The 72,089-nt window shown below is 43.0% G+C and overlaps 1 protein-coding gene across 1 annotated transcript; it reads left to right on the forward strand.

The window, feature by feature from the left end:
- Window positions 1-2,586: 2,586 nt before the first annotated feature.
- Window positions 2,587-46,296, forward strand: CLDN11 (claudin 11). The gene is made up of 3 exons (XM_075864043.1): window positions 2,587-2,954; window positions 23,244-23,408; window positions 44,935-46,296. Exons 1-3 carry the CDS (start codon window positions 2,729-2,731, stop codon window positions 45,168-45,170), a joined length of 627 nt encoding a protein of 208 aa, XP_075720158.1. The 5' UTR covers window positions 2,587-2,728; the 3' UTR covers window positions 45,171-46,296.
- The last annotated feature ends 25,793 nt before the right edge of the window (window positions 46,297-72,089 follow it).

Genomic DNA, 72,089 nt, shown 5'->3' on the forward strand with positions numbered 1-72,089 from the left:
TAGCCTAGCAGGCATTCACTACAGGCAGACCTGGGGGCCTTTATTAGGCACCCGCTGCCATCGGAGACACAGACACTCGGCGACCTTATTACCGGGTGTCGGTGGGGGAGAGGGAGCTCCCTCCCTCTCTCCAAAACAACTCAGATGCGGTGCTCACTATTGAGCGCCACATCTGAGGGGTTAAACGCATGAGTTCGATACTGATATCGATCACAGCCATTTGAGCAGGGATGCCCCCCAGCCCTCAGCTACCTCTGGTAGCTGAGAGCAGGGACATTTAACGGCTCCCTGCTCTGTTTATTTATTCTGATGCAGCGTTGTGAAAAGGCGTATGCATCAGAATAAAGCCCATTAGTGGCCGCCGTGAAAAGGCGTATTGGCGGTTACTAACGGGTTAATGATGGAAAAATAAAAAAAGTCATGGCTCTTGGAATATGACAAAGCAAAAACAAAATATTTCCCAAACAGTGCTTTTATTGTATAAAAGTAGTAAAACATAAAAAGAAAAATACATTTGGTATCGCTGTGATCATAACGACCTGCAGAGTAAGGCTATGTTCACACGCTTAACAAAAAACGTCTGAAAATACGGAGCTGTTTTCAGAGAAAACAGCCTCTGATTCTCAGGCGTTTTTGAATCTAAAAATGAAGCTTCAAAAAGGCTGGGTTCACACTGAGTTTTTTGCAGGCGGAAATTCTGCCTCAAAATTCCGTTTGGAAGTTTGAGGCAGATTTTCCTCTCCCTGCACGCCGATTTTCGCGGCGTTTTTCTCTGCTTCCCATTGATGTCAGTGGGAGTTCAGAGGCGTAAACGCCAGAAGATAGGGCATGTCCCTTCAATGGGCCGTTTTTGACGAGTTTTGCGGCGCGGTTTCCACGTCAAAAAACTCTGTGTGAACCCAGCCTAATTTGGAGCTTCTTTTGAGGCTTCTTTTCAGGCTTCTTTTGAGGCATTTTTGAGGCGTTTTTCATAGTGTTCAATGTAAAATCAGCTCCAAAAAATGCCTCAAGAAGTGACATGCTACGGGTATGTTCACACGCAGTGGTTTTAGACGTAATTCGGGCGTTTTACGCCTCTAATTATGCCTGAAAAAACGCCCCTAATACGCCTACAAACATCTGCCCATTGCTTTCAATGGGAATTACGATGTTCTGTTCCAACGAGACTTTATTTTATGGCGAGTAAAATGGCGGCTCGTGAAAAGAAGTGCATGTCACTTTTTGGGACGTTTTTGGAGGTGTTTTTCATTGAGTTGTTAAAAAAAGTCTGAAAATCAGGAGCTGTTTTCGCCTGAAAACAGCTCTGTATTTTCAGACGTTTTTGGTCACTACGTGTGAACATACCCTACCATACCATACCCTATTTAGTGTGAACTAAATGCTGTTTTTTCCATTTATTTCAATGGGCAGATGTTTGTAGGTGTTCAGCTTCCGTTTTGTCAGGCATAAACGCTCTGAAATACGTCCTGAAAACACTGTGTGCAAATACCCTAAAGCTAACATATTACTTATACCGCACGGTGAATGCCATGAAAACAAATCCCCCAAAAATAAGTTATAAAGTACATTATTTGTACCTTAAAATAGTGCCATTAAAAATACAACTGCCGCAAAAACAAGCCCTAATACGACTATGTCTATGGAAAAATAAAGCTATGGCTTTTTAAATTCGGTGATGAAAAAAAGCAAAAAACAAAACACTAACGCTATGTCCCTAAGGCGCAAACTAGTTTGCGTCCTTAATGAGTTTAGAATGCCAGTTTATTGTAGTAAAAAAAATTTAATGTCAAGTTAAAGTCTCATGGGACCAAAAAAATAAAAATAAAAAAAGTATTGAAAAAAATATTCAATAAATAAATGAAAAAACCTAAAATAAATTTTATAAAACTTATATATGGTAATATAACCCCACATATTTGGCTTCCCTAGAAGTAATTTTCAACATTCAACATCTCCTTTATATGTATCCTCTATTTTTATCCCCTCTCTTTATTATTATTTATTATTTTACCTATATGTATATGTACTTATATGAGGACTTGTGTCTGAAACTGCATTACCAACAATGTCCACTAGTGGTCTCTACATGAACGTTAATTGGGAAGGAAGGCGACGTTTCCAGCCTCATCCACATGTTCAGCTTTGCTGAGTATCAGAACATTTCTATTAACAACGTTACAAGGTGGTATTAAGGCGGAATCAGTGTCTTTACGTTATCTGGGAATCTTTAAGTAACATCTTCTACAGCTGAGTAAGGTGATATATAGGGTAATATAGTATTATTATTATTATTATTATTATTATTATTATTATTTAACATTTGTCGCTACAGAAGTGTCCATGTTTATCATGTCAACTCCTTGTAACTAAGAGCGTTATCATATTGAAGGTTCACTCTATAAGTTTTTTCCATAGAGTTTATGGGATGTCCTTCACTCTGCAGCAATATTTGCTGTAATGGGAACCCCACTGTGTGATACCTCCCCTTCTTCCAATGTCATTGGTGTGTCCAGGCCACTCATCTCTATAAGCCCCTTGTTCCTCTGTAATTGGCTGGAGAGGGCTTCTTGGTCCCCAGCTTGTGATAGAGGGAGTGGGCAGAGGAAGTGACTGATGCTGGGAGATCCTTAGAAGGAGTCGACAGCTCTTATAGGACACATCCTCATCCAGAGTCTCGGCACAAGGAACTTTAGGAGCACTCTATCTCTGCTCTTGGGCACTACCTGTCATGGCTGGCACATGCTTACAGTTTTTTGGGTTTATCTCAAGTTTCATAGGGTGGATTGGGGTCGTAGTTGCCACCACCACCAATGACTGGGTGCTTACCTGCGACTACAGCATCAACACCTGCAGAAAATTGGATGAGCTGGGCTCCAGGGGACTATGGGCGGATTGTGTCATCTCTATAGGACTCTATCACTGCAAACCTCTGGCTGACATCCTCACGCTGCCTGGTAAGTTCCTTCAGGTTTCTTAATAAACTTTATATGTAGTCAAGAAACATTCATGTATATCGACCTTCTGTTTGCTAACGGTTCTGTACAAAAAACTCAGATAGATAGATAGATAGATAGATAGATAGATAGATAGATAGATAGATAGATAGATAGATAGATAGATAGATAGATAGATAGAGTGATAAATATTAGATAGATAGATAGATAGATAGATAGATAGATAGAGACAGTGATAAATGATAGATAGATAGATAGATAGATAGATAGATAGATAGATAGATAGATAGATAGATAGATAGATAGATAGATAGATAGATAGAGACAGTGATAAATGATAGATAGATAGATAGATAGATAGATAGATAGAGACAGTGATAGATAGATAGATAGATAGATAGATAGATAGATAGATAGATAGATAGATAGATAGATAGATAGATAGATGATAGATAGATAGATAGATAGATAGATAGATAGAGACAGTGATAAATATTAGATAGATAGATTATAATGTTAGTTATACTATAACTTCTTTAACATTTGGAAAATTTGTTTCAAAGCACCTAAGGGCCAATTCACACGAACGTGAGTCACGTCCGTTTGATGTGCATGGAAATCACGCGCAGTACACGGATTCATTGATTTCAATGGGGCCGTTCACTCATGCAGGAATTTTCACGCAGCGAGAGTCCACTGCGTGAAACTCTCCACATGTCCTATATTGGTGCGTTTTTACCTACCTACGCACCCATTGTATTCAATGGGTGTGTGAAAACCACGCATCTCACACAGATGCACATCCGTGTGCGGTACGTGATTTGCGCATCAATTCTATTAAAAATAAATAAGAAGTGCTTTGTGAGTTCATGAAAAACTCATGCCTTTCGCAAAGCACACTGATGCGTAACGCAACACACACAGACCAGATTTACGCAGGTTTTTTACGTGCGTAAATCTGTCACGCTCGTGTAAATATAGCCTAAATCTATATTTTTCCAAAGAGTAGTGAAAATTTTAAGATTATTTCAAGTATATAATGTTCAAAATACAAAATGTTACCCACTCTCCAATAATCCGACATTATTTACCGTGATTTATAATTTGCACAATTAATGTGGCACAATTGTCTTGGAGTGAAAGTTTCAGATTATTATATAAAAATATGTTAACTTTTTTCCAAGTTAAATAATTTGTATCTGAAATTGTGACATATTTATATGAAAGGTCAGTGTTGACTTTTTACAAACTATTTAAATATTTCCCTGCTATACTATTTTACATGCATTTAATCTTGAGAAATAGGTTTGGCATTTGACTCAGCTCATCATGATATGATGATGTGTAAATGAATGTGTGCTTTTACATAGGACTGCAGGGAAACCTACTGAGCTATCTTAGTTCAAAAGATTATCATAAAAAAACTATTCAAGACAAATTCAACTCTGGACTCTCGCTCCTATATATGTATATCTGCCAAACAATATGGATGTTATGTCAGTTGGTTTTGTCCTGTGACCCTTAGAGAACATTTTTATAGAATAAAAACTTTTGAGCTTTGTAAACTGTACATTTAAAGTAAATCTGTATTGAGCATATCTTCCATATTGCAGACAGTCCACTATTTATCTCCAGCTGTATATCCACTCATTCCCTGATAGATTTCTGTATTTAGCTCTATAACAGTATCAGAGCCCTACTGCAATATTCCCTAACCAGACACGTTTGGTTCTTGGGCCACTACATGTGGCTAGCTGCCTGTTGTGCACCAGTGTCATCAGGGATGTTAAAGTATCATAGCAACTTGGCATCAGAGTCAGAAGATGCCACTGACAGTTGACTCCGAGAAAAAGATCCATTCTATTGATGATCTACTAAACAGTTCAACCTATTTTCTAAAGAAAAAAGTGACACTGAACAATGGCGGGTGTACAGTATGTACAGTACCATGTGCTATATTCCTCCACCATTGGGCTAAAGCTCTGCATCGCTAAATCTTCCTGTGTAGCACAACTGTTTAGATTTCTTGCACCATCCCTTCCCTCATCCACCATTGCCTGTTTTGTTTGTGCAGAACCTTTTAGACTCCATGACAGAAGCTTTAAGTCCATAGAATACAGTCTACAAAAAACTGCTTAAGAAGGTGGTTCAAAATATTGGTATAAATATGGGAGAACAAACATAGAAAAGACACATATCTAAAGGCCCTTTTACACTGGCCGATAATCGGCTGGTGCAGCGAGCGCCGATCAACGTGACAACGGTGTTCGGCGCTCGTTTGCTCCTGTCACAGGGAGCTATGTATGGGGACGAGCGGTCGTTACTCCGATGTCGGCAGCGCGTCTCCCTGTTTACATAGAGAGATGTGCTGCTGACAACGATAATATTTTACTTTCTTAAAAAGATACGATCAGCAGATGATCGAGCATTTGCTTGTTCATCTGCTGATCACTGCCCTTTTTACACAGGGCAATTATCGTCAACGAGTGTTCTATCAACGCTCGTCCGCCTGATAATCGCCCAATGTAAAACCCCCTTAACCTCTTAACGCCGAAGGACGGATATATCCGACCTCTGCAGCTGCTAGTTCGCGCAAGAGGACGGATATATCCGTCCTGTGATCGCGCGGGTACTGCCACTGTACCCACGCGATCAGCGGCAGGAGCACGGCTGTTATACACAGCCTGGCTCCTGCTGCAACTGCCGGAATCGAAGCGCGCTCTGATTCCGGCAGTTTAACCCATTAAATTCCGCTGTCAATAGCGACAGCGACATCTAATGTGTTTGACAGAGGGAGCGAGCTCCCTCTGTCACCCCATCGGCGCCACCGCAAAGAAATCGCGGGTCGCCGTCGGGTTTCCATGGCATCCAGGGGCCTAACAAAGACACCCAGGTCTGCCTTCAGCAAATGCCTGTTAGGCGATGCCGGAGGCATGACCTAATAGATTGCCTGTCAGTTTTACACTGACAGGCAATAATGCTAAGTATACCAAAGCATTATATATGCGATCAGCAGATCGCATAGTGAAGTCCCCCGGTGGGATTAAAAAAATAAATGTAAATCAGTTAAATAAAGTTTGTGAAAAAAAAATAAAAAATTACAGTGAAAATCAAATAAAACTACTTTTTTTGCCCAAAAAGTGGTTTTATTTAGTAAAAGTGTCAAAACAAATAACACATACACATATATGGTATCCCCGCGATCATAACAACTTGAACAATAAAATGAACACCTTAATTAAACTGCCGGATGAACGGCGTCCAAAAAAACCCCCAAAAAAACAATGGCAAAATTCTCTCTCTTCTCCCATTCCCCCCATAAAAAATGTAATAAAAATGAATCTATAAGTCCTATGTACCCCAAAATAGTACTAATGAAAACTACACATTGGCCCGCAAAACTCAAGCCCACATACGGCCACATTGACGGAAAAATAAAAAAATTACGTCTCTTGGAATGCGGCGATGCAAAAACAAGTAATTTTTTTCTAAAAGGCTTTTTATTGTGCAAACGTAGGAAAACATATAAAACCTTTACATATTTGGTATCCCTGTAATCGTGCCGACCCATAGAATAAATTTAACATGTTATTTACGCTGCATAGTAAACTGCGTAAATTTATAACGTGAAAATCAATGCTGGAATAACTGCTTATTTTCAATTCTCTCCTAAAATAAAGTTAATAAAAGTTAATTAATATATTATAAGTATCTAAAAATGGTACAATTACAAAATACAACTCGTCCCGCAAAAAACAAGCCCTTATACGGCTATGTCGACGGAATAAAAAAAAAGTTACGACTCTTGGAATGCGACCGTGAAAAAACAAAAAATAATCCTTGGTCTTTAACGTGCAAAATGGCCTGGTCATTAAGGGGTTAAGGCTGTGCTCACATCCTTCACGGGCCTCCATCGCAGATTTGGTAAAATGCCTTTATTTTTTCCAGGTAAACAACGGAAATCCGACAAACCTCATTAAAGTCAATGGGTTCCCTCGTGCGCCGTTAGTGTCAGTCATGAAATGGCTTCAGCGATTCAGATTCTTTCTTTGTTCTGTTCCAATGAAAGAGCAGAAAAACTGAAAACGCACAACAAAGCCTAAACGACAAACAATAAAGAACTATGGGGTTAGGTAGTTGTTGGGTGTTGATTGAAATCATGGCTCTCCAATACTTCAGTATCTTTCAAGACATTGGTGCAGATTTACTAAGACTAGTGTTTCCTATCCCAATCTTAAGTTTCAGCTCCGCTGGAGTAAGATGTGAAGGCTTTATTAAGAAGCGCACGCCTTTTAATAAATGTGTTGCATCTTTATGCTGGCAGTGCGCCACAATTGTGGGGCAGCAACCGCCCCCATTCCTCCATTGGACATAAAATAAAAAATAAGTATACTCACCTCTCCACACCTCTTCGCTTTTCCGTTCTGGTTCCCCTCAGGCTCTCACTACTGGCTTATACAAGGGCCTGATACCGATCAGTGTCAGGGCCTTATGAGAAACACAGCACTAAATGTCCTGAGTGCTGCATCACATACGATGTCCTGACGCTGCCCGGCATTAGTGCATTGTAGCGCCTTCAGCGAGAGACTGAGGGGACCCGGAGAGTAGAAACGAAGAGATGCTGTGAGGTTAGTATACTAATTTTTTTATATTTTTTTATGGGGGAGTCAGGGGCGTAAATAGGAAAGACTGGGCCCTATAGCAAACTCTTGACCGGAGCACCACCGGGTGCCACAAGCAGCCCCCCTTATAAATAGTGCCCCCTGTAGAATGTGCCATACAGCCCCCCTGTAGACAGTGCTATATAGCCCCACATATAGACGGTGTCACACCCCATTTGCATATAGCGCCCCCACCTTCCCCTTGTAGATAGTGCCATACAGCCCCCTGTAGATATCGCCATAAAGCCCCCACTGTATATAGCGCTATACAGCTCCCACTGTATATATTGCCAGACAGCCCTCCTCCCTTGTATATAGTGCCACACAGCCCTCCTTAGTAGAAAGTGCAGCACAGCCCCCCTTAGTAGAAAGTACCACACACAGACCCCTGTAGATTGCACCACACTCAGCCCCCTGTAGATAGAGCCACAGCCCTACCCCTTTTATATAATGCCATACAGTTCCCCATGTGTATAGTGCCACACAGCTCTCCCTTGTGTATAGTGCCACACAGCTCCCCCTTGTGTATAGTGCCACACAGACGCCCTTTGTGTATAGTGCCACAAAGCTCTCCCTTGTGTATAGTGCCACACATCTCCCCATTGTGTATAGTGCCACACAGCCCTCCTTTGTGTATAGTGCCGCACAGCCCCCCCTTGTGTATAGTGCCACAAAGCAATGGCGCATCCGAGAAAGTTATATCAGCCAGGGAGATGTCACTCAAACATGGAAAGGTGGGTTTGGAGGCAGGACTATCTGACTCCTCAGGATAGCGGCACAGCCCCATGACCCTCTAATGAGTAATTAGCATATAGTGTGCACCGTTTTAAAAGTAGATTTTAAGGATTTTGCTGCATATGAAAAAAACATACAAGGGAATGTTTGGAAATATTGTCAGGTCATGTATTACCTCATGGTGGCGGTTCAAGGGGTTAAAGAGGCTCTGTCACCACATTATAAGTGCCCTATCTTGTACATAATGTGATCGGTGCTGTAATGTAGATAATTTTTGACTGAGTTATAACCTATTTTAGCTTTATGCTAATTACTTTCTTAATGGACAACTGGGCGTGTTTTACTTTTTGACCAAGTGGATGTTGTGGGGAGGAGTGTATGACGCTGACCAATCAGTGTCATACACTTCTCTCCATTCATTTACACAGCACTTAGCGATATAGCTATATCGCTATGTGCAGCCACATACACAAACACTAACATTACTGCAGTGTCCTGACAATGAATATACATTACCTCCAGCCAGGACGTGATGTCTATTCAGAATCCTGACACTTCGTTAACGTTTCTGTGAGATTTACAGCAAGGCAAGCGTAATCTCGTTTCAAATGAGAGTTTACAGCGTAATCTCGCGAGATTACGCTTGCTGTGCTGTAGTGTCGGGATTGTGTTAGCGAAGTGTCAGGATTCTGAATAGACATCACGTCCTGGTTGGAAGTAATGTATATTCACTGTCAGGACACTGCGGTAATGTTAGTGTGTGTGTATGTGGCTGCACATAGAGATATAGCTATATGTAAATGAATGGAGAGAAGTGTATGACGCTGATTGGTCGCTATATATAAAAAATTGGATAGCACTCCTGGTAGAGATGTTGAGGTGCTGTGAGGGTTCGGGTTTGGCAAACCCACAATACTGTAGTCATTCAGCAAATAACCCAAGCACTCAAACGTATGAATGAATAAGATTCGTTTAATTCTTGTATTATTTAATTTTCAGTTTGTTCTTCACTGAAATAAATCTTCACAAAATTTCAGTAATTGCTAACAAGCGATTGTAAATCTTCAGTGATTGCTGAAAAGCGATTGTAAATCTCAGTGATTGCTGACAAGCGATTGTAAATTACGTTTCGGCCAACTCTGGCCTTTTTCAAAATCGCTTAAACTAATGTGCAAAACAGAAAAGATACACACTATAAGTATGTTGCATACAAGTATATATAAAAGAAAACAGATTTAATACAGAAAAACCAAAAGTTTTTTGCTGAATGGCTGATTGGTCGCTGATTGGTCAGCGTCATACACGACATGTAGGTCATAACTCCGTCAAAAATGATCGTTTTTCTAAATAAAAAAACACTGCTGTAATCTACATTACAGCGCCGATCACATTATGTACAAGATAGGGCACTTATAATGTGGTGACAGAGCCTCTTTAAAACTACCAGACAGATTTCCATTAAATATACAATGAATTGAGAACAATTCCATCTGCCCTGCAATTTTGTTTTTATAAATATATCCTATATAATTACAGATCCAGAAGCAAGCTCTGACATATATACAGTACCGCAACCAAGATCAGTACATAAATACAGCACTAGAACCAAGCTAAGTGCATAAATACAGCATTAGAGCCAAGCTCTGACAAGTATACAGCACCAGAACAAAGCTCAGTACATAAATACAGCACTAGAACCAAGCCCATACATATATACAGCAACAGAACAAACCTCAGTACATAAATACAGCACAGAACCAAACTCATTACACATATACACAGCACCAAAACCAATCTCATACGTATATACAGCACCAGAACAAAGCTCAGTACTTACATAAAGAATCAGAACCAAGATCAGTACATATATACAACACCAGAACAAATACAGCTCAATTTAGTGCAACCCCTGCCGTATAGGTTTATACAGCTCCCAGCATGGCCCAAACAATGGTGAGGATATGCTGGGAGAAGCTGTTTCACAAAAAATATCATACCACCCATCATCTCGCTGCAGATCATACAGAGACTACAGTGCTGATTAGAGGCAGAATAAACATTTACATTAAGTGACTCACCGGTGACGTCTCAGATTCTAGTTCTTTTCTTCTCCCTCCGGTCCAGACATCTATGATGGATTTCTACCGGCCATGACCCATTTCTGCAGTTTTCCGCTCAGATGTCTTCAGCTTCTCACTTTTAAAACATTTCTGCACCTATAAACAAAGTTAAAATTCTCAACACCTCTAAATATAATAAAGCACCATACACTGCACCTCTAACTATAATAGCGCCATACACTGTGTCCCTGATTATAATAGTACCATACACTGTGTCCCACACACACACACACACACACACACACCGTGCCCCCTGTAGATAGTGCCCCCATAAGACTGTAGATAGTGACCGCCATAGAGCCTCTGTAGATAGTGCCCTACATAGAAGCCCCTATATATAGTGTCCCACATACAACCCTCTGTAGATAGTGTCCACATATGGACTCCAGAGCTGCAAGGCAATAGTGCTAACCACTGAGCCACTGTGCCGCCCTACATATAGCTGCCCCTATAGACAGCGTTCCACGTATAGCCCACCTCTGTAGTGTCTCACATACAGCTCCCCCTGTATATAGTGTCCCACATATAGCCCACCCCTGTAGACAGTGCCCTACATATAGCCACCCTGTTGCTAGTGCCCCACAGGTAACCCACCCATGTATATAATTTTTCCCCATATAGCCCACCCCTATAGAAAGTGCCCTAAAAAATAGCTCCCCTATAGATAGTGCTCTACATATAGCCCACCCCTGTATAGTGTCTCACATATATCTCCCCCTGTATATAGTGCCCCACATATAGACCCCCCTGTAGATAGTGCCCCACATATAGACCCCCCTGTAGATAGTGGCCCACATATAGACCCCCTGTATATAGTGGCCCACATCCCCACCCCTGTAGATTGTGCCCCACATACAGACCACCCCTGTAGCTTGTGCCCCACATCCCCACATATTGACCCCCCCTGTAGATAGAGCCCCTCACTATATATAATGCTACTCACAGTTTTATGGGAAAAAACAAAAAACTTTACATACTCACATGATCCCGTTCCTGTTCGCTGGCTATGCAGATCTGTTCTCTTCTGAGCAGGTCTGCTGGAGCTGAACAAGCATCGTCCAATGACGCTGATTGGCGGGGCAGAATGACTTGCCCCATTAATCAGCACTTTTCTAGCATGGAAGCGGCGCGATGATGTCATCGCGCCGCTAGCTAATCAGCGTCATTGTAAGGCGCTGAATGGTCAACTATTCGGCACTAATGCATGTATTTGGCTGTCGCTAGCACCGGGATTTCTGCTTTAATTTACACTACTTTTCTGGCATAAATTATAATAAATTTGTCGGGACACGATGGTACCACCCACATTTTTCAAAAAGTGATGAGGGCGGCGTAAAAGGCCCAAAAGTTTTGAAAGCAGAAACCTAGCTTAAAAAGGTTAATAAATTCCCCTCATTGTGCATACTTTAGAAAGCCAATCTTCTATTACAGCAGAAGATTTCTGTCACAGATCACTTCTAATGGACAAGCATCTTAGGGTAGGTTCACACTGAGTTTTTTGCAGGTGGAAAATCTGCCTCAAAATTCTGTTTGGAATTTTGAGACAGAGTTTGCTCTCCCTGCACACCGATTTTTGTGTTTTTTTTCGCTCGCGGCTATTGAGCGCTACGGGCAAAGAACGCTGCGAAATACGTTTTCTCTGCCTCCCATTGATGTCAATGGGAGGTCAGAGCCGTAAACACCCAAAGATAGGACATGTCCCTTTTTTTTCCCTTGAGATGGTTTTTCCGCTCGTGGGAAAAAAGCGCCTCCGACTTCCATTGAAATCAATGGGAGCCATTTTCGGAAATTTTTTGGCGCGTTTTCCAACGCGGTTTCCGCGTCAAAAAACTCAGTGTGAACTCCCCCTTACTCTTCCATGTTCGGCATAAAAATAGAGAGAGTTCTATGGCATAATTCTGTTTGCGGCCACTGTACAATATGATACAAAACCAGGGTAAACAATGCAGATATACACTCCTCAACATTGAAATTGCAACACCATGAAGGGCAAGCTGTAAGGTTATGCAAATCGAGGAAGTAGCAGGTATCGCTAAGATCTGCAAATTTTCAAGCACCTTTCTCCAATCTGTGGCATGTGGAATGGGCATGAAAGCCAGATTGAAATCAACGCTTTTTTGGCCACATGGAACATAAAAAATCGGATCAAGTGGTCTGGGATGATTGTGCGATGTCTCCTGTTCGTTGACGTGCCAGTTATCGCCACTTGTCGCAAACTGAGAGGGACAGAATCCTTGAACTGAGAGACCTTGGTTTATCACGTCAGCAGATCTCTATGCGCCTAGGCTGAGATGTCAGCACTGTTCAATGTTGCATGTCCCAGAGGTTAGGAGAACAACAAACGGGAATGACAGCAAGAGGTGCATGGAGACGAACCTCTGCACGGACAGATCGTCTGATTGGAAGAATGGCGCGTAGTGATCTATTCTGTACTGAAAGTGAAAGGGCGGCAACCAGTGTCGAAACAAACCATCATAAGGCATTTGCACGACATTGGGCTACGAGCCAGACGACCAGCTACAGGTGTTTCATTGACCACACGCCACTGCTCTCAAAGGCTATCATGGTGCACAGCAAGATGGCAATGGAGCCTGGAATAGAGGTCTATGCTCTTCAGCATTGAGTCTCGCTTTTGTCTCAGACGCAATGATTGCCAGAGATTGGTCTAGAGACCACATGAGCAATGCCATGAAGAGGCCTTCACAAGGGAACGTCACACTGGTCCTACTCCTGGGATTATGGTGTGAGGTGGCAGAATGTATGATGGCTGAACTCCTCAAGTCTTCATTTCAGGTACACTAACAGCTCGGCGTTACATTGATTTGGTTGTGGAACCAGTGGAACGGCCATTTCTCCTTCTCCAAGAAGCCGTTTTTCAACTGGACAACGTCAGGCCGCATGTTGCTTCTGCTACTGTGAGCAGCCGGCGTGGTCTAAACGTGCTACCATGGCCTGCAGCGACTCCGAACTTGTCTTTAATCAATAACATCTGGGACCTCATTGGTCGGCAACTGCAAAGGGAGCTGCCAGCAGCAAATCTTGATGATTTGTGTGCCCAAGTGCATTCAGCGTGTCATAACATTCCTCAGACAACCATTGATAACCTCATTGATAGCATGCCAAGGTGTGTAAGTATGTGTATTTCTGCGTGTGGCGCTCATACTCGATACTGAATAAATCAAGATGTTTGGAATTTTTTGTTTCCATTTTTTTATCATTTGCATATCATTAACATGTCTATCAATCCTATGGTAACATGTCTATCAATCCTATGGTTTCCACAATTCAAAAAAATTAGTTTCTTTGAGTTGCAATTTCAATGTTGAGGAGTGTATAATAAAAGTGGTAGAGCTTACTGGAAATGTAATGAGGGAGCAGTGACTGGCACTGTTAGGGTATGTTCACACGCACCGTTTTCAGATGTAATTTCGGCGTTTTGCGCCTCGAATTTTGCCTGAAAAAACGGCTCCATTATGCCTACAAACATCTGCCCATTGCTTTCAATGGGTTTTACGATGTTCTATTCCCACGAGGTGTCATTTTACGCATCGCTGTCAAAAGACGGCACGTAAAAAGACACCCGCGTCAAAGAACTGCATGTCACTTCTTGGGACGTTTTTGGAGCCGTTTTTCATTGACTCCATTGAAAAACAGCTCCAATAACTTCCGTAAAATACGCTGCGAAAAAACGCGAGTTGTTAAAAAACTTCTGAAAATCAGGAGCTGTTTTCAGGCGAAAACAGCTCTGTAATTTCAGACGTATTTTGCTACTGCGTGTGAACATACCCTTATGGTTGGTTTGCCATTTACATGTCTCGGCATTAGGGAGTTATGTGGCTGTCACTTTAATGGGGTCACTGTGACTGGCTCTGTTATGGGGGCACGGTGACTAATACTATTATGAAGGGAAAAGTTAACAAAAATTGGAAGTTATAATTTAAAGAAGTTGTCTCATAGAGGGAACTAATTTAGACCAGGATCACACACGTAGTTTTGATGCAGTTTTTGAGCAAAACACAGGGATGAACATAAAAGAAAGGAGAAACAGTATATAATTTTCTTTATACCTTTCATTCCTTCTGGATCCACTTCTGACTTTGGCTAAAAAAGCTGAGCCAAAAAACGGCGTGTGTGATCCTGACCTTAAAGTAACAACATTAGGAACTTATTAAAACACATTACACAGTGTGATATGTTTCCAACTGAAAATAATTTCATTCAGAATGGTGACTGTTAATAACATGGTTGTTACTTGACGGATCAGAGAAAGAACCAACTAGGCAGCACAATTTCACCTATAGCACCCTCCTTTTCTACAACTGCGGTTAGGGTTGAGATACTGAGCTGGTCCTACCACATCGGTTCCTCTAGATAGTCTGTTGATTGATTCTCTGGATAACATCAGGGAACCAGGCGACTTAAAGAGGCTCTGTCACCAGATTATCAAATCCCTATCTCCTACTGCATGTGATCGGCGCTTCAATGTAGATAACAGTAACATATATTTTTTTTTTAAACGATCATTTTTGGCTAAGTTATGAGCTATTTTATATTTATGCAAATGAGCCTTTCTAATGGAAAACTGGGCGTGTTTTCTCTTATTTCCAACTGGGCGTGTATTGTGTTTTTAGCATCTGGGCGTGTTTACTTCTTTCACTGCACAATCACACACTGCTGTGGATCATGCTGGGCTGGAATAATGAGAAGTGTAGGACACTGATTAGTCACTGATTGGACAGAGTCATACACTCCTCTGTACAACACCCAGTTGGTAAAAAGTAAAAACACGCCCAGTTGTCCATTGAGAAACTCATTAGCATAAATCTAAACTAGCTTTTAACTTGCTCAAAAATGATAGTTTTTCAAAATAAAAACCACTGCTGTTATCTACATTACAGCGCCAATCAGATTATGGAGGAGATAGGGCACTTATAATCTGGTGACAGAGCCTCTTTAAAGGGAATGTGTTGCTAGCAAAAAATGTATTTTTTTTTTTAGTTAAACAATTAGTGTGTAGGTGATTAAACATTGTTCTATTTTTTTTTTATTTTTTTCACGAGTCAGGAAATATTATTAATTAGATTATAATTTATAATATTTCCCAGCACTGGTCACTAGATGGAGCAATTCCCAAAATTGCAACATTGCATGTGGTAAAGCAACCACATTGCTTTATGCTGCAAAATTGGAAAAAATCCCTCGCTCTAGTGAGCTCTCAGAATCCCCCCCTCCTTTATCCTGGCTAGTGCCGGGAGAAACGAGGGGATTGAACGGTCAAACCTCCTACACTGTGTGTCGCCATTTTTTGAGCTAACACACAGTGTAGTAGGTTTACATACACTAGTAAACACACACTGAAACACGAACATACATAGAAATCACTTACCTGCTCCTGCCGCCGCCGCTCCCTCCGGTCCGTCCGCTCCGTCTGCTGCCGCTGCTCCAAGTGCACAAGTCCGGAAGCCGCGACCGGAAGTAGTAATCTTACTGTCCGGCCGCGACTTCCGGTCTACAGGAAAATGGCGCCGGACGGCTCTCAGTTCAACTTGGACTGTGTGGGAGCGGCGCATGCGCCGTTCCCACACAGACGGCGTACACCATAGTGGATGGAACGGGCCCCGTTCGCATTCACTATGGGACTGTAGCTGCCGTATTCCATGTCTGTATGTGTCGTTAATCGACACACACAGAAATGGAAAAAAAAAATGGCAGCCCCCATAGGGAAGAAAAAGTAAAAAAAAGTAACACACAAACACACAAATAAATATAAATGTTTTTAATAAAACACTAACATCAAACTGATATAAAAAAAAAATTTTGGGGTGACATTGTTCCTTTAAGGGAAGTAGAAGATACTATTGCTAATGTAACAGTCACAAAAGTTTAATGACACCTACCAGGAATATGACACTGCGGGGTCAAGCAATTCAGGGTTCATAATATAGCAGGTCTGGTACTTTGTGCAGAATCTACGGTCAGAAGAGTAGTCAGGCAATCCAGGGTTCGGCAACGATGATGCAGCAGTCAGTTATATTATACATAAACGATGGTCGGGAGAGTAGTCAAGCAATCCAGGATTTAGAAACGGTAATGTAGCAGTGTCAAGTATGCGGTACAGAGAATGATCTAAGAGAATAGTCTGGGACAAAACGGGTTACAACAGTAAGGTTCAAGTACAAGGTCAAAGGCAGGGAAATAGAACAACAAGCATAGGGCAACAGCGAAACCTATAACTGGCACTGAAGCAGCTGACTGCCCGACATCCCTGCCAGCCCCTGCCGAGATATTAAGTGCAGCGTCAGCCGGCAGGGAGAGAGGGTCCTGGATCGCGTAAGGATAAGTATGTTACACAAACCTTTTAATAAAAAGATGTAAATGATATCTATCTTGCTGGCTTTATAGTAACTCACATATTCCAAGTCTTTATAAAATATGCAATCCACAAAATGATATCATTGGTTGACTTTATTACAGGTGTCCACCACAGTACAGTACCACGCATATACAAACTGTAGGGGATCAAACATATTTTATATAGGGAGCTGGTGGAAAAGTTTTTTACCTGGTCTAAAGAGAATTGTTTAGTACGAAACGTTGGTAAAACTTGAGAGATAGTAACTGATTTCAGTAGGAGGGGGCAGGAAATTAATCTGGTGACTATTAATGGGCAGGAGGTGTCAATAGTGGTCACCTATAAATATTTGGGAGTATATTTTGACAATAAACTGGATTGGAAATTGAATTGTGATATGTTGTATAAAAATGGTTTAAGTCGTCTTTACTTTTTGCGCCAATTAAGGTCTTTTGATGTTTGTACAAAGATGTTACAGATGTTCTATGAATCGGTTGCTTGCTGGTACGTTAACGCAAGTGGCAGGGATATTGACAAGTTAAATAAGTTAATTCGGAAGGCGAGTAGTATTGTTGGTTGTGTGCTTGACCCTGTTAGCATTGTGGGGGATAAAAGAATGTTGGGAAAGTTCAAACGGATTGTTGCGTGTCCTCCGCATCCGCTTTTTAATTATGTCAATTCTCAGTAAAGTGCTCTAAGGACAGGTATAGGAAGTCTTTTTTTTTTATTTTTTTATTTTTTTACCAACGGCTATCTCTTTATTTAATAGGTATAAGAACTGAGCTGTTTGCTGTATCTCATTTTATGGTGTATTTTTAACGTGATGTTATGTATTTGTTAAATTATTTGTTAAAATTGTTATGTCTATGCGTTGTTGGTTTTGATTGAGTATACTTTTTGACTATGTTTAGTTTCTCTTCAGGGATCACTAAAGTCTTTCTTATCTTATTTATTGCTACATCAGATACTATATCAATACTGAGAATTTTCCCAATTCCTTTAGCAGATGTATGTCTAGAGATAGAAACTCTATACCAGGGAAGATTACTTTGAACTATGACTTATTGCAGTCATATTTATACCGAATCTCTTCTGGGGGTGAAACAGAGGAACAGCTGGAGCACAGAGCTGGCCTTAGTTCACACTTGTAACATGTTTTCTTTGATTTTTGTTGTTTTTATAATCATTCGCCTTCCACTGTTTATCAGTGTTGAGAGTTTCATGAATACAATGGAGTCATTAGCTGAAGCCAGGGCTGACGTTATCAGATTGCATCTCGCAGTGGCACTATTATTATTGAATTCTATCTTGGGACCAGGAATACAAATGAAGATTGTCTTCTGGTTGTGTAAGACAAGATTTTTTCTCTATAGTGAGACATTTCTACCTGCTTGATGTATGTGCTGAATAAACAAGATTCCAAATTATTACGCCATATGATTTGCACACATTGTTAAGCTCATGTACTTAATCTTTTGTGTCATTACAGATATTGATAACATCAAAGAAACTGTTTATCTTAAGGAGTAAACAAAATCCCTAACCAGCGGCAAAGAATAAATATTCTGTCATGTATAACAATATCTTTGTGCACAGAATATTAAAGAGGTTCTCCAGTCAACATTTCTTGACAGGAGAACAATAAGCTTTACAGTGAGTCTGGTACTGAACATACTGTACAATATTTTAGCCACCTTCAGGTTGTTTGCACTCCTGTTGCAAGATCTAAGCTGTTGAATGAGTTGCCCACACTGCCTCCAGAAAATCGACATGACCCCTACATGACGTGGAAACATGGTGTCCTTTAGTAGGCTGTGGCGATATAGTAGCTACAGTTTAAAGAACTGTGCCCTAAAGCTGACCATACATTAGGGATTTTAGACAGTCCTTTTTGGAACAACTTGCTTTTAATGGTTGGTTTGTGAATACTCCCTCACCTTCTACAGGCTGCTAAATTGTTCCTTCCGCGCAAGTGGAAATCGACTGAGCCCCCCCACCCCCCTGTCCCTGGATGAATGGTTTGAGGAGAGATTGCCATGACGCAGAGAATGGAGGAACTAATTGCCCAGTCTCCAAAGGTCTCCGCTCATTACATGACCGCGTGGTTCTACTGGACCACCTTTTCTCATCCTCCTCTTATTGTAAACTAGTGCGCTGAGGCTGCTCTTTCCTTTCTTACGATTCCTCAGCCCTGTGCTGCTTCTGGAGTTCCCACCACATATGTATACATTCCATATGTGTAGCCGTCTACTATTTGTCTAGACGGTCCCAGGAAATGGAGCTCAGGCCTTCCACGGCCCCCATACTTCATTGTTTTTATTTTCCTACAGGATTGTGGTCTGCCCCGGCGTAGGATCTTTACCTTTACTAACACTAACCTCCGTTATTACCCCAGTACCCACTGCCAGCTGGGGTGCCGGGAAGAACCGGGTACGATCCAGTACCCGACCATCTGTAATGATGGCCGGGAACTGGAGCGGCTGCAGGCTAGTATTATTAGGCTGGGAAAGCCCAACAACAGTTTCCCTTCCCACCCATGTAATGCTAGGCTGCTGCTGCTGTGTTGTATCTGGCTGGTTATGAAAAATGGGAGGGACCCCACGTAATTGAAAAAAAATATTTAAGTAAATAAATGGAAAGAACGATGTGGGGTTCCCCCATTTTTATAACCAGCCATACACAACACAGCAGCAGCAGCCTAGCATTACCAGAGTGGGAAGTACCATTGTTTTTGGGTTTTCCCAGCCTAATAGTACCAGCCTGCGGCCGCTCCGTTACCCAACCATCACTACAGATGGTCGGGTACTGGATCGTATCCGGCTCTTCCCAGTACCCCTGGTGGCGGTGGGTTCCGGGTTAGTGTTAGCCTCTTCATGTCTAACATTAAGCCTTGCCTTAGTAATGGACATTTTCAATCAGCCAGCGGCCATTACTAAGGTGGTAGTAATAAAGTTTAGAAAAATACAAAGACATAGGAAAAATATTTTATTGAAATAAAAATCCCACACAACCCTTGTTATCCATTTTATTGAGAATAAAAAATGCAGTTTTCAAGTAGTCCTCAAATCCGACGTAGTCCAACAACCGAACTTGTAAAAAAAACGCAAACACACAAAAATAATTAGTAACACATAAAAAAAGAAAAACAATTATTATTATTACCTTTCCTGGGTCCAGCGCTGGAGCCGCAATGTCAGCGAGCTGGGCCCTATAGCTAATCCTATCATGTGTGATACTGTCTGTTGAGCCATTGTATCTAATCCTATCATGTGTGATACTCTTCTGCTGAGACATTGTATCTAATCCTATAATGTGTGATACTGTCTGCTGAGCTACTGTATTGAATCCCATCATGTGTGATACTGTCTGCTGAGCCACTGTATCTAATCCTATCATGTGTGATACTGTCTGCTGAGCCACTGTATCTAATCCCAGCCATAGCTATAGGGTCGTAGTGCTATAGATATGCTATCTCCTATATACACATATACATACATGCACACACATTTTCTTTTTGGCGGGGATACATGTATTGGGGCTATTTTCCCTGACGTTTCAAGACATTAGTGACGCACTGGGCTGCTAGTGCTGCATCGTTGGGTCACTTAGGACTGAGAAGTTTGGGGGGGGGGCCCAAGAAGAATATTTACATTGGAGCACATGAGCCTTTAGCTACGTCCCTGTTGTCATCCACCCATTGTAATCAATTGTCATTCATTTTGACTGATTGGTGTTCCTGTGCCAGTTACTTTTCCCATACTTGTATAGATATCCGTTCACTTGATTGCTTTGTGTCTGTAGCTAAATGAAAGCTTCTAAGATGGCACTAATTTTCCTGTCCCTAAACCATCTAGCGGAAATACCCCAGACAAGGAACATTTATACGCGGCTTCCCTCTTCTTTTCAAATTTGTTTCCAATGAGACATATAACACAGGAAACTAATCTAAAGGGAAATATACCAAATTTACTGAACAAAGGCTTTTCAGATACATTGATAAGTGAGGGTGCACAATGTGGTTTTTACAGTGTGCAAGGGGAATGCCATTAAAGGGAATGTGTTGTTAGCAAAACATTTTTTTTTTTTTTTAGTTAAACAATTAGTGTGTGGGTGATTAAACATTGTTCTAATTTTTTTTATTTTTTTCACGAGTCAGGAAATATTATAAATTGGATTCTAATTTATAATATTTCCCATTGCTGGTCACTAGATGGAGCAATTCCCAAAATTGCAGCATTGCATGTGGTAAAGCAACCACATTGCTTTATGCTGCAAAATTGGGAAAAAATCCCTCGCTCTAGTGAGCTCTCAGAATCCCCCCCTCCTTTATCCTGGCTAGTGCCGGGAGAAACGAGGGGATTGAACGGTCTAACCTCCTACACTGTGTGTCGCCATTTTTTGAGCTAACACACAGTGTAGTAGGTTAACATACACTAGTAAACACACAGTAAAACACGAACATACATAGAAATCACTTACCTGCTCCAGGCGCCGCCGCTCCCTCCGGACCGTCCGCTCCGTCTGCTGCCGCTGCTCCATGTGCACAAGTCCGGAAGCCATGACCGGAAGTAGTAATCTTACTGTCCGGCCGCGACTTCCGGTCCACAGGAAAATGGCGCCGGACGGCGCGCATTTCAAATTGGACTGTGTGGGAGCGGCGCATGCGCCGTTCCCACACAGACGACGTACACCATAGTGGATGGAACAGGCCCCGTTCGCAGTCCCTATGGGACTGGAGCTGCCGTATTCCATGTCTGTATGTGTCGTTAATCGACACATACAGAAATGGAAAAAAAAATGGCAGCCCCCATAGGGAAGAAAAAGTGTAAAAATAAAAAAAAGTAACACACAAACACACAAATAAATACAAACGTTTTTAATAAAACACTAACATCAAACTGATATAAAAAAAATTTTTTGGGTGACACTGTTCCTTTAAGTAGAAACTCATTGAATCCTGGTAAATTGATATTCTCTGCAGTAACAGAAAACATAATAGTAATAGCTAGTTAGCCCTTCAGTATGGTCTGGTATAACTTAAACTTATAAGGTTTTAAATTGACCAAATTTAGAAGATAATATGGAGTTCATTCGCCTATTAATTTAGTATAATTATTATGGATTGTGCAATCTTTTATTAGAAATGGTTTCCGAGGCCAACAAAAAGTAGCCTATAAGACTTTTTTTTTCTAAAACTGTGTTTTTTGGTATTTAGTGCAACTTTATAATTTGGTTTTATTTTAAAGAAAAATGATTTGCTTTTTCAGATACAGCTTCTATGTATCCTGGATACATAGAACATGTAACTTTCGCTGAAACCTGAATCTGTCAGGTCAGCTGGACTGACGGCTCCGGTGTCAGCGGGTCTCTGACACGTAGGTTCCACCTGTTATTGATCACATCCAAATTATGACCTTGTGTACTATATATATATGTATATATATATATATATATATATATATATATATATATATATATATATATTCTTCCAGATTGAATTTTGGTACATTGTCTATGCTCCTTGTGTTTTAAATATGTATCTGATTTCTTTGACCAATTTAAAGTTATATAATACTCATAGGTGGATTGATATCAAGCTTTACAACACTGTATGAATGACTGACTGACTGATACAGGGCACATGTATAAAATGTATATAAACTGTATTTTTTGTGTTTTTGAACTGTGTAAAGCACTAATAACATGTAATGTTGGTGAATTCCTTAATCATGAACAGGCAAGATAAGTTTGGGCTTTGGCAATATTTATCTATTCTATTCATATTCAAAAAACGGACTAAACATTTTGCCACTTGAGTTGATATGCAATTGTATGATGGTCATTCATGGTAACATCTATGATAGATATGTTCTAGATTCTAAAACCAAAGAACATAAGAAAAATTCTAACAAGTTTTAAATCCCCATTGTGTGATGTTTGGAACTACTTTCCTCCCCCCACTCTTCTAGATCCGCCACTGATCACATTGTATTTAGCCAGTGCAGGGAAAGTCAAACTCACATGTTCAAGGTACCCTCAACCTTGTGCTGTGCCTCAATAATGCAGAATACTCTCTAATGCCTCACGTGACTCATCGTCATCATTTAAAAACGTTCTTCCCAGAAGAAAACAAAAACTTCTCACTAAAGCCCTGCTACAGTATGTCTCATGTTACATATAGCTCTTATCACATGACCCATACATGGCTGTTGTTCTCATCAGTGACCTTATACATTTAGCAGAAATATACAAAGTCAAGGTTGGACAAAATGGTAGACTGAATTTGTATGTGTTATTGACACTTTTCATTTATTTAGTTTATTTTCCATTTTTATTTAAAGCTGTGACTATGGTTTCTGCAGGTGAGCCTGTAAATGTGTGGCTTATCACTCAATAAAATGTATCCTGTTGCTGTTGACAGCTCACATCCAAGCGACCCGTGCCCTGATGATAACTGGATCTTTCCTGGGGCTTCCTGCTGTCTTCCTGCTTCTCTCTGCCATGCCCTGCATCCGAATGGGCCATGACCCCGGCTCAGAGAAATACAAACGCTTTACACTGGGTGGAGTGCTGATCGTCATTTTGGGTAAGACATAAAGGAAATGCTCAGTAGGGAATTTTTTTATGACTATTTTCCATTGAGCAGTACAGCAGCTGGCACCAAATGTGATTAAAGTACTTGTGGTAAAAAAAATAGTAAAGTACATGAACATATTTTATCATTGGTATTTGATAGATTTCTACCTTATAATTATTATTTACATGACTGTAATGATTATTTATTTATATATCACATTATCATGTTTTTGATGTTGTAAATTCTAGTTAACAAGCAGTTTAATTAAAATAATCAGATGTAAAGTCTGGGGTGGGAACTACTGTTCATATTGAAACTTATGTGGGCACTGGCGAGTTTTGCTTAAATAGAAGGATCTACTTTTAACCTCCAAGTAAACTTTTATTTAAATGAGTTGTGTTGTTTTACGCTTCATAGCATTTATTAGTTTTCATTCTGAGTTGCAGAAAAGGGTAACTCAGAATGAAAACGAATAAATGCTATAAAGCGTAAAACAACACAACTCACTCTGGGCGATACTGTTTCCATGGCAACCGTACCATGCCTGGAGGGTATTGAAAAAAGGTACAATTAATTGGACTGACACTTTAATGCTAGCCATAGATAATAGCCAAGTTGGCTACCATGGTGGATACCAATAATTTGCATCAGTAATCAATGCTTCCCAGTCACTGGCGCCTTTATACATTCTAAGACCTTGTATATCACATTAAATTAATGTAGTAGTAATAATAATAATATAAAAATAATATAGTATAGTTAACACAAAATTCTCTGCTTTTTATGGTAATAAAGCAATTAAAAATCTGGTGCATAAGATTTATTGAACATACTTCAAATGTTTTCTGTTCCAACAATTGTTCCATATGTCACATGCAGGAAATTAATTTAGTCTATCAGCATTATTCTACAAGGGACAAATAATCCCCAGAAAAAGCTCTGTATACACACATACATACATACATACAGTCGTGGACAAAAATAAAGAAAAACCCAGAATGGTCAAGTGAAATAACTTGAAACTGACAAAAGTAATAATACATTTTTATTCACTGAAAATCAACTCATGTAAATCAGACATTGCTATTGAATTGTGGTTCAACAGAAAATCTTTAAAAAACAAACTGATTAAGCTGTCCTGGACAAAAATGTTGGTACCCCTAGAAAAGATTGAAAATAATTTGACCATCGGGACATGTTAAACTTCGGCGTGTCCTGTAATTAGCACCACAGGTGTCTTCAAACTTGTAATCAGTCAGTTTGCCTATTTAGAGGGTGAAAAGTAGTCACTGTGCTGTTTGGTAACATGGTGTGTACCACACGGAACATGGACCAAAGAACGTTAAGGAGAGAGTTGTCTCAGGAGACTAGAAAGTAAATGATAGACAAACATGTTAAAGGTAAAGGCAATAAGACCATCTCCTAGTTTGATGTTCCTGTTACTACAGTTGCACATATTATACAGAAGTTTTAGGTCTATGGGACCGTAGCCAACCTCCCTGGACGTGGCCGCAAGAGGAAAATTGATGACAAATTGAAGAGACGGATAATACGAAGAACAACTTCCAAAGAGATTAGAGGTGAACTCCAAGGTCAAGGTACATCAGTGTCAGATCGCACCATCTGTCGCTGTCTTTGACAAAGTGGACTTAACATAAGACGACCGAGGAGGAAACCACTGCTGAAAGCAAATCATAAAAAAGCGAGACCAAAATGCATATTGACATGCCAAACATGACAAAGCTTCTGTAAGAACGTCCTTTGGACAGATGAGACAAAACTGGAGCTTTTTGGCAAGTCACATCAGCTCTATGTTCACAGATGCAAAAATGAAGCATACAAAGAAAATAACATTGTACCTACTGGGAAACATGGAGGAGGCTCGTTTATGTTTGGGGCTGCTTTGCTTCATCTGGCACAGGGTGTCTTGAATCTGTGCAGAGTAAAATGAAATCTCAAGACTATCAAGGCATTCTGAAGCGAAATGTGCTGCCCAGAGTCAGAAAGCTTGGTCTCAGTTGCAGGTCATGGGTCCTCCAACAGGATAATGACTCAAAACACACAGCTAAAAACTTCCAAGAATGGATCAGAGTAAAGGATTGAACTATTCTGAAGTGGCTTCTATGAGACCTGATCTAAATCCTATCGAACATCTGTGGAAGGAGCTGAAACCTGCAGTCTGGAGAAGGCACCCTTTAAACCCGAGACAGCTGGAGCAGTGTCCTCACGAGGAGTGGGCCAAAATACCTGTGGACAGGAGCAGAAGTCTCATTGAGAGTTACAGAAATCGTTTGTTTGCAGTGATTGCGTCAAAAGGTTGTGCAACAAAATATTATGTTAAGGCCTCATGCCCACTTCAGTTATTTTCTTCAGGGTGCTATCCGTTTTTTTAACTGATAGCTCTCTGACACATTCATTTCTATGGGGCCATGCACACTTCCGTTGTTTTGACGGTTCCGTTCGTCCGTTCCGTCAAAAGTAGTGCATGTCCTACTTTTGTTTGTCGTTCAGTGACCGTGGGGACCATTGAAGTCTGTGGGTCTGTCAAAAAAACGGACGGCACACGAAAGGCATCCGCATGCTGTCCATTTTTCACGGATCCGTTGCTAGGCAACGGCAGGGCGTGCCAAAGTTCCCTGCATTCAACATACAAGATGGAATTTAACGGACCCTTTAAAACGGAAGACAAACGGAAGCACAGCATCCGTTTAAAACGGAACGGGCACAGAGTAACAACGGAAACCACAAGGATGTCACAACGGGCACACGGATCCGTTTTAAACGGACATGAAAACGGTGAAGGATGTGTGCATCTGGCCTAGGGTACCATCATTTTTGTCAAGGGCAATTTCAATAGTTTGTTTTTTAAATTTTTTCGGTTGAAACACAATGCAAAAGCAATGTCTGATTTACATTAGTTGATTTTCAGTAAATTAAAATCGATTATTACTTTTGTCGGTTTCAAGTTATTTCAGTGACCATTCACCAAGATGAAAAAATAAATAAACAGTTCTCTTTTAGATGATACAAGGTCCCCTTCCATATAGCCAAGTGATTTCCCATGCCTTTCTCTGCATGTTTTAGGAGCTGTAGTCAGAAGGGGCACCATGTTTCATGTCTGGTGGATGCCTCCTAAGGTCAGAAGATTTGGAATTAGGGTATATGGCCTTGTAATATCTTCAGGAAGTCAGGTGTATCAAAGAAGATCTCCATGTGAAGATTTGTTTGAGCCACCCCAAGTTAACAGTACTCATATGATTATGAATCCTACACTTGTTTACTAGTATATTTTTAATGGCTTATATCACTATTGCTAGATCTTGGAAAATGAGTATTGGTTAAACAAAACCAAAATGGATAGATTATTGAAAAACAGATTTGACACATTTCATATTTATTTATTTTTTGCATATATTTCATTTTAATTCTTGTACACCATTATTCTCCAGTGTCATATATGTTCAACTAGATACAAGTATCGGGCAGTCATCCCTTAATTTACTGAGGCTTCTTAAAAAGGCACTGCACTTTCAACAAACTTTGCATAAATCAATAGTATAAGCAAAAAGAAGAAACTTTGTAACATATCTTATTAGAGAAAAATGCCTTTTTCTAATTATCAGGCTCCTTTCCTACCGCCCCTCTCCCCTAAACTGTTCACTCACTCTGAATTTACTTATTTCTCTGTTTTGTCTAAGAAAAGACATGCTCTAAGCTCACTGTGGCATCAGGTTACAGCTGCCATAGAAGTCTATGGAGAGGGGAGGGTGAGTGAGAGAGAGGAGAAAAACACCTAAAAAGGCTCTGTCACCAGACTATAAGTTCCCTATCTTCTACATAATCTGATCGGCGCTGTAATGTAGATAACAGCAATGGTTTTCATTTTGAAAAACGATCATTTTATAGCAATTAGCAGTTATGAGCAATTTTAGATTTATGCTAATTCGTTTCTTAATGACCAACCGGGCGTGTTTTTACTTTTTACCAACTGGGCGTTGTACAGAGGAGTGTATGATGCTGACCAATAAGTGACCAATCAGCGTCATACACTTCTCATTGTTCAAGCGCATTGTCACAGTGTGATTGTGCAGTGAAAGAAGCTGGGCTGGAACAATGAGAAATGTATGACGCTGATTGGTCAGCGTCATACACTCCCCTGTACAACGCCCAGTTGGTAAAAAGTAAAAACATGCCCAGTTGTGTTTTTACTTTTAGGCCTCATGCACACTTCAGTTTTTTCCTTCAGGGTGCTATCCGTTTTTGTCACGGATAGCACCCTGAACCCATGCATTTCAATGGGGCCATGCGCACTTCAGTTTTTTTGACGGTCCGTTGCTCCTTTCCGATCCAAAGTAGAGCATGTCCTACTTTGGTCCGGGATTCCGTGACCGTGAGGCCCATGCAAGTCAATGGGGTCGTCAAAAAAACTGAAGGCACACGGAAGGCATAGCAACCGCTGGGCGGGCAGAAAAACATTAGAAAAACATTACACTAATCGGCAGCCACTTGTCTCTATCAATAACTGATAGAGAAAAGAGGCTGCTGATTAAAAATAAAATAAAAATCATTTCATACGTATCCGGTCGTTGTTTTGGTGACGAGTCCCTCTTCTTCCTCCAGTCCGACCTTCTTTTGTGACGCGGCAGCCTGTGATTGGCTGCAGCGGCCGCGGCAGCCTGTGATTGGCTGCAGTGGCCGCGGCAGCCTGTGATTGGCTGCAGCGGCGACATGGATTGAACTTCATCACTGGAGGCCGAACAGGAGGAATGTAAGTATGAACTTTTTATTTTTTTATTACTTTAAAATTGTATTTTCCGCGCGCCGAGCATGGTACTGTCACCCTGGACAGTACCATGCTCGACGCACGTAAACGTAAACACGGAGTGCACACGGGAGTGCGGACACGGAAACCACACAGCCGCTAAAACGGGTTCACGGATCCGTCAAAAGCGGCCGTGAAAACGGTGACGTAAGTGTGCACGAGGCCTTAACGTGCTGCAGCTTCCTGGTGAGGGTTTTTATCTCACCCTAGTGCTAGATTCACAGCTAGACTACTCAGTACTGCTGTGTGATACTCTACATGCCAATGCCGCTTCTATATATTTGTAATAGTGAAAGAAGGGCAGGATTCTCCCCTTCTCTGTGTGCTGTGAATAGAAGACATAATAGCAGTCAGTGAAAGCTGAAAATTAGAGATAGAGCTTGCAGAGGGGGAAACGGCTAAATAATGCAGAATACAGGTCGTATAATGGCCAGAAATAGTGTTATTTCCCCTGTACACACATAACAACTTATTCTGAAAAGTCATCTCAAAGTGTAGGTACGCTTTAATTACCTCTTTCTTGAGCTGCCCATACACATTATATTAATATTAGCAGGTCCTGCCGAAATTATCAGGATTCTCTCAAAATCTAATTTGTGCCTAGTGCCTGTGACACACCCTGTTAGTGCCATAACTAACTGCCGTTAGTGGAGTCATCTTCTTTTGCTGCCATATGTAATTATCCCCTCACATATTGGGGGGAATGAACAAGCTAGATGGCCAATTTTAACCCCTAGATGCTGTATGTATTATTGGACCAATGTGAACACATATTGACTGTACACACCTTCAGACACCATAAGAATAATTTTAAAGGGCTGTCTTTGATGATCAACTTGTGATTTCTTAGGCTGCACTCTCTTTAACCTCACAAAAGGGCAACCACCACTATGCACAGGTAATGGGAGAGCGTTTACAAACTGAATTCTAATGCACCGATTATAGAAAGAGCAAATGAAACAGGTTTGTAAGACAGATTGTATAGCTTACAGACTGGTTCAGTTTTACAAATCTGCTCTTGAATAGTGATTTCCAATCTAATTGGCTGTCATGGAAATACATTTTCCTTTTCACACAATTTTATGATTAACAATTTTGAATATCCAATTGCTAATCATTGACTTTAGGGAATCTCACTCATCTTCCTTGCAGTAATTGAAAGACTTTTTATATGAGTTCTTGATCGAAGGGCATAATTCACACATAATCATTCAAAAAAGGTAAAAATTCAATTCAGAGAGAACTATTTCTGGTATTGTCTTTTTAATAGCTGTAACTCTTTGTGCCATGTCCGTCTGCAAGGAAGTTGGCTGCTCACACAGCAAGTGAATGATAAGGAACCTGTTACTTTCCTGTGACTTAAATCACAGCTGATGATAGGATGTAACAATCTGTCAAGCAAAGGAAGGATCATGAGCAAGCTGTTTTTGTTTATTTCCCCTCTCACATATGAATGTGGCTTTCCAAATCCTATGTCTAAGGTAGGTTTGAATATAAAAATGAAAAGAAAAGTCAAAATAAAGATATGGCAGATTATACAGCAGCCATGATACTCACCAGGGGTAATAATCCACCAGGAAAAATTTTGAATAATTTATTTTCTCAGTCCAACCACAGGAATTTGAAATTCCTTACTACTCTTTTAAATGTGACATTGCCTTGCATTGATATTCTTTAAGTTTGAGGGTACTTAAAGGAACAGTCCGAGCAAGACATATGCGTTATGTTCTGTCTAGTGCAGGACCTGAGGGCACGGCGCATGACACCAGATTCAAAGAGCACTAAAGATAGAATCCCTGGGTCATGAAGCGCTCCCTAATGTCTTGTACTAGACATGACACGGACAAGTTTTAGTCAAGTTTTCTGGTGTAAAAAAGTTGCTAATTTTGTCGCATGCCATAGTTGCGCTAAAATCTTCAAATTTTTAATTCTTGGCTTAGACAAAGGGCAGAGGCTCCGCCAGGACATCGGATTTACCATAATGTACAACAGAAACTGAAGTAAGTTATAGCACATATCTGCATCTGCTCACATCAGGCGTAGATTTGCGATTCTGTCTGCTGCCAACGGACAGCCAAAGATGTGTCAAAGTTTATTAAGGTGTAAATCTCTTAAGAAATTTGGTGCATTATCCATCAACATAAATTAATTTAGGATTGGCGTTTGAAATGCCAGTCTTAATGGGAAGAATTTTTAAGAGTGGGGTTACATACGCCATTCTTAGGGTGAGTTCACACATTGCGTAAATACTGCGGATTTCCCTCAACGGAATTAGTTGCGGAAAATCCGCAGCAAATACAGTAGCAGCAAAGTGGATGAGATAAAACAAATCTCATTCACACGCTGAGCGGAAAAAATGCTCAGAAATTGACCTGCGGTGCGGAATATTATTCTGCAGCATGTCAATTGTATTTGCAGCTATTCCGCTGCAAAAAAACACAACTCAGAAAAAATAAATCTTATGCTTACCTAGGAGTCTGTGTTTCTTCCTTCAGTGTGACCTCCTGGGATGACGTTTCATCCCATGTGACCACTGCAGCCAATAACAGGTTGTAGCAGCGGTCACATGGCATGAAACATCCCAGGAGGCCGGCCTGGATGACATCAGAGGGCCAGCCTTCATCCCATGTGACCGCCGCGACAGCCAATCACAGGCTGCAGCGATCTCCTGGTATGAAATGTCATCCTAGGAGTCCGGCCCGCTAAGTGCTGCAGTTTTTCGCAGCGGACATTCTGGGAGAAAAACTGCACCACAGTTTGGTGCGGTTTTTCTCCTGGCATTCCCTGCGGCGCACAGGGAGGATACGCTGCATGCTTTTACGCAGCATATCTGCCCCACGTGAACGCGGCCTTATGCCTCATGCACACGACCATGTGTGCCTTCCATGTGGAGGCTCGGACCATTTTCCACGGACCCGATTCACCTACTAAAGTGAATGGGTCTGTGAAGACTATCGGGTGCCACTTGGATGCAGTCAAAAATGGCCTGAGTGGCACAACGGTCGTGTGCAAGAGACCTTAATCTAAAAAATGCTGGCACACACCTAATTTATTAAGAGCATCTTTGGCCTTTCGTGCACTGGAAAGTGGAATCTACACCAGTTAGGTGTTGGCATAGGTTTGCAATGTAATTTCTGCAAGCTTTCTGGCGTAAATGATAGTAAATTTATTGGAGCATTGTGGACCTGCCCCTCCTGCTAAGCCACACCCACTTTAAAAAATGGTGGACGCGGTGTAAAAATAGAAATGTTTCACAACTTAGGTGCAAAAATAGTTGTGCAAATTCTGACTTTTTTTTAAATAAATTCCCCCCAGTATATTCCCCCCATTATCTCTATAATAATAGGAAGAAGAAGCCCCTGAAAATAAGCTGTTGTGCAGTCCAGATCATTTGTAAAATATTGAAATCTTGGTTGCTAAAGTTTCTGTCATTTTTGCAACTCATTGCCAAGCACTGATTTACTGAAGATTCCTGCCTAGTGAGCATCATATAGTCCAATATAACTTATATTTCTTTCAGTATTTCTCTCCAGAAGGCAGCTCTGCAGTGTAAAGAGCTCACCTGTGGTGCTATTATTTGTCTTGCACTTACACATGGGTCACATCTATTCCCCTGTAGTGATAATGAACTCCTTTAGATTATTATCATTGGATGCAGGAAGAGTTTTCTAAACCCAAGAGATTCCCTACTGCCTTTTGTACAAAGCAGCCAATAAAGATGACAATAAAGGTGACAGCAAAGGTGATGTACCTTCTAATAGGATAAATGAAACAATATATTGAAAATATATATGAGACACTGCCATTAAGATCAGCAGAAATGTAATCATTATTTTCCATTTTATTAGGCTTTATTCAGACGAACGGGAATCACGTCCGTGCAACGCGTGTGATTTGCACGCGCGTTGCACGGACCTATATTAGTCTATGGGGCCGTGCGGACATGTGCGTGATTTTTACTCAGCGTGAGTCCGCTGAAAAAAAGACACGACATGTCCGTTGTTTCGGCATTTTTCGCGCATCACGCACCCATTGAAGTCAATGGGTGTGTGAAAACCACGCATGCCGCACGGAAGCACTTCCGTGCGAACTGCGTGATTCGCGCAAGAGCTGTCAAACTCTGAATGTAAACAGAAAAGCACCACATGCTTTTCTGTTTACAAACATCCAAACGGAGTGTCTTTGAGATGAGCGAACAGGTCAACCGAACCGAACTTCACCGGGTTCGGCCGAACTCGTTTTGACCTAACCCGGCAAAAAAATTTCCGGTACGCGACGTCAGGAGATAGTCACTGTCCAGGGTGCTGAAAGAGTTAAACTGTTTCAGCACCCTGGACAGTGACTTCCGATCACAATATACATGAACGTGTAAAAAAAAAAGAAGTTCAGACTTACCGATAACTCCCTGCTTCTTCCTCCAGTCTGACCTCCCGGGATGACAATTCAGTCCAAGTGACAGCTCCAGCCAATCACAGGCCAAGCACAGGCTGCAGCGGTCACATGGACTGCCGCGTCATCCAGGGAGGTGGGGCCGGATGTCAAGAGAGGGACGCGTCACCAAGGCAACGGCCGGGAGGGAAGTTCTCGGTAAGTACGAACGTCTTTTTTTTTTTTTTAACAGCTTGCTCGATATTGTGATCGGAATTCACTGTCGAGGGTGCTGAAAGAGTTACTGCCGATCTGTTAACTCTTTCAGCACCCTGGACAGTGACTATTTACTGACTTCGACTAGCCTCATCTCTATGATGGTGGCTGCGCGAAAATCACGCAGCCGCGCATCATACACTGATGACACACGGAGCTGTCAAGTGGTTTTTGCGCTCGCAAAACGCCGCGTTTTTGCGTCCGCAAAAACGCCACGCTCGTGTGAATTCAGCCTTACAAACAGTCCATTAGGTAAGGAATTCAATAACATTAAATTGCAGTACAACTCCTGTCATTCATGAACATTCTTACCTGCTAAAATGTTATACATATAGTGCAGTCTTATAGCTGTTAGGCCACATGCACATGACAGCAAAAAACCTCCGTTATTGCGGACCGCAATTGCGGTCCGCAAAAACAGAGCCATTCACTTTCATTGAACACTGACACCTTTCCGTAGCACTACGGAAGGGTGTCAGTGCCGTGGAAATGTTCCGGGAATTATGGAACATGTCCGTTCTTTCGCATTTTGCGGGCCGTGCTCCCATACTTTGCATGGGGCCTTAGTGATGGTAGTCTAAATATATTCAACTTATTTTACTAGGCCAACAACGAAATATACATGAAAAATTACAGATACCTTTATGAGCACGGGATATGCTCAGAACAATTGCCACTTCCCTTCCTCCATTTTTCATGGCAGATCAAATTGTATGAATTGAAAAGGAATGCAATACTGAGTAGAAAGCCCCCTGGACATTACCATACTTCTCTGCAATAGGGTCTGACCCTACACAGGGACATGCTCCATTAACAAGGGGAATGGTAACACCCAGTTGTCAATTTATTCATACATTTCCAGGAGGAATAACAGAGGAACAACACAGAGTTATACGGAAAGTTTTAGCAAAATTGTTATTTTATGGGGAATGCAAGTATTTCTTAAAACAGACATGCATAAAAACAAACATACATACATACATACAATACATACAAGGTTTAGATCCCACTGACATTGCGTGTAATTCACATGCTGCTGTCTGTCCGCCATTGTCCTGATTTTGTGGGAATCTTGTCTATAACACAAACAGGCAATAGGCTTTATATTTAAACAAACTAAACAATAGATTAATCTTCCTCGTGGCTGCACCAGTCAGATCTCTGCTCATGCAGCTTTCTTTACATCATCATCATCATTATCTCAAAAGCCCATCTATTTTCATGATACAGCTCACTCAAGCAAAGCTATAAATGATGAAAAGATCCTCAAAAATTTTTTTAAGAAATATCTGTCAGAAAGGGCACTGGCTTTTTCCATTAAGCATTAATTTTGGAATAATTACCTATCCTAATAATACAAGCTCCTATTTGGATGTTGATGTGACATATGTTTCTGTTTATGACGAGGTAGCATCCCACTGAGCAGTGCTTATGCTCGCTGATAGGCTTGGGGAACAGATGAGTAATGTCCAAGATAATACAGTAAATGATTCATCTGTGATTCATCCAGCGTTGACGGGCAATTGATTCTGTCTAAATAGGTGAACATGTCCCTGTTCCTTGTACATTCACCTCTTAACTGCTGGACTGTAATATTCTCTGTCTTGTATAGATGGTTATGACGTGCATATGAAACTACACCATACAGAATAATTCAAACTATATATATATATATATATATATATATATATATATATATATATATATACACACTACTGTTCAAAAGTTTAGGGTCAGTTAGAAATTTCCTTATTTTTGAAAGAAGAGCACAGTTTTTTTCAATGAAGATAGCATTAAATTAATCAGAAATACACTCTATACATTGTTAATTTGCTAAATGACTATTCTAGCTGCAAACGTCTGGTTTATCTACATAGGTGTATAGAGGCCCATTTCCAGCAACCATCACTCCAGTGTTCTAATGGTACATTGTGTTTGCTAACTGTGTTAGAAGGCTAATGAATGATTAAAAAACACTTGAAAACCCTTGTGCAATTATGTTAGCACCGCTGTACACAGTTTTGCTGTTTAGAGGTGCTATAAAACTGACCTTACTTTGAGCTAGTTGAGAATCTGGAGCATTACATTTGTGGGTTCGATTAAACTCTCAAAATGGCTAGAAAAAGAGAGCTTTCATGTGAAACTCGACAGTCTATTCTTGTTCTTAGAAATTAAGACTATTCCATGCGAGAAATTGCCAAGAAACTGAAGATTTCCTACAACGGTGTGTACTACTCCCTTCAGAGGACAGCACAAACAGGCTCTAACCAGAGTAGAAAGAGAATTGGGAGGCCCCGCTGCACAACTGAGCAACAAGACAAGTACATTAGAGTCTCTAGTTTGAGAAATAGACGCCTCACAGGTCCTCAACTGGCAGCTTCATTAAATAGTACCCGCAAAACGCCAGTGTCAACGTCTAAAGTGAAGAGGCGAATCCGGGATGCTGGCCTTCAGGGCAGAGTGGCAAAGAAAAAGCCATATCTGAGACTGGCTAATAAAAGGAAAATATTAATATGGGCAAAAGCACACAGACATTGGACAGAGGAAGATTGGAAAAAACTGTTATGGACAGACGAAACTAAGTTTGAGGTGTTTGGATCACACAGAAGAACATGTGTGAGACGCAGAACAACTGAAAAGATGCTGGAAGAGTGCCTGACGCCATCTGTCAAGCATGGTGGAGGTAATGTGATCGTCTGGGGTTGCTTTGGTGCTGGTAAAGTGGGAGATTTGTACAAGGTAAAAGGGATTTTGAATAAGGAAGGCTATCACTCCATTTTGCAACGCCATGCCATACCCTGTGGACAGCGCTTGATTGGAGCCAATTTCATCCTACAACAGGACAATGACCCAAAGCACACCTCCAAATTATGCAAGAACTATTTAGGGAAGAAGCAGGCAGCTGGTATTCTATCTGTAATGGAGTGGCCAGCGCAGTCACCAGATCTCAACCCCATAGAGCTGTTGTGGGAGCAGCTTAACCGTATGGTACGCAAGAAGTGCCCATCAAGCCAATCCAACTTGTGGGAGGGGCTTCTGGAAGCATGGGGTGAAATTTCTCCCGATTACCTCAGAAAATTAACAGCTAGAATGCCAAAGGTCTGCAATGCTGTAATTTCTGCAAATGGAGCATTCTTTGACGAAAGCAAAGTTTGAAGGAGAAAATTATTATTTCAAATAAAAATCATTATTTCTAACCTTGTCAATGTCTTGACTATATTTTCTAGTCATTTTGCAACTCATTTGATAAATATAAGTGTGAGTTTTCATGGAAAACACAAAATTGTCTGGGTGACCCAAAACTTTTGAACGGTAGTGTATATATATATATATATATATATATATATATAAAGAAAGAAGATTTGCAGCACTCCAATGTGAAAAAAGTGGTGGTTTATTCAATCCAAGAACAACAGCTGTTGTTCTTGGATTGAATAAACCACCACTTTTTTCACATTGGAGTGCTGCAAATCTTCTTTCTTTATATACCAATACACGTCCGAGGATCGGGACGTTTTGCTGGGCACCTGATCGATTGATTCTGTGTGAGTGCTGCTGCTTTCTTGTTTGCTATATATATATATATATATATATTTATAAGTATATTTACAGTATATACAGTGCATTTTGTTATGTTGATGCCTTGTGCTAGAATAAAAAAATTAACGTTTTTTCCCCATCATTCTGCACTCCGTACACCATCATGACAACTTCAAAACAGAATTTTTTGCAAATTTGTTAAAAATGAGAAAGTCAAATTTCAAATGGACATAAACATTCAGACCCTTTGCTATGACACTAGAAATTATGCTCTGGGGGTCTCCCATTCCTCTACATCATATATGAAATGTTTCTACACCTTGATTGGAGTCCACCTGTGGTAAATTAATTTGATTGGACATGGTTAGGAAAGACACACCCCTGTCTATATAAGGTCTCACAGCTGAGAATGCATATCAGAGCAAAAACCAAGTCATGAGGAGGAAAGAACTGCCTGTAGAGCTCAGAGACAGGATTGTATAGAAGCACAGATCTGGAGAAGGGAACAAAAAATTTACTGCTCAGGGGAGAAGGGCCTTAGTAAGAGAGGTGAACAAGAACCCACTGGTCACTATGGCTGAGCTCCAAAGATCCTGTGTGCAGATGGGAGAAACTTCCAGAAGGTCAACGATGATTGCAGCACTCCATCAATCTGCTCTTTATAGTAGAGTGGCCAGAACTCTCTCCTCAGTAAAAGACACATGAAAGCCCTCCTGGAGATTGCACAAAAACACCTAAAGGACTCTCAGACTGTGAGAAACAAGATTTTGTGGTCTGATGAAATCAACATTGAACTTTTTGGCTTAAATTCTAAGAATCGTATCTGAAGGAAACCAGGCACTGCTCATGACCTGCCCAATACCATCCCTACAGTGAAGCATGGTGGTGGCAGCATCATGCCATGGGGGTGTTTTTCAGCAGCTGGGACAGGGAGACTGGTCAGGGTTGAGGGAAATATGAATGGAGCAAAGTACAGAGATATTCTTAATGAAAACCTGATCCAGAGTGCTCTGGACCTCAGACTGGACTGAAGATTCACCTTCCAACAAGACAATGACCCTAAGTACACAGCCAAGACAACACAGGAGTGGCTTAGGGACAACTCTGTGAATGTCCTTGAGTGGGCCAGCCGGAGCCATAACTTGGACCCAATTGTACATCTCTGGAGAGAACTGAAAATGACTGTCCACGTCCCAATCCAACCTGACAGAGCTTGAGAGGATCTGCAGAGAAGAATGATAGGAAATTCCCAAATCCAGGTGTGCAAAACTTGTGGCATCATACCCAAGAAGACTGGAGGCTGTACTGAGTAAAGGGTCTGAATACTTATGTCAATGCAAAATTTTAGTTTTTCCTTTTCAATAAATTAGCAAAGATTACTAACATTCTGTTTTCACTTTGTTATTATGGGGTGTTGAGTGCAGAATGATGGGGAAAAACTTTTTTTTTTTTTTTAATTTCTAAACATTAAAATTGCAACACCAAGAAGGAAAAGTTTTGGAATTGTGGAAATCACAGGATCGATAGACATGTTAATGATATGCACATGACAAAAAAATGGAAAGAAAATATCCCAAACATCTTAATTTATTCAGTATCGAGTATGAGCGGCACACGCAGAAATACACGCACTTACACGCCTTGCCATGCTATAAATGGTGTTATTAATGGTTGTCTGAGGAATGTTATGCCAAATCATCAAGACTGGCTGCTGGCAGCTCTTTTTGCAATTGCCGACCAATGACGTCCAAGATGTGCTCGATGAGAGACGAGTCCGGAGACGCTGCAGGCCATGGTAGCACTTTAAGGTACCGTAAGCAACATGCGGCCTGGCAATTTCCTGTTAATAAACGGCTTCTGGGACATTTTGGAGAAATGGCCGTACCACTGGTTCCACAACCAAATCAATGTAACGCCACGCTGATAGTGTACCTGAAATGAAGACTAGAGGGGCCGGCTACCATACATCAAGACACCCCACACCATAATCCCAGGAGTAGGACCGGTGTGATGTTTCCTTGTGAAGGCCTCTTCATGCATTGCCCACGCGGTCTCCAGACCAATCTCTGGCTATCATTGCATCCGAGACAAAAGCGGGACTCATCGTTGAAGAGGATAGACCTCCATTCCAGCCTCCATTGCCGTCTTGCTCTGCACCATGATAGCCTTTGAGAGCAGTGGCGTGTGGTCAATGGAACACCTGTAGCTGGACATCTGGCTCGTAGCCCAGTGTCATGTAGACACCTTGTTATGGTTTTAGTCGACACTGGTTGCCGCCCTAGGCTTGGGATGTGACATCCAATTTCATTTGCAGCACAGAATGGATCACCGCACACCATTCTTCCAATCAGACGATCTGTCCGTGCAGAAGTTTGCCTCCGTGCAGCTCTTGCTGTCATTCCCATTCGTTGTTGGTTTCCCAACCTCTGGTGCACGCAAAATTGAACAGTACTGAAATCTCGGCCTAGGCGCGTAGAGAGTGATAAACCAAGGTCTCTCAGTCCAAGGATTCTGTCCCCCTCAGTTTGAAACAAGTGGCAATAACTGGCACGTCGACGAACCGGGAGCATTGCACAATCATCCCACACCACTTGATCCGATTTCTGTGGTTTCATGTGGCTAAAAAAACTTTGCTTTCAATCTGGCTTTTATGCCCCTTCCACGTGCCACAGATTGGAGCAAGGTGCTTGAAATGGATCATTAGCGACACCTGCTACTTCCTCGATTTGCATAACCTTACGGCTTGCCTTTCTTGTTGTTGCAATTTCAATGTTGGGGATTGTATTTTAGCACAAGGCCTCAGCATAACAAAATAGGAATTTTTTTTGAAAGTGTCTAAAGACTTTTCAAATGCATTGTATCTTTCACCAAAATGCCCTGTAACCCCACTTTGGTACCGTGGACTGTTGGCAGTAAAAAAGAATCCTGGTAACAATGGTGAAAGCTATCAGCAACTGCTTACAATGTTTTTTAAGGGGCATCAACAAAATAGCAAGGGGTGAAACTAGAATATAGTGGCCCATAGCAAAGGGATATCACCATCATTGACAGTAAACTTAATTACAGTAATGTAAAGGGAATGCATAGTAGTATCACATCGGTCAGATATCAGAATCCACATAACGGAGCTAGACAAATAAATGCTAGCAACTAGTTTTCCCAACAAAAAGGAACAATGGGCCACATTTATCAATGTATTTGCGCCATGCACGTCAGTTTAAAAAGTGGAGTAAAAAGTGTGCGTGACTTACTCTTTGGCCCGGACTTAGACATACATATGAATATCAACTTTTTTTTTTTAAATCACAAAAAAAATAATTAGCAAATGAGGTAAAAAAAAGTTGCATCTCTGTCCCCGGGAGACCATGGCTTAGAAAAAGTGGTGTTATTTCAGCTAGTGTGAAATTTAATGGAGGTGATGTATTTATTTGTGACAGATTTATCAATGGGGGCACAGCAGGGGTGTCGCTAGCATCGAGCCTTCGGTGCCCAATCCCCAGCCACTTTCAGTGGTGCAGCTATAGGGGTCACAGCGCTCGGCGACCAGGCCCAGAAGCCAAAGGGGGCTGCGGTCCCCTGCACCACGTCTATAAAAAGTTACTATAATAACTGGAGCCGATGTAATAAAATACACTGGCCCTTGTTACTATTGTAATGACATTCTACTTACCCTCCTCCTTCCCGGGCGCAGTCAAAGTCCTGACGTCTTCTCGCGTCATGATGTCAAGACGCTGTGCGCCGCGAATGACGTCACAACGTGGGATGGTGTGAGCACATCCGCTGCACCCGGAGCCGAAGAGGAGGGTAAGTGTAACATTACTGTCTGCTGGGGTCCTGTATCTAAGCCTACCTTGTGGTAGGCTTTGATACAGGGTCTAACAGACAGTATCACATATGGACCCTGTATCTAAGCCTACCACATGGTAGGTTTAGATACATGGCCATGTATGATACTGTCTGATGGGCCCTGTTTCTAAGCCTACCACACAGTAGGCTTAGATACAGGGCCCCAGCAGCCAGTAATCTCGTACTGTATAAGATTATTGTCTGCTGGGGCACTGTATCTAAGCCTAACATGTGGTAGGCTTAGATACATGGCTATGTATGATACTGTCTGATGGGCCCTGTTTCTAAGCCTACCACATAGAAGGCTTAGATACAGGGCCCCAGTAGCCAGTAATCTCATACTGTATACGATTATTGTCTGCTGGGGCCCTGTATCTAAGCCTAATATGTGGTAGGCTTAGAAACAGGGCCCATCAGACAGTATCATACATAGCCATGTATCTAAGCCTACCACATATTAGGCTTAGATACAGTGCCCCAGCAGACAATAATCTTATACAGTACGAGATTACTGGCTGCTGGGGCCCTGTATCTAAGCCTACTGTGTGGTAGGCTTAGAAAAAGGGCCCATCAGACAGTATCATGCATGGTGTGATCCAGTCTGCTGGGCCCTGTATCTAAGCCTACCACATGGTAGGCTTAGATACATGGGCCATGTGTGATCCTGTCTAATGGGTCCTGTATCTAAGCCTACCACATAGTAGGCTTAGATACATGGAGCCAGCAGACAGTAATCCTATACAGTATAAGATTACTGTCTGCTGGGGCCCTGTATCTAAGCCTACCTTAGATATTTTTCCTTGTCCAATATCCCCCATTCTGGACCACAGGTAGGCATCACTTGCATGGTAGGTCGAGATTTAAAATCAAGAGTAGCACAACAATGGTTCGGCCTTGGCACATTCCTGCTTCACAGTAATATTGTCTGATTTATTGCATTTTTATTTCAGATTTACTTCATAATAAAGCATCATCATAGCATGATCTAGCTGTTCTAAACATATAAATGAATATTGTATTTCAGCCAAATCACTCAGACTGTTAAGGAGTTAAAGTATTTTTAAACCAAAGACCCACCAGCTCGTGAAAATTTTTAGGACAAATGGATAGAAGTTGCATACCTCCCAACTTTCAAGTATCACAAGGAGGCAGAACTTTTTTAAAGCCACACCTCTAACCCCACCCAATCTCCGCCCATACACACCCGGTTCAACCTACACAGTATCATGCTCCCATAGTGCCTCCCACACAGTATAATGCGGTTATTATGTCCTCTAACTGCCGCCATACAGTATAATGCCCCCACAGCTGCCACCATAGAGTATAATGCCCCCATAGATCCACCCATACAGTACAATGCCCCCATAGCTGCCGCCATATGGTATAATGCTCCCATAGCTGCCACCATACTGTATAATGCCCCCATAGCTGCCACCATACAGTATACTGCCCCATAGATGCTCCCATACAGTTTAAAGCCCACACAGATGCCCCCATACAGTATAATGTCCACACAGATTCTCCCATGCAGTATAATGCTCATACAGATGGCCCCATGAGGTATAATGTCCAAACAAATTCCCCCATACAGCATAATGCCCCATAGCTGTCCGATGCATCATAATGCCCCACATACAGTATAATGCCCACACAGATGCCCCATAAAGTATAATGCCCCATAGCTGCCCCATACAGTACATTGCCCCATAGCTGCCCCATACAGCTTAATGCCCCCAAAGCTGCCCCATACAGCATAATGCCCCCATAGCTACCCCTAGTGCCAATGCCCTTGTAGATAGTGACACAGTGCAGTATAGTGCCCATGTAGATAGCACCACAGTGTTCCCGGTAGATAGTGCCCCTATATAGTGCCAGTGTCCATGTAGATAGTGTCACACCCCCTTGAAGATAGTGCCACCCCCCACTATAGATAGCGCCATTGGGACTCGCTCTAGGAGCAGAATCCCCAACCAGAGCATAGGCCGGGGATTCCGCTCCTTGGGGAAGCCCTGATTTCACTGTCAGTGGCTACTCCTTGAGCGGAATCCCCGTTCCTGACTCAAATACAGTTGACAGCGGGACATACCCCTGGCCAACCGGGACTGTCCCGCTGAATCCGGGACGGTTGGGAGGTATGGAAGTTGTACTGAATTCTCTGAATGCGCCAGTATTCTGGTGACCATGCTTTGTAGCACTTTTATTAACTGTTTTAGACACTTTATAGACCTTGTCCGAGAATGGGGCGTGATTTAAATGAAAAGGGATGTGGCCTATCGAAAAGGTGGCATGATTGAAATGCACCATTGTGTCGCAAAATTGTGCAAACATTTTGGAGCAAAAAACTAGCGTACACTAAGCCAACCAAGAGGTGAAATAAGGGAGATAAAAGTGTGTAGTACAAAAGTAATGCCAAATTTATTATACGGCATGCGCCACAGTAATAAATTTGGTGCCTCTTCTGACTGCCTTATCTAAGCTTACAGTGTTTTTAGGAAAAACACCACCTCACACACTACAAACATTGTCATTTGTTTTCTTTGGTCAGGTGTTGTTTGGGTCAGTGGCATTTTTTTTTTTTTAAATGGCAGCAATGGGTTGGTTTGGTGTTTTTTGTTGCCTTGTTGTTTTTTAAAATTCATGTCAAAAACCAAAAAAACGCCACCCAAAAATTGCTAGCAAAAAACACATGAAATTCATAGTTTTTTAAAAGCCTAAAAAAATTGACACATAAAAAACGTATGTGTGAAGGTAGCCTAAATCGTAGACAGCATTAGTAAATCTGCGCCATTGTGTTTATTCCACAATGATTTACTCTGTAAACTGGCTACACTGTTCTCTTGTTAGACAAGAGTGAATACATTCAATATTTGTTTGCTGATTTTGCCCGACATGTATTAGTAAGTAGAATACTTTCCCATCTGATGCATTAGTATGTCAAAAACTCTCATTTGAATGCCTGACTTTTAAAGACAGCGAGGATTTTAATACCCTCAGGTTTATACTAGAACATTTAGATTCAGTGCTTGAATTACAGTTTTCCTTCCGAAGATCAAAGTCAGTCGTCTGGTTTGATCCTAGTCTGTCTCTTGCCTAAAACAAAGAATATAGACGACCTATTTTTTACCCCTTACAGAAACCAATGTTATGAAAGTTTTATTAGACTTACTATACTCACTATATTCAAGACTTGATATATAACCAGTATGACATTTCTATTTAAATACAGTTCTGCACATCTGTAAATGGACCTTTAATATACCACATGTGCTCCCATTTTTGGGATGTGGTTGTCAACATTTGTAATCACATTGAGAACTAACTTTTAATGCATTTTAATATGACAACTATAAAAGCATTGCAGTAAAACAGGACTGATTTTTGCAAGCTGTGGATGTATTTATTTCTACTAAGCTTTGCTCATTCTACAGTATTAAATTATATGAGGATATAGGTTACACCCTAGGCATGCTGGTAAGGGTATGTTCACACGGCTTATTTACGGACGTAATTAGGGCGTTTTACGCCTCGATTTACGTCCGAAAATGCGGCTCGATAGCGTTGGCAAACATCTGCCCATTCATTAGAATGGGTCTTACGATGTTCTGTGCACACGGTCATTTTTTTTACGCCCCGCTGTCAAAAGGCGGGGCGTAAAAAAGACGCCCGCGTCAAAGAAGTGCCTGTCACTTCTTCAGACGTAAATGGAGCCGTTTTCCATGGACTCCATGGAAAACCAGCTCCATTTAACGTCCGTAAAGGACGCCGCAAAAAGCGCTTCAACATGCCATTACGGCTGAAATTACGGTGCTGTTTTCTCCTGAAAACAGCCCCGTAATTTCAGCCGTTACGGACGCTGCCGTCTGAACATACCCTAAGAGTCATAAGCTGGACATACACATGAGTTAACTGGCAGCCAGCCAGCAATTTCTCCTGAAAACACCATAAACTCGGCCATGATGAGGGTGTATGTTTATCTAAATGAAAAGAGGGGATTAAACCGCTACCAGACACCTCCAGCTCCAGTTTCAATTAATCAAGAAGGGATATCACCCATCCTATGAGTGCCATGCCCCATCAGCTTTTAGCTAGGAGGTTTCCAAAGATTTCCAAACTAATGTTGATGAGGTTTGATGGGGATCCCAGCTCACAGACCCTTGCTGACGGCTTCTGACACGTCTCCATGACATGAAACAGGCTAGTATAGAATTGGCATTTTGGGCATCTGTTACACAAGTAACTTCATGACCACTAAACCGAAGTTGATAGCTTATAAAAGTCATTTTTTTCTAAATAAGAACTGCTAATAACACTCGTGCAGGTAAATGTTTTCTAGGTTTTTAGACCTAGAGATAAGTAGTGACTACAAGGCAGACATTTTTTTGAACTTCCTGTCAGGCTTAAAGGCTATGTACACCATTGAAATAATTTTTTTGTTTAAAAAAAAAAAAAATGCCTATCAGTGTGTTTTGTGCAACTTTATAAATACTTTTTATTAAAAATTATTTTTACTTTTTGAGATACAGGTGCTTTGTATTCTGTATACAGGGCAGCTGTATCTAGAGCTGAAACCTGTATCTGTCAGGTCAGCGACACTGACGGGTTCAGTGTCAGAGGGTCCTGCAGGGTCCTCAATTGGTTATCATTCTATTAACATTGTTCTGTTTTTGATTTTCTTTTCTATAGCACTGAGCTCCGTTATGGCCACTATTTGGTTCCCAGTTTCCACACACAAAGAAACAACCATTGTGACTTTTGGCTACTCCTTATACGCAGGATGGATTGGGGCAGCATTCTGCTTGTTTGGTGGAATAGTCATTGTCTGCTGTTCGGGAGAATCTCAAGCATTCATGGAGAACCGATTTTATTATTCATCCCAGGGGTCCGGTTCCCCTACCCATGCTAAGAGTGCCAATGTGTAAGGATCAAGTGGTCAGACAAGGCGGACTTACACCATTCTTGGACTTTAATAACTTGTGTGCCTTTTTGTTACTGTATGTCTATGTATGCTGTTCTACAATTTAAGTGCCATGAATATATGGACAAATGTCGAGTACTGTTTTCTTACAGGTCTTCAATATATTGTTGTATACCGTATGTGAATTTTCTTGGTGCTCAGGAAAGAATACCTAGAACAGCAAACATCAGGATTTTGTAGCATTTTTACCTTTATAAGTGATGTTCCTTTGCTTAAAACATTTTTAACACAGAATTTTAAATTATATTTGTTCAATTTCTGTTTTTTAATTACTCAAAACCCCTTAGAACAGAAACTATTTGCATAGCTTACATTCATCAAACATGACAAAAACAAGGTCATTTTAAGATAGTTGGCAGAGACATTGATATTTCCAGTTTGACTAACTTTACAGACTAACCTGTAATGGTTCTCCCCACCCCTAAAACGCAGAACGGACCCATGGTTGCCATATCTTGCATCTATGTTATGTTCCCGAGAGGAGAGGGTATGGTCCTTGTAAACTTGCTTATACTGATTGTTTACTTGCTAAAAAGTGCCGCTTATCCATTTAGCCCCCTGGACGACATCTAAATGTCTACTCTATACACATAGACTGCTATTCTGCATTAATGAGTAGTACTGTTGGGTGTGTAAAAAGAAATAAATGAATGTCTACAAGTAACAATCCCCAAAATCTCATCTTGGGGAGCAGTTTTCACAGATTATGCTCCCACTGCTATTTAAAGAGGCTCTGTCACCAGATTTTGCAACCCCTATCTGCTATTGCAGCAGATAGGCGCTGCAATGTAGATTACAGTAACGTTTTTATTTTTAAAAAACGAGCATTTTTGGCCAAGTTATGACCATTTTTGTATTTATGCAAATGAGGCTTGCAAAAGTACAACTGGGCGTGTTTACAGTAAAAGTCCAAGTGGGCGTGTATTATGTGTGTACATCGGGGCGTTTTTACTTCTTTTACTAGCTGGGTGTTAGGAATGGGAGTGTATGATGCTGACGAATCAGCATCATCCATTTCTGTTCGTTAACACCCAGCTTCTGGCAGTGCAGACACACAGCGTGTTCTCGAGAGATCACGCTGTGACGTCACTCACTTCCTGCCCCAGGTCCTGCATCGTGTCGGCCACATCGGCACCAGAGGCTACAGTTGATTCTGCAGCAGCATCAGCGTTTGCAGGTAAGTAGCTACATCGACTTACCTGCAAACGCCGATGCTGCTGCAGAATCAACTGTAGCCTCTGGTGCCGATGTGTCCTCGCTGGTCTGACACGATGCAGGACCTGGGGCAGGAAGTGAGTGACGTCACAGCGTGTTCTCTCGAGAACACGCTGTGTGTCTGCACTGCCAGAAGCTGGGCGTTCTGAAGAGAAGTGGATGATACTTCTCGTCAGAAGTAAACACGCCCAGATGTATATACACAATACACGCCCAGTTGGACTTTTACTTTAAACACGCCCAGTTGGACTTTTGCAAGCCTCATAAGAACTTTGTCATTCTGTAGCAATTATTGAAAAATATCCACATTTAAAAGGTTATTCCCATCACACAACGTGATGGCATATTGCTAGGATTTGCCACCACTTTACAAACGATGGGGGTCCAACTGCCGGGACCCATACCGATCAGGAGCATCAAAGGGCAGCAGCGCGGTTTAGTTCTACATCCCCTTTACTTTTTTCCCTGCACGTCGGTGCTCGCTGCCACCGGCTGTGCAAGGAACTGCAGCATGGCCCCATTGACTTGAATGGAGCCATGTTTTAGTTCCCTGCAAAGTGATATACCAATAAAATGGAAGTATTAGGTTCGACGCACAATATTTCCCTCAATCTTTTCCATGTGGAGCATGATTCTGAACAGTATAAACACGTCTAGACATTATTTGTTTTTTGGGTAAATATGGCCGTAATTTCTGCATGACTTTCACACGTTCATCAGTTTTCAGTTTGCCGGTGTGTTCTAATTTGTTCTAATCATTCCAGCCTACATCAGGTCAGGCAAATTGTAGATTGTAGAAACATTTTCTGAAAGACAGTACTTTACATATGCTCATGGGTAATTTTTTTGAATTTGGTCCATACACATATAATTTTCACCCTTTTTACAGATGAAAACAGCTGGGAAAATTAAATTTTTAAACATGTCCCATAATGCTTACTGCTCACGCTCTGTAATGTAGACTATTTTAACATTTTGATACTGAGAGCCGTTCTACAGGACTGGGAGTGAAGGGTAGGCAAAGAGGCAGCACATACTTATTTGTAGCCCCGTCTGTGCTTGTGGCTCTAGGGAGAGAGCTGCTAACATAGAAGTCAATGTAAGCAGGACAATCCATAACCACAAGCATGAATGCAGCTGCACAAAGGCCAGGGGCGTAACTATAGCGTGTCGGGCCCCATGCCGAACTTTGGAATGGTGCCCCCCCACCCGAGCAGGACCCCCAGATCAAACACCAGACCACTAAATCAGACCCCGGATCAGACATAAAAAAAAAAAGCATTTACTCACCATTTCTCACTCTTCTTGTCTTCAGGGCACAGCACACAACCCCCGCTACACAAGGTCTGTGCCGCAGCGTATACAAGGTCCTGATACCAGGCTGGGTCAGGACGTTGTATTCGATGCAGCACACCACAATCTTTTATGCGCCCCGCCACAGACCTTGTGTGCCAGGGCCTGATGTAGCAGTGGGCGTGTGGGCAAGGCAATTGGCACACAGAGGGACGGGGGAAAGTTGTCAACTGGACCTGCATTCTGAGGACGTGTATCCAGTTGACAGTGGTGCTAATCTGGGGCGGGCCCCCTTCCCCTCTGACAAAAGGGTCTATGATCCTTCACTACAACTGTTCCTTCATATCTGCTTTTAACAGCAAAATTTTAACAATATATATTGCAAAGTGTGAGCAATAAATGTGTTAACACTATTTATCTAAAGTTCGTGATTAGTTTAAAACTCCTTTATGTTTTTCTCAAGAAATGTCAGGATAATTTCTACATATGTTTTTGTTGATTTTTTGTTTTGCCAATATTTAGTTCTATGGTAAGCTCTGTGTGCATTCTTTTTAATTGTTTAGTTCAACCAATAGGAATATGTCTTCCTTTATGTACTGTACTATGGTGTATTGATTTTGGCAATGCATGTTATAATTTGTGATTTGTGATAAGCCAAACTTCTGGTCTTGTTCAGTGCAGATGTGCATTGTGTGCCGAAATGTGTGCCGATGTTCTGTTATCAACCAATGCAAGGCTTTCTTCACACCACATAAGTATTTTGGCCCTGAATCTCACCATATGGTTAGAAACTTAATTTTTTACTTGCCCAAAAATCTGTAGAAAAATGTTGACGCTGAATTTCAATTAAGATGCAAAGTTCATATTCAAAATGACTGTAAATAATATAATAAGGCTATTTTTACATTACTCTGTGATCTTTTTATATAACTAATGTACTAACAGTTACTTTTTAAACTGTACAATTATTGTAACAATCCATCTTAAATAAAATCTAATAAAATATCCTTGTAAATACTATATTGTTTCATTTTCTGGGCAGCTCTTAAATGTTTTATAATATACCAAAGTCCTAACAATTTCCATCAGTCATGGTGATTTGAAAAAAATGGTTATTCCAAGCAGAAGTATCAGAGTATATGCACCACAACCAAGGCCATTTTAACAGTATGGTGGGCCAAGTGCAAAGGTTTTATGAGTGCGCCCCCCCCACAAACTTCTTGTTTATTGTTTTCCAATGCCTACCCAGTCAATTAAAAGCTCCTTAGCACCAGGTGCCATACATTTATGGAGCTGGAAGCCTAGTGTTGGGGTGCAGCGCCGTAAATGTACGGCACGGTTATGAGTCAATGTCATCACTCGCAGGCGGACGACTGTGATTGCCAGCTGGCCTCCTGCGGCAACGGCTGAGATCAAAGTAACTCCGTTCTAGGCAGTTTAACCCCTTAGATGCCACGATCAATTGTGTCCCATTGCTGACAGTTAAATATGGTAGCCAGGGGACTAAGAAAGGCTCCATGCCTGCCATATGTAGTTGCCTATTAGGCCATGCCTTAGGCATGGCCAAATAGATGTCTGTCAATTTTTCAGGTATTCCAAAGCATTAATTGTTAAAAGTAAAAATTACAAGTAAAAGTCCCTTATTGGAAAAAAGAAAATAAATAAAGTTTAAGACGGCTTTTAAAAAAAAGGAGAGGTGTCCACATACTTTTGGACATATGGTGTATGTTTTGCCCATTTGCTTTCACAGACCATAATCAGGCATTGATGTAGTACATTAAAGGGCTTGTACCAGAATCGACAATTATCACCTATCCACAGGACAGGTGATAATTGTTTGATCGCTGGAGGCCCAATCGTTCACGAGAACCGCTATGGGGAGGACTTTAAATGGAGCGGCAGCGCGCATGCTCGACCTCTGCTTTATTCAAAGTCCTCCTCATTGCGACCGCTACTCCATTTAAAGACATGCTCATCGTGGTACTCACATTCGGTGGGGCCCCAACGATCAGACAATTATCACCTGTCCTGTGGATTGGTGTTAATTGTTAATTCTGGGACAAGCCCTTCAACACAAGAAGGGTTATTTATGACCCCTAAAACACAAGGTTGGCTCAACAATACAGTAAACTAAACAAAGTACTGTAATGATTGTCAAATGGTGCCTACAATATAGAAAGCACATTATACATGTGTCCTGGGCAAACATGGTGTCACTCTATATGATATAAAAAAGTTGCATTTTAATTTCCATATAATATTGCAGAAATTAAATTTTGTTTTCAATATTTAAAACATGTTGATAGATTGCCAAGAAAAAAAACTTCCAAATGCCTCCATATGAAACCATAGGCATTCTGAGGTATAGTATGGGACCATATAATTCTAAGGGGTGCTACAATACGGCTCTATACAACTTAGAGCTCATGCACACGACTGTATTACAGCTGTGTTTTATGGAGTTGTAATAAGGCACCCAAAAAGGTGCATAGGGTCTCATGGAGCTGCTAGGGACACCGTGTGCTGCTGTACTGCCTTCTGCACAAATCTCTGCTGTTTATATGAGACCTCACATAAAATAGTTCAAGTACCAGTAACATATTTTACGGATGTTTGCAGCGAATGCAGGGTTGCCAACCTCCACTTCCGTAATTTCTGGACAACTGAGATAAAAATCAGACAGACCAAAATGTTTACAGACACATTACAAAATCAAGAGCTAGTGATAAACCTGATGTACCCCCATCTTCCCTGTATATAAACCCCCATCATTCCTGTATATAACCCCATCATCCCTCTCAGGCGCCGCCGGCCATGGTGGGGGCCCATCCCGACAGACTCTGCGCGATGTTGCCGCAAGCAGCCGCTATGGCTGCTACAGCGGTACCAACACCACTGAGTGAAGAAGCGCCTGGGCGGAAAGGTGGCTGCTGAGTCGCCGGGCACTTCTGAAGCAAGCAGGGGAAGGGAGCCAGTGCATCGCAGCGCAATGCAATGGCACAGGTCGAACACCCCTAAGGCCGGACCTGATCCATTTACGTCACCCCCATAATCACTCTATATAACCGCCATCATCCCTGTATATAACGGCTATCATCCCTGTATATAAACCCCCATCAATCCTCTCTATCTCCCCCATAATCACTCTATAGAACGGCCATCATCCTTGTATATAACTGCCATCATCCCTGTATATAACCCCCATCATCCCTGTATATAACCGCCATCATCCCTGTATATAAGCACCATCATCCCTGTCTATAACCACCCTCATCCCTGTATTTTACTTTCATCATCCCTGTATATGACCCCCATTATCCCTTTATATAACCCCCATCATTCCTGTGTAAAACCCCCATTATCCCTGTATATAACCCCCATTATCCCTGTACATAACCAGCATTATCCCTGTATAAAACCGCCATAATCCCTGTATATAACTGCCATCATCCCTGTATATAACCCCATTATCCCTGTATATTACCCCATCATCCCTGTATATAACCTTCATCACCCCTGTATTTCACCCACATCATCCCTGTACATACCAGCCATCATCCCTGTATATACCAGCCATCATCCCTCTATATAACCCCCATCATTCCTGTATTTAACCACCCATCATCTCTGTATATAACCGCCATCATCCCTGTATATAACCCCCATCATCCCTGTATATACCAACGATCATCCCTGAATATAATGCCCCATAATCACTGTATATAACCTCCATCATCCCTGTATATTACCTCCATCATCCCTATATATAACATCCATCATCCCTGGAAATTACCCCATCATCCCTGTATATAACCCCCATCATACCTGTATATAACCCCCATCATACCTGTATATAACCCCCATCATCCCTGTATATAACCCCAATCATCCCTGTATATAACCGCCATAATCCCTGTACATGACGCTCATCGCCCCTGTATACAGGGATGATGGAAGTTATATACAGGGATGTTAGGGTTTATATACAGGAATGATGGGGTTTATATAAAATACGCAAGAAAATAGCGACTGCACTCTGCGAACACCAATGCCATCTAAAACACTATATATAAATAAATATGCATTACTGCTGAATCTACTTACAATAGTGAGGTTCTTAGTGCACATTTTGATCAAATTGTGTGAGCCCACCTGCCACGACAAGGTGACCTCACTTATAAGGTGGGTCCCTACAGTGAATATACTGGGTCTAAGCCTGCAGAATACACTTGGGGATGGTAGGAACCATCATTACATTAATTAAAATCACCCAGGGCAAAATGGGAGGAGTGCAAGATCAAAAATGGAAGGGTTATATACAGGGATGATGACTGGCTGGTATATACAAGAATGATAGGTGTTATATACAGGAATGATAGGAGTTATATACAGGGACCCCATCATCCCTGTATAGATTACCCCCTCAACCCTGTATATAACCCCCGTAATCTGTGCATTTAACTCCTTAGCATCTATGTATATTATTACCCCCAGCATCCGTGGGCAATGTCCTTCGCCGTGGCACGCGTTCATTGAGTTAAATGGGGCGGGCATTGAGGCGGAAATGAAGAGTAAATGGAGTGGAGTTTGGGGACACTGTGGACCAATAGGATATAAATACGGAGCTGTTTTCCAGAGAAAACAGTCTCTGATTTACAGCCGTTTTTTATGCATCAGGCGTTTTTTAATGTGTTTTTATGGCCGTTTTTGGAGCTATTTTTCTATTGAGACAATGAAAAATGACTCAAAAAATGGCTCAAGTGACATGCACTTCTTTTTTGAGGGGCGTTTTCTTACACACTGTTTTTACAAACGGCGCGTAAAAAAACGCACCGTGGGAAATTGAAATCACTGGGCAGATGTTGAAAGGCATTCAGCCTCCATATTTTTAGACAATTTTCGGGGCGTTTACGTGAACATACCATCAACAGTGATTTAATGCTTATTTTTTTTATTTTACAAAATCAACAGCTGCCAAAATTTGGCAGTATGAAATTTATCAGCCCTGTATTTCAATTATTGGATAGTTTCCATGGCAGCTTTTTGGACGTTGAAAGTGTTTTAACAAAACTATTCCCCGTGTGTATCTCAATGCGTACCAAGAACTGCTGTTTTTCCCCACCAAAAAGCAATCTAAAATTAAGGTGAAGGATCTAATTGAGTGTTTTTAATATGTCATTAAAAAATAAAATAAAAAAGGGTCACCGGAGTAGCGGGTAACAAAATATGGGCTCCCTGATTTCCAACTGCTGATATGATTGTACATATTGTATGTCCACCCCTGAGCCTACCTAAATAAAACTAGCTGTCATGTTACTGTAGCTTACCTGACTGAAACAGTTGTGACGTCTGTCACGGTGCAGAGTGAGGACCACTTGGCCGTACCGCGTAGCGAGATAGCTGCTGCCCCAACAAGTATAATGCAATGTTTATAGTGCTGAAAGGGTAACTGAGGCAATGTAGACAGTAGCGGTGGTTTCAGGCTAAGATGAGGATCTGACAGTAGACAGACACCCGGTGGGGTGTGTCACAATAGATGCAGCAGAGGGCACAACACGACTCCAACTCTTGAATGCAAAGAGGCACGGTAGCACGGGATACAGGCAGCAGGAATAGGAAACACTGGGAACTGTTAAACACTAAGAGACCATTTGCAAGGACAAACTTAAGGTAGCACAACAATGCTCAGGCAATCATTGAGAGGGCAGAGCTCCCTTTAGTCCAGAGGCATACTAGGCTAATTGCAGCTATTCTGTAAATGTACGCGTACTGGCCCTTGAAGGTCGAGCACACAAGGGCACGCTCACCCTGCGGGAGACAGTGTCCGCACTGGGAAGTGAGTGCCGGCATCTCCCAGGAGAGAGATGCTGCCGGGAACTCGCTCGTCCATGGCCGCAGCCGTCAGAGGGTAAGTCAGGACAATGGTCCGTGGCCATAGACATTACAGTATCCCCCTCTTATGCCCCCTCTTCTTGGGACCAGAGCGGGAGAGAAATTTATTCATGAGGGCAGGAGCATTGATGTTCTCCTCTGGCTCCCAGGACCTCTCCTCTGAACCAAATCCCCTCCAATCCACCAATAAAACGTTCTTCCTCCTACTCTCTTGGTGTCCAAGATCTCCCTCACCTCGAATGTCTCAGACGAACCGCTAGGAGCCACTGTGGAACTAGGAGTCTTGGAGTAGCAGCTCAGGACCACAGGCTTCAGCAGAGAGACATGAAAGGAGTTTGGGATCTTGAGGGTGGGAGGCAGCTGAAGCTTGTAGGAGACAGGATTTATCTGCAGCAGAATTTCGAAGGGTCCGAGGAACCTGGGAGCAAACTTGCAAGATGGCACCCTCAGCCGGATATTCTTAGAGGACAGCCAGACCTTAGTGCCTCGAAGAAACTGGGGAGGCTCTCGTCTTCTTGTGTCTGCCTTTCTCTTCATGCGGTCGACAGCCAGCAGAATAGAAGATCGGGTCCGCTGCCATATCTGTAGAAAGTCCCTGAAAGTAGAGTCAGCTGCAGGCACCTGGGACATAGTGGAAACAGGAAGAGGTATTAGTGGATGTTGGCCGTAGACAATGAAGAATGGGCTGGAGGTGGTGGACTCACTAGTATGGTTGTTGTAGGAGAACTCAGCCCAAGGAAGAAGATGCACCCAGTCATCATGCTGCCTGGAGATAAAGTGCCGCAGATAGTTCTCCATAATCTGATTAATCCTCTTGACTTGACCATTGGACTGGAGATGGTAAGCTGAGGAAAAGTGCAACTTCACACGAGGAGATCACAGAGGGCTCTCCAGAACTTTGAGGTGAACTGAACCTCCTGATCCGAGACAATATGCAGAGGCAAGCCGTGCAGACGGAAGATGTGTTGGATGAAGAGACCGGCCAGTCAGGAAGCAGAAGGCAGACCAGTCAGTGGAACAAAATGAGCCATTTTGGAGAATCGATCCACCACCACCCAGACCGTACTGCATCCAGCAGAGGGAGGCAGGTCCGTGACAAAGTCCATAGCAATATGCTGCCAGGGAGCATCGGGCACAGGCAGCAGCTGGAGCAGATGGAGTGGGAAACTTTATTTGCTGCGCACACCGTGCAGGAGGAGACAAAATCCGTTTTGTCTTTGGGCAGCTAGGGCCACCAGAACTGACGGGAAATTAGGTCTCGGATGTTACGGGTACCAGCGTGACCTGCCAGCTTGGAACTGTGTCCCCAGCAGAGGATACTTCCTCTGTCTGCCAGACGCACAAAGGTCCTCCCCGGAGGAATGTGTCTAACTTGCAGAGGGTTGACAGAGATTATGCAGGAAGGGTCAATGATATTCTGTGGGGACTCCACAGTGTCTTCTGTCTCGAATGACCTAAACAAGGCATCGGCCCTCAAATTCTTGTCGCCAGGGCGGTAGTGGAGTTTAAACTGGAACCGAGCGAAGAACAGCGACCACCTGGCCTGACGAGGGTTCAGCCGTTGGGCCGTCTGGAGATAGGTGAGGTTCTTTTGATCCGTGAATACCAGGATTGGATGAGCTGCGCCCTCTAGTAGGTGTCACCACTCCTGCAAAGCCAGCTTGATGGCCAGTAACTCCCGATCCCCAATCGAGTAGTTGCGCTCCCCGGGAGAAAAAATGTTAGAGCAGTAGCCACATACTACTGCCTTTCCTTTGGAGCCTCTCTGGAACAGAAGTGCGCAAGCACCAACAGAAGAGGCGTCCACCGCCAATGAAAACTGTAGAGAAAAATCAGGATGATGGAGGATTGAGGCTGACGTGGAGGTCTTCTTTAAGCTCTTGAACGCGGCCTCTGCTTCCGGAGTCCACACCTTGGCGTTCATGCCCTTTTTGGTGGGGGCAGAGATGGGAGCTGTCAGTGAGGAGTAATTGGGGATGAACAGCCGGTAGAAGTTGGCGAATCCCAGGAAGCGCTGTATGGCCCTTAAGCCTTGAGGGCGTGGCCATTCCAAGACAGCCTTTACTTTTTCAGGATCCATTTTGAGGCCCTGATTGGAGATGATGTAGCCCAGTAAGGGTAGAGAGTGTCTCTCGAACACGCACTTCTCCAGCTTGGCATATAGGTGATTCTCCCTTAATCGAAGCAAGACTTGGCGGACATGTCTCTGATGAGTCGCTGGATCTGGAGAAATAAATCAAAATGTCATCGAGATACACCACAACACAGACATAGAGGAGATCACGGAAGATGTCATTGATGAACTCTTGAAAAACAGCGGGGGCGTTACACAGGGCGAAGGGCATAACCAGGTATTCGTAGTGCCCATCAAGTGTATTAAATGCCGTCTTCCATTTATCCCTCTGATGAATCCGGATTAGATTGTAGGCCCCCCGTAGCTCTAATTTGGAAAAAATGTTTGCTCCTCATATGCGATCAAACAGTTCAGAGATGAAAGGCAACGTGATCTGGTTGAGGCCCCGGTAGTCAATGCAGGGTCGGAGGGATCCGTCCTTCTTTTTAACAAAGAAAAACCTGGCCCCGGCCGGGGATGAAGATTTGCGTATGAAGCCCCTCTCTAAATTCTCATTGATATAGGCAGACATCGACTGGGTCTCAGGTAAGGAGAGAGGGTATACTCTGCTACGAGGAGGAGACGAATTAGGGACCAAGTCAATAGGACAATCATATGCCTGGTGTGGCGGCAACGTCTCTGCCTCCTTCTTGTTGAAGACATCTGAAAACTGAGAGTAACTAGAGGGAAACCCTGCCAATGACTGATGTGGAGGAGGCTGAAGCGGATGGATATGCCCCAGACAGCGGTTGAGGCACTTGGGACCCCACTGCAGAACCTCTACGGAGTTCCAATCTGTGTAGACGGAGCCAAGGCAAACCCAGCAACACGGGGTTGACGGCTTTGGGCAGGACAAAAAAGGAGATTAGCTCAGAATGAAGGGCTCCCACTTGAAGCCTCAGCGGTTTGGTCAGAGACAATATTGGGTCGGGCAGCGGCAGTCCATCTACTGAGGCAACGATAAACGGCTTCCCCAGAAGGGTAGTGGGCAACTGAAGAAGATCCACAAGGTCTCTGCATATACAATTTGCTACAGAGCCAGAGTCCAGATAGGCAGAGGCCAGGTGGGTCCTCTCGCCAGTGACAATAGTCACAGGGATGGACAGCTTGGAGGAGAGTTCTCTGTCAAATGCTGTGTCGCCAAAGGGTTGACTCCCCAACCAATCCTAGGCGTTGGAATTTTTTGGCTTCTGGGGACACAGACTCATGACATGGCCAGCGAGGCCACAATATAGACAAAGTCCAGAAGTGCGCCTGCGCTGTTTCTCCTGGACAGATAGTCTAAGCCGATCCACTTGCATCGGGACCTCGGATGGAACAACAGATGAGGACAAGAGGGGTTGCTGGAAGTTGGGAGCCAATCTATCAAGCCTTCTCTCTCGACGAACCTCTTGGGATCCTTCTGAGTCTCATATCAACCCAGGTAGCAAGTAAAATTAGGTCGTCCAAGGTATATGGTAGATTATGAGCAGCCAGTTCGTCCTTGTTCTCAGGTGATAGACCATGCCAGAAGGAAGCTACTAATGCCTCGTTGTTCCAGGATAGCTCCCCTGCCAGGATCTGGAACTGGATGGTGTACTCGCCCACGGAGGTGTCTTCCTGGCGAAAGTTCAGTAGAGAAGCAGCTGCCAACGAGACTCGTCCAGGCTCATAAAACACAGTACGGAATAAACGCAGGAATCCCTGGAAGTCTCGGTTCTCGGGTCCCTGTCGTTCCCAGATAGGGTTCGCCCACGCCAGGGCTTTGCCGGCAAGCAGAGAAACAATGAAGGCAATCCTGGCGCCGTCCGAGGGAAATACTGGCGTGCAGGGTGAAGTGGATATGATACTGGTTAAGAAATCCCCTGCACATGCTTGCCTCTCCATAAAAACGAGGCGGTAGTGGCAGCGAGAACCGAAGATCAGGAACTGGTGCTGACAGGAGGTGTAGCAGGAGGATCAGCCGGAGAAGCTGGAACAGGAGGAGAGGAGGAAGCAGCTAGCGCCCCTAGCTGTAGTGCCATGGAGTTTACTGCCACAAGGAGTTGATCCTGTCGTGTTCGCAGGTCCTGCAGGTCCGCTTGCATGGCTTGAGAAGGTGACAGGCCCTTGAATTGACCAGTGAGGTCCATGGCCTGAGTGTACTGTCACGTTGCGGGGTGTGGACCCACTGGGCCATACCGCGTAGCGGGATAGCAGCTGGCCAAACAGGTATAACGCAATGTCTATAGTTCTGAAAGGGTACCTGAGTCAATGTAGACAGGCTAAGATAAGGCTGCGAAAGTAGAAAGACACACGGCGGTGTGCATCACAATAGATGCAGCGGAGGGCACAACCCGACTCCAACTCTTGAAGGCACAGAGGCACGGTAGCACAGGATAAAGGGTACAGGCAGCAGGAACGGGAAACACTGGGAACTGGAAAACACTAGGAGACCATTTGCAAGGACAAACCTAAGGTAACACAACAAAGCTCAGGCAATGATTGAGAGTGCAGAGCTCCTTTTATAGTCCGGAGGCATTCTGGGATAATTGCAGGTATTCTGCAAATGTGCTTTAAGGCCGTGCACGTGCGGGCGCGTGCACTCTGCAGAAGATAGTGTCCGGACCAGGAAGTGAGTGCCGGAGTCTCCCAGGAGGGAGATGCCACTGGGAACTCGCTCGTCCATGGCCGTCAGAGGGTAAGTCAGGAGGACACTCCGCGGCCATAGACGTTACAATGTCACAGCAGTTACCTGACGGAAACACAGATGTGATGTCACTGTAGCTCATCTGACTGAAACCCACTTGTAATGTCACAGCAGCTTACCTGACAGAAACCCAGTTGTAATGTCAAAGTAACTTACAGCTTAATTCACAGAAACAGCTCTGATAGCAAAGTGGTTACCTGATGGAAACACAAGTGCGATGTTGCAGCAGCTTACCTGAAAATCACTTGTGATGTCACAGCTGCTTACCTTAACCCCTTCCCGACATTTGTCGTAAGTATACGACATGGAAAGCCAGTGCTTCCCGCAAAATGTCGTATACTTACGCCAAATGCTTGGTACCGGCTCAGAAGCTGAGTCGGTGCCATCATCCCCGGATGTCAGCTGTATCTGACAGCTGACATCCTGCTGTAACGGCGGGGACCGAAGCAAGCTTCGATCTCCGCCATTAAAACTTTAAATGCAGCCGTCAAAAGTGATTGCTACATTTAGGCTGGGTTCACACGACCACATTAACGTCCGTAATGGACGGACGTATTTCGGCCGGAAGTCCCGGACCGAACTCAGTGCAGGGAGCCGGGCTCCTAACATCATAGTTATGTACGATGCTAGGATTCCCTGCCTCTCCGTGGAACTACTGTCCCGTAATGTAATCATGTTTTCAGTACGGGACAGTAGTTCCGCGGAGAGGCAGGGACTCCTAGCATCGTACATAACTATGATGCTAGGAGCCCGGCTCCCTGCACTGAGTTCGGTCCGGGACTTCCGGCCGAAATACGTCCGTCCATTACGGACGTTAATGTGGTCGTGTGAACCCAGTCTTAAGGTATTTGCAGCTCATCGACACCCCAGCAATGAAATCGCCGGGGTGTCGGTGGCTGCAATGGCAACCGGAGGCCTAATACTGGCCTCCTGGTGTGCCTAGCACGGAAAACTTGAAAGGCTTCCGTAGCCGCCAGCAAGATGGCGCCGGCTATTGGGATGAGCGGGCGTCATCAGCAGTGGATGTCAGCTGACATCCACTTGTAGCGGCAGGAACCGGAGCTAGCTCCGATCCCTTCCATTAACCCCTCAGATGCAGCGATTGGATGCGATCGCTGCATCATTGTGGTTGCTAGCAGATCGCCAGCTGTGCCCTGCAATCACACGACCGCCGACTGCTATTATGACACCAGGAGACCTAACAATGGCCTTCTGTTTGCCATTACGGAAGCCGATTAGGCCCCGCTCGGAGGCGAAGCCTAATCGGCTTGCTGTCAGTGAATGACTGACAGATCTAATACATTGCACTACGTAGGTAGGGTAATGTATTAGAAAAAAAATCTGACAGTTGGACCTTCAAGTCCCCTAGTGGGACTAAAGGAAAGTGTAAAAAAAATTTGAAAACAATTTGAAAAAAATTTGTCAAAAATCTAATAAAAGTTTTAAGTAATGAAATAAAACAAAACGCTATCACCCTTTTTCCCTTATCAAGTCCTTTATTATTGAAAATAAATAAATAAACCATACATATTTTGCATCGCCGTGACCGTAACAGCCTAAACGATAAAAATATTATATAGAAGTGAAAGAAATAGATCCAGCGCTGTCAGAGTGTTTAAAAAGGAATAGGTTCCTAAGTTTATTCAATATCAAAAAATTATAAAAAATTGGACGTACAGGCAGACTTGGTGACAAGGCAGCAGCAAGTAGGTATTCTGAGCCTACGCGTTTCAAGCACCTCAAGTGCTCTTAGTCATGGCTATCATTCAATATTATGTGATTTATTCCACGCGGTGAACGGCGTAAAAAAACGTAAAAAATAATGCCAGAATTTCTGTTTTTTGGTCACTTTTCCCTTCAAAAATTTAAATAAAAAGTGATCAAAAAGTCGCATGTATCAAAAAATGGTGCCTATAAAAACTATAGCTCATCTCGAAAAAACAAGCTCTCATACAGCTTCGTTGACGAAAAAATTAAAAAGTTATGGTTCTGACAACATGGCGACAGAAAAAATACATTCTTTTTACAAAAGTAATTTTATTGTGCAAAAAGTTGTAAAACATAAAAAGTGCATATCGCCGGAATCGTACGGACGTGCAGAATGAAGGTAACATGTAATTTACAACGCATGGTGAACGCTGTATAAAAAAAACCTAAAAAACTATGGCAGAATTGCAGTTTTTTGGTCCCCTTGCCTCTCAAAAAAATAGGATAAAAAGTGATCAAAAAGTCGCATGTACCCCAAAATGGTACCAATAATAACTACAGCTCGTCCCGCAAAAAAACAGCCCTCATACCACTACGTCTATGAAAAAATAAAATTAGTTAAGGCTTCCATAAGTCAGGAAATAGAAAATATGCGGTTGTGCAGATCAGAGGGGAACGTTTCGTCTGTTTCAAGAGGCGATTTATCGGGGCCCTAAAATTAGGGAACCAGGAAGAGGGGGGCCCAAACATATCTGCTACAAGCGAGGGTGCCCGTATTATACCAGGACAACACTTCCTAGCAAAATTCCCCAAACTGCAAAGGTGTGGAGTGCAGACCAAAAGGGGGATAAGTAAAGACACCGTTTATTAGTGCGACACCGGCCTGTGCAGAAAGGATTTCTTCACAGCGTAACACACATCTATGGATTATTTTATTGTTTACCCCATTATTATACCCCCTGACTATGCCCCTGATGTACTCTGCCCAGCTTATATATGCCCCCACATTATAAACGGAAACACCAATAATAGTCAAACAAAACTACTACCAAGCAAAATCTACGCTTCAAAAGCCAAATGGCGCTCCCACTCATCTGAGCCCTACAGCGTGCCCAAACAGCAGTTTACTTCCACATATATGGCACCGCCATACCTGGGAGAAACCTTTTAACAATTTTTGGGGTGTGTGTCTACAGTGGCATAAGCTGGGCACTACATGCTTGCCACTGAATTGGCAATTCTGGGGAAAAATGTTAATTTTCACTTTGCACCATACGCAACGCATTTATTTATGGAAAAGACCTGTGGGGTGAAAATGCTCACTACACCCCTTAATGCCTTGAGGTTGTGTAGTTTCTAAAATGTGGTCACTTCTGGAGGTTTTCTTTTATTATCTCCCATCTGAGCTTCTGCAATTGTGAACCAATTCTGTGTAAATCGCCAAATTAGGCCAAAGGGGTCACTTTTGGGGGGTCACTGTTTTGGGGGGTCACTGTTTTGGACCCAAACGGGTTTTGCAAATGCTACATAGCGACCAGAAACCAATCCAGCAAAATCTGTACTCCGAAAGCCAAATGGCTCTCCATCCCTTCTGAGCCCTGCCGTGTGCCCAAAAATGAGTTTATAACCACATATGGGGTATTGCCATACTCAGGAGAAATTGCTTAACAAATGTTGGGGTTACTTTTCTGCTTTATTTTTTGAGAAAATGAAAAATGTTGCGCTAAAACGACGTCTTATTGGAAAAAAATTTAATTTTAATTTTCACTGCCCAATTCAAATAAAATCTATGAAACACCTGTGGGGTCAAAATGCTCACTACACCCCTATATTCATTCCTCAAGGGGTGTAGTATCCCAAATGGAGTCCCTTTTGGGTAGTTTCCACTGTACTGGTACCTTAGGGGCTTTGCAAAAGCGACATGGTGTCAAGAAACCAATCCAGCAAAATCTGTTCTCCAAAAGCCAAATGCCACTCCTCCTCTTCTGTTCCTTGTCATGTGCCCAAACAGCAGTTTATGACCACATATGGGGTATTTCCGCACTCCAGAAAAGTTGCTTTACAAATATTGGGGTTCTTTTTTTCCTTTATTTGTTGAGAAAATAAAAAATTTTGAGCTAAAGCTACATCTTATTGAAGAAAAAGGATTGGTGTTTTTTCACTGCCCAATTCTAATAAATTCTATGAAACACCTGTGGGGTCAAAATGATCACTACACCCGTAGATGAATTCTTCAAGGGGTGTAGTTACCTAAATGGAGACACTTTTTGGGCGTTTTCACTGTTTTGGTCCTGCAGGGGCTTTGCAAATGTGACATAGCCTCTGCAAACCATTCCTGCTAAATTTGAGCTCCAATAGCCAAAATGCGCTCTTTCCCTTCTGAGCCCTGCCGTGTGTCCAAACAGCCGTTTATTACCACATATGGGGTACTGTTTTACTCGGGAGAAATTGATTTACAAATTTTGCGGTGCTTTTTCTCCTTTAGTCCTTGCGGAAATGAGAAAAAATTAGCTACACCTACATTTTCTTTGCAAGAATGTCGATTTTCATTTTCACGGCCTACTTCCAATAATTTCTGCAAAAAACCTGCGGCCTCAAAATGCTAACTATAACCCTAGATAATTTCCTCAAGGGGTGCAGTTTCCAAAATGGGGCCACTTGTTGTGGGTTTCCACTGTTTTGGTCCCTCAAGGGCTTTGCAAATGCGACATGGCCTCTGAAAGCCATTCCTGCTAAATTTGAGCTCCAAAAGCCAAATGGCGCTCTTTCCCTTCTAAGTCCAGACGTTTGTCCAAACAGCTGTTTATGACCACATGTGGGGTATTGTTTTACTCGGGAGAAATTGCTCTACAAATGTTGTGGTGCTTTTTCTCCTTTAGTGCTTTTGGAAATTAAAAAAAAATTAGCTAAACCTACATTTTATTTGAAAGAATGTAGATTTTCATTTTCATGGCCTACTTCCAATAATTTCTGCAAAAAACTGTCCAGTCAAAATGCTTACTATACCCCTAAATAAATTCCTCAAGGGGTGTAGTTTCCCAAATGGGGTCACTTTTGGGGGGTTTCCACTGTTTTGGTACCACAAGAGCTCTTCAAAACTGACATGGTGCCTAAAATATATTCTAATAGAAAGGAGTGTCCAAAATCCTCTAGGTGCTCTTTTGCTTCTGAGGCCGGTGCTTCAGTCAGTTAGCACACTAGGGCCACATGTGGGATATTTCCTAAAACTGCAGAACCTGGGCAATAAATATTGAGTTGCATTTCTCTGGTAAAATCTTCTGTGTTACAAAAAAAATGGATTAAAAATGAATTTCTGCAACAACAAAAAATTGAATTTGTAAATTTCACCTCTACTTTGGTTTAATTCCTGTGAAACGTCTAAAGGGTTAAGAGACTTTCTAAATGCTGTTTTGAATACTTTGAGTGGTGAAGTTTTTTAAATGGGTTGACTTTTTGGAGGTTTCTAATATATAAGGCCCTCAAAGCCACTTCACAACTGAACTGGCCCCTGTAAAAATAGCCTTTTGAAATGTTCTTGAAAATGTTAGAAATTGCTGCTAAAGTTCTAAGCCTTGTAACATCCTAGAAAAATAAAAGGATGTTCAAAAAACGATGTCAATCTAATGTAGACATATGGGGGATATTAATTAGCGACTATTTTGTGTGGTATAACTGCCTGTCTTACAAGCAGATACATTTAAATTTAGAAAAATGCTAGTTTTTGCAATTTTTCACTAAATTTTGGTGTTTTTCACATTTAAATATTGAATGTATCGAGCAAATTTTGCCAGTAACATAAAGTCCAATGTGTAACGAGAAAACAATCTCAGAATCGCTTGAATAGGTTAAAGCATTCCAAAGTTATTACCACATAAAGTGAAACATGTAAGATTTGAAAAATGAGGCTCTGTCAGGAAGGTCAAAAGTGGCTAAAGAGGGAAGGGGTTAATAAAGCCCTCTTATGTCACAATAGCTTACTTAACTGAAATAGTTGTGATGTCACAGCAGTTACCTGATGGAAACAGTTGTAATGTTGGAGCCGCTCATCTAACTGAAACCCACTTGTGATGTCACAGTAGCTTACCTGACTGAAAATAACTTTTGATGTCATAGCTGCTTACCTAAATAAAACCCAGTTGTGATGTCACAGTAGCTTAATTAACTTAAAATCACTTGTTATGCCACAGCTGCTTACCTTAATTAAACCCATTTGAGATGTCACAATAGATTACTTGACTGAAACAGTTGTTATGTCATAGTAGTTACCTGACAGAAATGCAGTTGTGGTGTCCAACAACTCATTTCTTGTGACAACGAGTAGCTTACCCACGGGCAGATACAAAAAACAGAGGGCCCCTGCGCAAGAACAGTATATGGAATTCTTGTACACTGCTAATCTGATGACAGTGGGGTGCTAGATATAGATCTACTCATGGCTGGCTCTCCATGAAATTCCTAACTGCTGTACCAATCCACCAGTAAGGCTAGATTCACACGGGCGCTGCGCATCTCGGCTGTTTTTCACGTCCGAGGTGCATCCGTGCTCTGCGGGATGCGATATCACGCATTCCCCATAGACTAGAGTCTATGGAGGGATGTGTGAAGTGTGATAGAGGGGCGCTACCTCTGATAAGAGGAAACCGGTCTGCGTGGTGGACTATAACAAGTTCATGGGGGGAGTCGATCTATCTGACCAGGTCCTACAACCGTACCTGGTCAAGCGCAAAACTAGGGCCTGGTATAAAAAGGTAGCGATCTACCTTATCCAGATGGCCACTTACAACAGCTATGTGCTGTACAAGACCCAGGGAACGCTCAGTTTCCTCCAGTATCAGGAGAAAATTATAGAGCACCTCCTGTTTGACTCCCCCGCACCTGGAGACTCCTTTGAGTCAGAGAATGTCAAAAGGCTCACTGAGCGCCACTTCCTTCACCCCGTCCCTGCCACTGAGAGTAAGGAATACCCCCAAAGGAGATGCCGGGTGTGCAGTAAACACGGAAGGAGGAGGGATACCCCGTTTTACTGCCCCATGTGCCCTTCAAATCCAGGCCTGTGCAACTACCCCTGTTTTGAGACCTACCACACCGTTTCTAATTATTAATTTTATCTATAATTTAGGGAACACCAAAAAGGGTGGGGTGGGGGGATTCTTTTTAGGGAGTCAATTTCATTTATTCATATTTTATTTTCCGTTTCTGAGCTTTCCAAGGGAGGGAGGGATTCTCACGGGGAGGTAGTAAAGTATTTATTTCAGACTGTAAAACTAATTTTCCCCTTTTTTGATTTTTTTTTATACATTTCTTGGACAATTAAATGCAGGACTTGATCACTCACAAATGAATACAGTTTATTGTGCAGGAGCCCACATCTGTCTATTCAGAACATGGACCCCACAAGTGTTCTTGAAATAAAAAATAAATGTGGGCATTGCATTTATTAGTAGATAAATCCAACACCTGCGGCCCGTGCCGCCCCTGAATTAGTGGAAGTCGTGCATTTTAGCAATGGTTACAAGAATAAATTGGGGATGTATTTCCTTTTTCTTATGACTACGTCCTGCCACATACGGCTGTTACATTCCTAATTCTGTACCGTTTTTTTTGGAGGATCTCTAATAATCGAGCTGTTCCTTATCAATACACCATGGGCTTTGTTACGGTTCTTCTGGAAATACTGACATAATTTTGGGGATTAGTGATCCTTTACTGTTCCTATAGATGGTTTTGGACACTGTCCCTTTATATATTCTGTAGGTGATTGGTTGTTTTGTGCACATAGCGGTTCCTACCTTGCCGGGCAGGGGCCTGTTATGGTGTACCGCGTCACTTGGCACATTCGTCCCTCATAAGGATTGATGGAGCTAAAGAGACGTTGTACAACCAGTCACTGAAAAAAAAAATCCTTGTCATGACAGCCCTGCAGGTGTTCTTCTATCTAGTGAACAGACTCGAGTTTGCAACATAGTTGGATACATTTTCCTTCATTTGTTTGAAGATATTGCCCGTCACTCCAGTACAGTTTATTTTTTCCTCTCTGACTGATTTTATATTAGGACAGAATTCTGTCCACAATGACATCATAATGGCACCAACTGCTTCTTCAGCAAGACATAGTCATAAGTACAGGCAAATACGTCTATAGCAACATGTATCCGTTATGAATACACGGCTTCACTTCTCTTCTGTACGCCGCACAAATTTATTAATGTGGCATATTTCTAACAAAATAACCTTCTACCACGTCTCCTCTATTTCATGTGGAAACGTAATAAGAGTTTGAAGAAAACATTATATACCCATAGTGTCTGAAATGATACCCATTATTTCCTCCTTTAAAAAAGTTTTGGTCCGCATGCCCACTACACCACTAGATGAATACCTTTAGGGGTTTCGTTTTTAAAATGGTGTCATTTGCGCGTGTTTTTTTTTTTTTGTTCAGGCAGCTCAATGCCTCTAAATGCATGATATGGGGCCTAGAATTTATTCAATTGTGCCCTGAAAGCCAAAGGGTGCTCCCTCTCTTTTTGGCCCAGCCACACGTCTAATAAGCAGATTGGGGCAACAATGAGAGTATTTTTGAAAACAGGAAAAACCGGGTGATTGATTTTGGGGTGTGTTTCTTCATTTTCATGTTCGCTTTACACAGAAATCGGTCTTCAAAGTGATACTTTTATGAAAAAAGTGATTTTTTTATCTTTTTTCACCTGCTATGCATTAAATTTAGCAAAAAACTGTGGGGTCAAAATACTCACTACACCCCTAGATAAATACCTTAAGGGGTCTAGTTTTCTAAATGGGGTCGTTAATGGGGAGTTTCTATCGTTCTGGTAGTTCAAAACCTCTCCAAATATACAGTGGGGCCTAAAACATTTTCATGCAAAATATAAGTCCTGAAAGCCTCCGGGTGCTCCCTTCCTTTCAAGCCCTGCTGTGTGTCCAGGCAATGCATTAGAGTCACAATGGCGGCATTTTTGAAAACAGGAGAAACAGGGTGATAGATTTTGGGGTGTGTTTCTTCATTCTTATGGTCGCTTTACACAGAAATCTGTCTTCAAAGTGATACTTTTATGAAAAAAGTGATTTTTATTTTTTTTCACCTGCTATGCATTAAATTTAGCAAAAAACTGTGGAGTCAAAATACTCACTACACCCCTAGATAAATACCTTAAGGGATCTAGTTTTCTAAATGGGGTCGTTTATGGGGAGTTTTTCTATCGTTCTGGTAGCTCAAAACCTCTCCAAATATACAGTGGGGCCTAAAACATTTTCAAGCAAAATAGGAGTCCTGAAAGCCTCCGGGTGCTCCCTTTATTTCCGGCCCTGCTGTGTGTCCAGGCAACACATTAGGGTCACAATGGGGGCATTTTTGAAAACAGGAGAAACAGGGTGATAGATTTTGGGGTGTGTTTCTTCATTCTTATGGTCGCTTTACACAGAAATCGGTCTTCAAAGTGATACTTTTATGAAAAAAGTGATTTTCTATTTTTTTTCACCTGCTATGCATTAAATTTAGCAAAAAACTGTGGGGTCAAAATACTCACTACACCCCTAGATAAATACCTCAAGGGGTCTAGTTTTCTAAATGGGGTCGTTTATGGGGAGTTTCTATCGTTCTGGTAGTTCAAAACCTCTCCAAATATACAGTGGGGCCTAAAACATTTTCAAGCAAAATATGAGTCCTGAAAGCCTCCGGGTGCTCCTTGTAGACACTGAAGCGCCTAGGGAGAGTGTCAGGGACTGCAAGGGGTTAAGAAAGGATGGAACGGTTTAAAATAATGCCCAGGACCAGGATTGGTCAATGAGGGGTAAGAGGGGCGTGGTTAAGAAGATATAAGGCAGGGGTTTGGAGCGGGAAGCCCTCTTACCTTCAAGCTGCAGTGGAAGAAACAACCTTTGCTGCTGCTGTGGAGATTCAGAGCGTGGTCTTTCAAGAAGATGGCAGAAGAACTGTTGCGGAAGGTGGCACAGCGGGTAGCGTCGGAGGGACCTGCCTGGCTGGAATCCCTGTTGGAGGAAGGAGAGAAGCGAGGATCTGAGCGGGGCACGGAACAGTCGGGAGCGGCTACCCGAGGTAGGCCGCAGCGCGTTACACGCCCTCCGGTTCGACTGAGCCCTAGCCCCGTTGCTATGAGGGGTGCTGTTACTGCTGCACAGTCATGCGGTGGTCCCAGCAGGTCCCCTAGGCCTATGTCGACGAGTGCTTCGTCGGTCGACATAGTGCCCCCCTCCCCCCGCCCACTCGTCGCGCTGGCGTCCTTCCCCATGGCGGTAAGAGGGCGGCTGTTAAACCGGCACGGGCACGGTACAACCCGCCTCGAGCTGCTGATGCGGGCGCGGAGGCAGCGGTCGACTTGCGTGACAGTGGGGTGAATATGGCGGTCTCAGGTGACTGGTCCGACATGGTCGCTTACCATGCGGCATGTTCACAGGAGCTGGGACTTGCTTCCGGTGCCTGTGTGCGGCCGGGGTCGGCGCCATCTTTCCCCGTGCTGTTCTCTACGCAGCCAGAATTGGCGGCGGGGGGAACAGGGGCGGGACATCCTGGCAGGAGCAGTGCGGCCAGGACACAAGATGGCGGCTCACGTAAAAAGAAGATGGCGGCGGGTTCGGGGAAGCGGGCGGTGAGCAAGCAGCCCAGCCAGGGGGCGGGGGCTTCTGCGGTGCCCGTCGCTTCTCCACCCCGGTCCCCCCCGGGCCCCTGTCAGCATGGGTCAAGGCCAGGGGGGGAGTGTGCTAGGAAAGATAGGGTCGAGGGTGTTTTGGACTCGATTTGCCCTTCTCCTGCCTTGTCATCTTTTTCTCCTGCAGGTCCAAGAAGGAAGCGTTCCAGGCGAGGGAGGAAACGCCGGGCTGGAGGACATCGCCGGCACGGCCATCATAGACGTCGCAGGTCAGGTGACGAGAAGAGGCGTGGTCGCCGGTATTCCTCGTCTTCCAGCGATGGATTCTCCTCCTCGTCGGCGACGACGTCCGCATCATCTGGATCGTGGAGGAGGTCGTCGAGGAGATCATCACGGCCGCAGAGACGCAGTCGACGCCGGGAGGTGCAGCGCTTGTCGGTGGATCAGGAGCAGCTGTCCCAGGTTGTTCCTCCCGCCGGGCCGGTGGAGGAGGGGCAGGCCGTGGTTCCAGTGCCGCGGCAAGTGGCTGAAGGACCCTCTGGAGTCGGTGGGACCTCTGGGAGCGGTGAGTCGGCCTGCGGTGACGCATGGCTTAATAAATCTAATGCAGCGGGTGCGGATTTGATTTCTGTTTTAAAAGCCGTGGTGGCTGGGTTAAAAGTGAATGAGGGAACGTCGTGTCCCTCGGTGCCACCAGAGGGTGCTATGCCCCCGTCTGAGAAAGAGAATGCTTTAGCTAGTTTGACGTTTAGAGATTCATTGTTTTGTGGAGTCGCTCCTCTCGGGACTCATTTGTCAGCTGAGATCAAGGACAAGATTTGGAGGAATGAATTTGTGGATATTTGGTCCTTGGTCTCGGTGGAGCAGGTGACTGTCGACAAGGAGCGGGGTTTTGATAGAGGTTCAGATAGGAAAGCGAAAGTAGCGAAAACATTTGGCAACTGGGTGCAGTGTTACGCTACACTGGCTCATGTTATTTGCCAACGCTATCCTGGGAAAGGGGCCGAGTTGTTTGTCTATTTTGACACAATTTTCAGCGCCCACAGGCTGCACGGTGGTGCGGCCTGGTGGCGATATGATGAAGAATTTCGGCGTCGTTTGGCTTTGTCGCCTGATATTAGTTGGGCAACGAAGGCAACGGACGTGTGGTTGCAGCTTATCTTAGCGCAAGGGAGAAGGCAACAACGCCCCTTTCCCAGTGCGGCCGCAGCGCCGGGCCCCGCCCCTGGAGTTGCGGCCGCTAGGCCCACGGGTGCCTGTTGGCTCTACAACGAGGGCCACTGTCGTTTCTTTGCCACGTGCAAATTCCGACATGAATGCTCCATCTGTGGGGGCGCTCATGCGGCGCTCCGGTGTTTCCGGAGAGGCAAGCAGCCGGTTAAGGCACCTCCTTCCGGCGCAGCGGAGAACGCCGGTGAACGTTCTCGAGATGGGCCCATGGTTAGAGCGGTACCACAGGAGGCGGGAAGCAGAGGTGCTCACTAGCGGGTTTTCGTTTGGTTTTGAGATTCCTTTTGAATATTCTGCGACATTGTCATTGGCTGACAATTTGAAGTCGATCAATGAGAATGTGGGCATTGCGCGGCTAAAATTGGCGAAGGAAGTGGAATTAGGGAGAATGGCAGGTCCATTCAGTGAGCCGCCGTATACGAACCTGCGAGTTTCCCCCCTTGGTTTAGTTCCAAAGAAGGAACGAGGAAATTTTAGGCTGATTCATCACCTTTCCTTTCCTCGCGGTGGTTCTGTTAACGATGGTATTTCTAGGGCGGAGGCGGCGGTTTCGTATACGTCTTTCGATGTTGCAGTAAGGCTGGTACAGGCGGCTGGACAGGGGGCGTTGTTAGCTAAATCTGATATTGAAGCGGCCTTTCGTTTGCTGCCGGTTCATCCGGAGTGTTTTCACCTGCTGGGTTGTTGTTTAGATAAAGGGTTTTACGTGGATATGTGCCTTCCCATGGGTTGTTCAATATCATGCAGTTACTTTGAGATGTTTGCGTCATTTTTAGAATGGGTAGTTCGTTTGGAGTCTGGTTGTGACTCGGTCATTCATTATCTGGATGATTTTCTTTTTGTAGGCCCGGGGGGCTCTGGGTTGTGCAGCACGTTGCTGAGAGTGTTTCGACAGGTGATGTCGCGTTTCGGTGTACCTATTTCCGAAGATAAGACGGAAGGTCCTGTAACTGTTTTGTCATTTTTGGGTATCGAAATAGATAGCGAGCGGATGATTTTTCGCTTGCCCGATGATAAATTGGCAAGGCTAGTGACGCAAGTTGACCAGGTCATGGGGTCGAAAAAAGTGACGTTAAAACAGTTACAGTCGTTAATGGGATTGCTGGTGTTTGCTTGTCGTATAATTCCAATGGGTCGTGTTTTCTCTAGGCGTTTGTCTTTAGCCACTAGAGGTATCTCGAAGCCAAATCATTTTATCCGGGTAACCTCTTGGATGAAGAAGGATTTGTTTGTCTGGCATTCTTTTTTGAGTTCGTTTAATGGGAGGTCGGTGTGTCAGGACGCTGAGTTGTCTAATGTAGACTTGGAATTGTTTACGGATGCAGCCGGAAGTGATGGTTTTGGAGCAATTTTGGGCCGAAGTTGGTGTAGATCCCCTTGGCCCTTGCATTGGAGTGATTTGGGTGTTTTACGTAATTTGACGCTATTGGAATTGTTTCCTATTATAGTTGCAATAGAGTTGTGGGGTAGCGTGATGGTGAATAAGAGGATTGTATTTTGGACAGACAACATGGCGGTGGTGCATGCGGTGAACGGGTTGTCGTCTAGTTCATTGCCGGTATTAGCTTTATTAAGACGGTTGGTTTTGAAGTGTTTGCGTTTGAATGTGTGGTTTCGTGCAAAACATGTTCCGGGTGTCAGTAATGTGATGGCTGATGCTTTGTCTCGTTCACAGATGTCTCGGTTTCGGGAATTGCACCCGGCAGCTTTGGCAGAAGGGGTGTCCCCCCCCCTTCACTTATGGGCCCTGGTCGAGGACAACTTATGAGGCTGTTGAGGGGTTCGGTGGTACCGGCGACTTGGAAGAGTCATTGCAGAGCGTGGGATCGGTGGTTGGAGATTGCGGGGAATAACTTCCCATCACAGGATGGGTGTCACCTGGACGTCACGTTAGCAAGTTTGGTACAAATACGTCAGGAAGGGGGTAGTGCGGCCACGGCAAGCAAGTTTTTAGCAGGGGTGGCTTTTATGTTAAAATTGTGGGGATGCAGAGATGTTACAAAAGAATTTGTAGTTCGGCAGTCTTTAAAAGGGTGGAAAAAAGAGGCGTGTTCCAGGGACACGAGGCGGCCAGTATCTTTTTCGCTTCTGGGTCGGCTTCTAGCCGTTTTATGTTTTGTGTGT

The sequence above is a fragment of the Rhinoderma darwinii genome, chromosome 4 (genome assembly GCF_050947455.1).
Source record: "Rhinoderma darwinii isolate aRhiDar2 chromosome 4, aRhiDar2.hap1, whole genome shotgun sequence".
Classification (NCBI taxonomy): Eukaryota; Metazoa; Chordata; class Amphibia; order Anura; family Rhinodermatidae; genus Rhinoderma; species Rhinoderma darwinii.

Bases quoted from the DNA above. Each gene is read 5' to 3' on its own strand.
- CLDN11 (XM_075864043.1), top strand. From the start codon at position 2,729: ATGGCTGGCACATGCTTACAGTTTTTTGGGTTTATCTCAAGTTTCATA. The intron at 2,955-23,243 runs GTAAGTTCCTTC...TGCTGTTGACAG, and splicing joins TGACATCCTCACGCTGCCTG to CTCACATCCAAGCGACCCGT. The intron at 23,409-44,934 runs GTAAGACATAAA...TCTTTTCTATAG, and splicing joins AGTGCTGATCGTCATTTTGG to CACTGAGCTCCGTTATGGCC.